The sequence below is a fragment of the Pleurodeles waltl genome, chromosome 4_2, assembly GCF_031143425.1.
Source record: "Pleurodeles waltl isolate 20211129_DDA chromosome 4_2, aPleWal1.hap1.20221129, whole genome shotgun sequence".
NCBI lineage: Eukaryota > Metazoa > Chordata > Amphibia > Caudata > Salamandridae > Pleurodeles > Pleurodeles waltl.
The window spans coordinates 35679892-35751980 of record NC_090443.1 but is presented as its reverse complement, the minus strand read 5'-3'; positions in this window follow the sequence as shown (position 1 = coordinate 35751980).

Genomic DNA, 72089 nt, shown 5'->3' with positions numbered 1-72089 from the left:
CAAGACATGACTACTGAAGGGGGGATAAGACTCTTTGTTGACAAATTCGTGGACAATTTATTACCAGACATAAAGGGAAAATTGAAATTGTGTGAAAGTACGTGGCCAGTCTCTACTGCCACTGGAATACTGACAATGGCCCAATATTATGAGAACAGGGAGATAGAAGTACAAGAAAAGAACGAGAAAAAAACGAAGGAGTTGAAAACGAAGGTGTTATTTCAACAGGCCTACCATTAGCCCCGTCAACAGCAGTCCAGATCAAGGTCACAAGGACCTCCCAATGACAGAAGGCAGTCCCAACGCCCTCCCCGTTCTTCCCTCTCCTACAATCAGTGCGCCTATTGCAAGCAGGAGGGCCACTGGAAGAATGACTGCCCCAATAAGGACAACTCCACAGGCCGCCCCATGCCCCCACCGCAACAGGACAACAGACCACGCAGTAGGTCTGGTCCTGCAGACAGACCCCGCCAGCAGGCCCCTTCACGGTCCCACAGTACCCCCCGCCCAAATTATTTTGATGCTTCATCCCAGCGTCAATATTTTAATGACGATTATGATGCGTATGAAGGTCAGGGGTCCTCCTTTGACTAGGCCAGCCTTCGACAGAGGGGGTGGGACCAGTTTCTATTCCTGTTAGGCAGAATGGCCCTCACGTTGAGGTACAATTAGACGGTACTCCACATGATTTTTTGGTAGATACTGGGGCCACCAAAAGTTCTGTTAAACAGGAAGAGGTCCAAGGGGTCCCTCTGTCTGGCAATATTAACGTCTCTATGGGTTTTTCTGGTGTTCCGGTGGCTAACCCGTCTCCCAGCCGCTGCATGTTGCTATAGGTCCTTACACCATTAGCTCCCCTCTCATTCTTACTTTGGCCTGTAGTGAGAATTTATTGGGTTTGGACCTATTAAAGAAATTGTACGCCACCATTCATTGCTCTCCGGATGGAGTTCATGTCACTTTAGGTCCAAATATTTCCCCGTCACAATTTTTGTCAAAACTACTTCCACCCGAACTTCGAGATTTGCCAGACATTTTATGGGCCACACATAAGGACGATGTTGGATGTCTGGACATACCACCGTATGTCATACGCTTGAAAGCCAATGCCAAATTACCTCGTCTTCCCCAATACAAATTATCCCAACACATTGAACAACAACTCAAAAATATTGTGACCCAGTTGATTGATTTGGGTGTCATTGAAGAAACACGTGGTAATGATTGTAACAGTCCTGTCCTTCCTGTTCATAAACAATTATCTGATGGCACCGCGTCTCCAGGACTCCGATTTGTTATTGATTTACGGGCGGTCAATAAGATTGTAATACCCCAGTTCCCCGTTGTTCCTGACATTACGACATTATTAGCAATGATACCTGCCTCCGCTACTTGGTTCTCTGTTATCGATCTTAAAAATGCATTATTTAGCATTCCCATTCATCCAGATAGCAGACACATCCTTGGGTTTTCACTGGGTGGTCGCAGTTTCTGATTCTGTCGCGCTCCACAAGGCTATACTGAATCGCCTAGCATTTTTAGCCAGGCCCTCAAGGGCCAATTAGATACCCTGGTTTTTCCTTGCTCTTCGACGCTGGTTCAATATGTGGATGACCTTTTAATAGCATCCACTTCAGAAAAAAATTGTAAAACAGATACTGTAGCCTTATTGAAACATCTTGCACATCATCACCATAAGGTCTCCCTCTCCAAATTGCAATATTGTAGACAGGAGGTTATATACCTAGGACACCTCCTGTCTAAGGAGGGACGTACGTTGACGGCTGAGAGAATACAAGCTATACGAGACATACCGGTTCCAAGGACACAGAGAGAGGTTAGGGCCTTTATAGGTATTACCTCCTTCTGTTGTCAATGGATTCCTAATTATTCTCTTTTGATAAAACCGTTTTTGCATCTCACCCACAAAGATTGTCCTGAAACAATTGAATGGAATGACGATTTTCAGTTTGGTTTTGATGAATTGAAAAATACACTCTGCACAGCACCTGTACTGGGTACGCCTGATTATCGTAAAGATTTTCAGTTATATGTGAGCGAGAGAAATGGATGTTCACTATCAGTGTTAACCCAAGAGCATGGCGGCAAACAACGCCTCTGTGCTTATTTTTCGGCCCTACTGGATCCAGTGGCCCGTGCACTCCCGAGCTGTCTACGGGAAGTAGCCGCTGCAGCGGTCGCAGTGCGCCAGTCGGCCGGGATAGTCGTGGATTAAGCCCTCACCCTGTTGGTCCCAGACACTGTTGACGCACTATTAAACAAAACAAAAACACAGCATCTTACTAATGCACGAATAACTACTTATGAACTGACACTTTTAGCTAGTCATATAACATTAAAAAGGTGTAAACACGCTCAATCCTGCCACTTTATTGCCAATTACTGAAAAAACAGAAGATTCTTATGATGACATACATGACTGCATTCTCCGGACGGAGGATGAAACAAAAGGGAGAGTGGACTTACAGGACACTCCACTGAAAGACCCTGATGGCATATTATACGTAGATGGCTCATGCATCAAGCTACCCAATGGCACTACCTCTGCAGCCTATGCAGTTACAACAGCTACCACTGAAGTTGAAACAGCTAGAATACCACATAATTCTGCTCAGGCCGCAGAATTAATAGCTCTAACACGAGCCTGTGAGTTAAGTAAAGGACTTAATGTGAATGTTTACACGGACAGTCAGTATGCATTTGGCGTAGCACACAATTTTGGTTGCTTGTGGGCACTACGAGGATTCCTCACCTCACATGGGACACGTATTCAACATGGGACCCTTATAACTAACTTACTGTCTGCCCTGGCATTGCCCAAAACAATGGCTATCATGAAGTGTAGTGCACACAAAAAGGTGACAGATGTGGACGTGGCAACGCCCTAGCCGATCAGACAGCAAAAGATACAGCGTATGCAAAGACAGGATACATGTATGTGGTAGATAGTACAGAGAAGGTTCGTCCCCATAAAATATTTGGGAACACGGTAGAGAGTGTCAGGAAGATACAGGATGAGGCAACTGAACAGGAGAAAAAGGAATGGGAAGAAGGGAAGGCCAAGTTAGATGAAAATACGCTGTGCTGGACAGATCTGTCACAGAGGGAAAGATGGATGTTACCCGATGCATTCGTTCTGCCAGTAGTGACTATGGCCCATGGTCCTGCACACGTTAGTGCGAAAAGCATCTGTGATTTGCTTGATCCGGTTTGGTCTAATAAAAATATCAGAAGAGTAGCTGACCAACTGGTTCAATCCTGCATGATTTGTTTACAACATAACATAGGGAAGGGTGCCTCAGTCCCCGCTGGGCATTTTTCACCACCAACGTATCCCTTTGAAGTACTACAAATGGATTATATTGAGATGGAAAGGTGTAACAACTTGAAATATGTCCTAGTTGTGGTCTGTATGTTTAGTAAGTGGGTAGAAGCTTGCTCTACTAAAGATAATACTGCCCTTACTACCGCAAAGGTACTTCTGAAGGAGTTCTTCCCACGGTTTGGGGTCCCAAGGTGTGTCTGGTCAGATAATGGGAGTCATTTTGTAGGGCAGGTGATTAAAAGGGTGTGTGAAGGGTTGGGCCTCCGGCAGAAGTTTCATGCAGCTAACCACCCCCAGTCAGCAGGACTAGTTGAAAAATATAATGGCACACTTAAATTGAAGATGTCAAAGATATGCGCAGAACGCGGTATACGGTGGCCGGACGCGTTGCCCCTGGCTTTAATGTCTGTCAGGATGACGCCTCACTCTAGATCAGGATTGTCACCCCATGAGATAGTGATGGGAAGGCCAGAAAATGTCTGGGGGGGTCCCTCAACCTCACAAGTACTCAGAACTAGAACATCCTGTTTTGATGGACTATTTAAATGAACTCACTAATTCTTTGCGTTCTATTCACCAACAGGTGGGTGAAGCACTCCCATCTGTATCCACTGATCCAGGTCACAAGATACTACCTGGCGACTGGGTTCTCACAAATAATTTTTCAGCGGAAAAAGAGTCTTGAACCTCGATGGAAAGGTCCGCGACAGGTCCTTCTTGCTACTCGAACAGCAGTTAAAGTCGAGGGAGCTAAGAATTGGATACATGCATCCCACTGTAAGAAAGTACCCCTACTCGTACCCTCTGATGAAATAAAAAGTGGTGACCACCCGACGACTGAGGACCATTTCAGCAACACTACGCGGAGTGATAAAAAAACAGAACGACAGTGTGCTGCAGGAGGTTCCCTCAGATTTAGGTCACACTGAACAATTGTTTCCTGACCATACCATACCACAGTCCACAAGATACGATTTCCGCCCACGAAAATAAGAAAATGAACAATGAACTGATTGCTTGACCCCTGTACTAAGTCTGACGATAGCTGCAGGGCCGTGATTTTGTCTGTCGGGGCGGACCAGAGTGTGTCAATAGGACTGCTGGTATCACCCCACAGTGAAGCAACCACCAGTCACGGGCAGCACTTAGGTCGGACTGAACTGCTAGTGGTGTAGTGTGGTTAGTTTTACGTATTCATTGCGCTTTAGCTTCAGGCTTTAGGCCTTTGTGCATTTTGCCCTGAATATATTTTATTCATTTGCTAATAGCTTAGAGCCTCTGTGCACTTTGCTCTACATGCTTTTTATTAGGCTTCGTACTGTTATTTTTCAAATAGCCAGTTCTACGGTGTTGTTTTTTATTCATATCACACTGTTTTGCCTACTTCAGCACTGGAGTTCTCCATAACATATTTACTCTGTGCTTCAGTCAAGGATACAGTCTGGTACATTGCCGATAGACGTGGTAAGAGTTTAGACTCGGCATTCCTGCGTAGGGACATTTTGTGATACATGTTAGTTATAAAATCACTTCCTTGTCCCAGTACACGCAGGAGGGAGATTCCGACCAGGGAACCACAACTTTACGCTGACTGCCTCGTTGCAGATGCTGAACCAAGATCACAGGTCTTTGCTCAGGTATGAGGGCTGATATCCCCATAGTGATTCTAATAGGCAAACTAGAAGCTTAACATGCTGTGCTCTAGATAGAACAAGCAGAGGGAGAGTAGAAACTGTTTGACAATATGATAGCTTTGTTTTTATGTTTTACTCTCCTGGTAACTATTACAATCCTACTGTGTTGTATCGTTCTGGTTATTGCGGCTCACGCCTTAATATCTAAAATACAGTCGTTTTATTAAAACATTATATAAAACTTATACTGTCTTTGTCATTTGTATATGAGATCATATTGGAAATAAGAGAGTTGGGTTGGATCTGAGTAACCACGACTTCCCTGAGAAGTTCCGAAGATGTCATGCGCTCGGCTGCCAAATCATTCCTTCCACAGGGGAGAAATGAGGCACTGCTAGTTAGCCGGAGCAAAAACCGGATTTAGGGTGACAGAGTTCTTTACACGTGGGTCAGACTCAGTCCCCCACACCGTTATCGATCCTGCTACCTAGAAATCCAGTAGTCTCATTTAGAATAATGAGAGCCCACGCGACAGTGGGACAAGCAATAAAGAGAAATGGGTGTTATACAAGAAGACAAGAGGAAAAAGAAGAAAATAAGTAATTTAAAAAGACTATTAGGCCCACATATCGCTTGTCTCACCATAACAATACTATTTTTGGTACTTCTGTCCTGCATTGGGTGGGTAATACATGATTCTGATTCAGAGGTCTCACCAACTACGCCACCGCCTTCAGAACACAGCCATGTTTCCTTACCACCCCATGAGGAAGGACGACTTAAGGAATATGAAAACAATATCTTCATATCTATGTTACATCAACATCAGCTGGCTGTAAATAGAACAAATTGTTGGATATGTGGCTTGCTACCGAGTTCCGTGCAAAGAAGGTTGCCATATATTTCATTCCCTTTTTCTTTTGATGGCTCCTGCAGCGCCTGGTATGAACTATCAGCCATTTGGTCCTGCCATTTGGTCCTGCTACCTAGAAATCCAGTAGTCTCATTTAGAATAATGAGAGCCCACGCGACATGGCGCCCAACGTTTGGTCTGGCTCTAATGATTAGGTCCGACTGACTCTCTTGGTCTCATATATATTTTGACTCCTCGGTTCCGTATACGGAGACGTCCGTGGGGCTGAGGGTTTCCGCCGCCACGGCATAGGTGCTTCCTATTGCTTAGTGGTCGGTTGTTCAAGCTTGAACTTTGAAAGGAAAAAACCCCGATATTGGTGTGCCTTCTCTGACCTGCAGCTGTTTTTTAATAAAATGGCGAATCCTAATGTAGTGAACATAGCAATTAATATGCGACATCCGCTCACGGGACATCTATTGACACATGGACTGACAGTCCAGGGGGGTCCAGTCACTTTTGTGGTGGACGCCCATGCAGCCTATAGAACGGAACTTTTTTATTCTTGGGTCGCTTTTCCAGCAGTGGATGGGGGAACAAATACTTTTCACGAATACACAGTTGCGAATGTCCCTGGACAATACAGGGCTTACGCTTATTTAGAAATACCTCTATCTTATCAAGAACACCATAATTGGCTTGATGGCGCCCTCCCACACACGATAGCACAAGTAAGGTTAGGTCCACTGAGTAATGATGGTCCTACCTGGCCTTTATTGGCTACATATACACCACATCCTGCGGTTGCTCAATTGGCAGTGGTTGAATTTCGTCGTTTATATACAGAATTAACGGCTACATATAGACGATTAGTTCAGTTTGTGATGCAAACATTAAACACGAATGCAGCGCGTGCTGCTCCAGCACACCCACAGGCGGTGGTTCCGGGTCTTAATCCGGCCACTGTACACTCAGTTATGGGTAAAGTACCGGCTAAACGAGAGGAGACTCCGTTTTGGCTGGCGCAAAAAATTAATACGCTGGAAGCAGTATTTCCCCATACGGGACCTCAGGATAAACATAGAATTTTGACGATGTGTTTGCCGTACGGGATGGTTCCTCCGGTGGACCTTTGTAATACCTGGGGCACGGTGTTTGCCGCGCTCTACACTACGGCACACGGTACACCGACATTAGCTAATTTACCGGACGTACTTAAACAGATTCAGGATGAATATGGGGCTGCCCCTGCCTTGGATTTGGGCATGCAGTTGCTGGGCAATTTTGCCACAGTTTCTTCTATTATTTTGAGTAATCTCAAAGGAGAGGCAGTAGCACTAGCAGTGCGTATGCGTCTTCGGGATGTTCCGCTGCTTCAACAGGAGCGGGAGCTTCCGAGAATAATAGCGGAAACATATTCTAGTATTGGTCGTGATAGCCTAGGGGCTAGACCACAAAAACCCCAGTTACAGGGTAAAAATAATAAAGATAATGCTAAACAGCAACAACCTTAGGGTTCGAAAAAGCGCTGGGAAAAGAAACAGCAAACACCTAAGAAGGATGATGGGCAGTCTCCGCAACCGGAGACCACACAGAATAAGTATAATCTCAGGAATAGGGATACTTTGAAGACGCCTGATAGATATCAATATACTGATACACGCCAATCTCGTTCCTTTCAGGACTCCTCGGAAAAGAGAAGTGAGAGAGGTGGGCGGTCAGAGCGGAGGACGGAGTACGTGAAACCGAGACAGGATTCACAACGCTCAGCGGAGGTTTCTATTAAACAAGAAGAGAAACCGCTGCAACAGAAACAGCAATTCAAAAAGAAGAAAGTGGCAGCTATCTCAGTTAGACATGCCGCTCAAGAAGAGAGTTCTCTTGACGAACAAGACATGGGCGTTAGCACTGTTAGACAGCGCGGCAGAGGTCACAATAGTTCGCCGGAGTCTTCTAGAGCATCTGGAGGTGAAAGCAACTGATTACTTCATACAAGTCGAAACGGCGGATATGCGAGTCTCTGATCCTGATAGAGTATATGTAGTAACTCTGCGATTGGAAGGGGACATTGACCGTATTATAAACGCCATTTTTTGGGACCATGTGGTAAAATCATATGATGTTCTGTTGGCCGAACAAGATTGGCCACCTGACTTTGTTCGCGACTGTCCAGTTGGGGAGGAGGTTATTACGCCTTCCTTCTCACCACTTGTTCCACGAGAACTCGCGGAGTCCTATAGTAAATCATGGGCTCTAGCACAGGCTCCCTCCTTGTATAGAAATAACGTGGGGTGGGACAGACAATCACCTTATCATGTAATTCCGATAAAGGGCGAACCTCAGCCACAACCGCAATATCCTATCAAATTTGAAGCTAGGGCATTGGTTAGAAAAATTCTTACAGAATTGGAGTATCAGGGTGTAATTGAGCCCTGTGTCTCGCCGATGAATAATCCCTTGTTTCCGGTTGCTAAACCGGACCATTCATATAGGATAGTGGTGGATTACCGACATTTAAATAGTCATACACGTACATATGCAATACAGAATTCACACAGCGCAGCGCTTATGAATAATATAGTGCGTAAAAAATATAAGACAACATTAGATATCTCGAATGGATTTTTCTGCCAGAATATAGCGCCCGAGAGTCGGGACTATACCTGTTTCAGTGCGTTTGGCTCTCAGAAATTTTTTTGTCGTTTGCCTCAGGGGTATAAGAATAGCCCAGGACTGTTTTCGGCTCGTGTAACTGAACTGCTGCATGAGTTCGACCCTGAAGCATTATCATATGTTGATGACATATATCTGACAGATGATGAGATTCTGCAACATCTAAGGCGCGTATCGCGCGTTGTTGTGGGGTTTGCTGATATTGGCTATAAGTTTAATTTTAAGAAATCAAAGATTGCCTTCCTCAGCGTCATTTTCCTGGGATATGAGTTGTCGAGTGAGGGCAAGAGCTTAGCGCCAAATTTTTTGGAGAAATGTGCTTTATTGCAGCCTCCTAATACGGTTCGGAAGCTCCAGTCATTGTTGGGGTTTCTGAATTTTGGCAGAACTTACATTCCTGAATATGCAACGCGTATAAAACCCTTATACGAGTTGATTCGCCCGAATTTTTCGAGTAAATTTTGGACGATTGAACATACACACATACTGCGAGAATTACAGAGTGATCTTTTAGCAGTTAAACACTTACACACTCGGGACAATAAGACACCTTTAGTGATCAGGGTAATACCTGGGGCTGTTGGGTTTACTTATGTCACCTTTAATGAAGGGGAGACTGTCCCGATTGCATACAAATCTCACTTGTATTCTGCTGCAGAGCAACGTTTTGCACAAACTGAGAAAATTCTCACTGCAGTACAGATGGCTGTTATTAAAGAAAGACCGCTGGCCCAGGGTCAACGCATTGTTATCGTTTCCCCGGTTCCGGCCTTAGAGGCTGTTACAAAAGCGAGTGTTCCTAATTCGAAAGCTTTACACCCGCGATGGATACAATGGGCTACGTCTTTGACGGCCACTGATGTAGATTATGTATTTGACCCTAAACTGCAGACTCAAGAATTTCTTCAATACGAAATAGAATACCCTGTTCATGCTGGTACATTGCCTATTGACCAATATGAAGTGGTCATGTATACCGATGGCTCTGCGCAACCGGCGGTTGGGACTAAACAACAGTATTCTGCTGCATGTGCGGTGGTGAGCGGCACTATGGAGGGGGAAGTGTTCTGCCCCCGACATACTTATACTTAAACCTTGGGAGATTGCACGGCACAGCTGGCTGAGCTCAAAGCTCTATTGTTAGCGTTGGAGCATGCGGATCCGGCACTTTTAACCTTTGCTGGTCTGTGACTCCTACTACTGTGTGCAGTCTTTCAACGAATATTTACACTATTGGAAGACGAATGGGTTCAGAGATTCTAAAGGCAACACCATTAAGCATAAAATGTTGTGGGGTAAGGTTGCGGATCTGAAGGAAACGCTTCCTAAAGTCCATGTTGTGCATACACTTGGACACCAGCGCGTTGGAATACACGTTGCTGGGAATACTTTGGCTGATGAAGCCGCGAAATCGGCAGTGGCTGTCGCCACTGTGGCCGCAGTGACTCGTTCGAGTTCCAAACCAGACACAGAAATATCGGCTGCCATAAAAGCTACTGCTGATGGCACGCCCTTTCCTAAAGGATTTTCTTCAAAATATAGTTACTGCTTGAATGGTGCGCTGAATGCTACTGTTACAATTCCAGGCATTGGTGTACGTGAAATTCCGAATAAAATAGAGAGACCTCGATTGATTTCTGCAGCCCATGAGGGGGTGGCTTCTGCACATGCTGGGGTGGCTGCCACAATTTCACTTTTACAGGCTCGTTACTGGTGGCCTGGTCTCTATAAAGAGACGAAGCAGTATGTCCTTTGTTGTGACATTTGTCAACAAATTAAGGCATCGTCGGCTAGACGCCCGCAGCAGACGCCCCTTCTGATTTCAAACAAACCATTACAGTGTGTGTACTTGGATCATTGTGGTCCGCTGACGCCAGATAGTGCATACAAGTATATATTGGTTGCTGTAGATTCGTGCTCCAGATTTGTATGGGTATGGCTACAACGCTCGGCTGACGCTCGCACTGTTATTAAAGATTTGCGCATCTTTGTCGATATATTTGCAGTTGCGGCTTTTCATTCGGACCAGGGCCCTGCTTTTGCCTCTAAGGCATTCAGGGACACCATGGCTTCGTTGGGGGTCCAACTCCAATTCTCGTCTCCATTTCATCCCGAGGGAAATTCTGTCGTGGAGCGTTTAAATCGTGATTTAAAGCAGTCCTTAACGGCCAGAGTTATAGGTACGGGTCGTGGTTGGCTAGCCCACCTATATGGAGTACAGAGAGCACTTAATAACTTGCCTAGAAGGTCACTGGGGGTTCGTACTTCATATGAGTGCCTGTTTGGAACACAAATGTATGTTCCTGATCTAGATGGTCCTGGTGTGGAGGCGGCAGATACGCCCTTTGACATAAATGATCGTGTCACTGTTTTGCAGGATTTACAACAATTCCGTGAAGATAACTCTTCTGCCAATGCTGCCTCCTCAGGAATTAAGGATGAGCCAGTAACACCTACTGGTTGGATACCCAGGATTGGGGATCTAGTGCGTGAAAAGGTCGCAGTTAAAAAATAATTTGGTCCTTCTTATCGAGAACCAGTCCCTGTGTTGGGGGTAAGCGGCACAAGAACTGTGATTTTACCGCCGCTGCGAGGGGCCAAAGGAAATCGCTTTGTTTCCATTGATAATGTCAAGTTACAACATGTGGCCGATTCTGCACAGCAGACCAAGAGGGACACCCAGTAGTTCCGGAATCCCTCTCACTACTGGGGACGAGGTCCCGCTGCAGGTGATTTTCACCGACACTGTTTCCTCTCCGAGCTTGGGGAGGGTGGATAATGATCTTGCGATTGTTCCACCGACGGCGATTAATATGGAATCTTGTGATCAAATTGCTGTACGTTCTACTGACGTTTCTGAACATGTGGTTTATAGCGTGCCACGGCGAGAGCCTCCGTCTGCTTCTTCGTTCACAGTTGCACCTTTTGCTAGAACTGCTTCTGGCTGCTTCAACGACGCTGATAATGATGGGTCCGGCTCCTCGTCTTCAATGTCTTCTGTCCACGGTCCACGACGGCTGCTGGGATGGCTTAAACGAACATATTTTGTTTTTCCTTGGAACTATTTTTGGCTATTTTTGGCCGTGATGACTATTTTATTATGGTTCGGATTTGTGGTTACTTTTTTTCTGATAATACATGGTCATTTTCTTCCTGATAGATCGGACATTGAGCACGTGGAGACTGTGTTAAAACCACATTTTTCGTCTCATATGGTTCGAAGAGACTTGTCCACAGTGAACATTTCTGCTATACCAGTTCCGGATGGAATTGTGTGGGATAAAGTAATGTTTGATATATATGGTCCCACTGAATTGATTCAAATACCGTATGTCCTCAAATTATCAATGAATGATATTGTTATACCTGGCATTGTTTCTGATGATTGGGATGTGAAGACAGTAGATTCTATGCTAACGGATTTGCAATATTATACTGTCTATGACGATGAAGATGCTTACCAGTTTAGAGATAATCATGGTGACATGTTTTGTTACAACTATTATGGACACCACTTCATTCATAAAGCTAGTAGCCCTAAGTCCATGTTTAATAATGTGCAATGGGAACATTGCTCGACTCCTCCACAAGGGAGTTCAAAAACGTATTATGACAAATTAGCATATTTTACTGGGCATGATCCACGTAATGCTAGGTCCTACTATTTTAAAGTTACACCGTATTCTAATAAGCAAATGTTATTGACCGATACTAAATTACTGTATTCTAATTTGTTTGTATCTAAACTGTCGGTCGAGGGATATGAATACTGGTTTAAAACTGTTGACTTGAAAAGTGTTTGGGGTACGAAAAATTGGCAAATGCGAGGGAGGGACACGTTATTTAGAGCATGTATTATCCCTGTGCAGATGATTTTCCTCAATGACACAGTACAACAGACTAGCTGTTTGGGCTTAGCGACGATTAAGGAGTTAACTTTGCCTAGTATACCTGTCCCTTCTAAATTAAAAAATTGGCAGCACTAAGTGAATGCTACTTTCAGTGACTTTACACATTGGGTCCAGAATGGTACACTTAACACTTCATCGTTACATCCAGGCGGGTGGTTATTATGGCCTGTAGACACTAATATGTGTCATCAACGTTTTGTCACCTCTTGAGGGGGGTTCAGGACTAGTAGGGCAGACCCTCGTTACGTTTCACCAGAACATGCTGATATTATAACTACATACAGTGTGGGGAAGCTTTGTCAGCAATGGTTGAAGTCATCCACGCTGGATGCAGTTAAGTCACATCTCATGTTACTGTCTAATAATACTGATTTACAAGATTTTTTGTCAGGTCCCAGAGTACCACGGAAGAAAAGGTTCTTATACGAGGTTTATAATGAGATTTGGAAGCTTTCACAACAAGAGGCTGCAGCCCGGTTGAGGCAGATTGATCAAGAAAATCTGATGCAGACTTTGTCTGTTGTTGATAATGGCATGCATACCCTTTCTGAACGTGTTTACACGATTGACAGCATTGTTTCCTCTGCCATTGACATTATTAAATCGGACATGTCTTCTTTATATCATGGGCAGAGTCAGACGCGGTCCATCATGCAGCTGGGTTGGACTCTTCAGACCTTGAAGGCGGGTCACGTTCCAGGGCAGCACGTTCGTGCCAGGGAGATCTTTATCTCTTTTAATTTGACTCGTCAACAACAACTGATGGCTAAAAAGGAAGCAACATATGTTATGTTAAATATTGAAAAATTAGAGAAACTGCCTTTCACGGTAGCTGACATTCCGTCAGCTGAATGGTTGATTCATGGGGTTATTAATTTGCCTATCTCTACTTTGCAATTTACTTCGTGTTTGAAGCACATTCCGGTGGGTAGATATGAACTATTGGGAGACAGTTACATACACGAGGTGTGGGACCTTCCCTTTCAGTACAGATGTGTTAATGGTTTGAAGAAGGTTTTTCTTAGCGGCAGCGAATGCGAAGCTTCTGTCAGCCATTCAATGGTTTGTAAACAGCTGTCCTTGCACGGGGCGTGTAACGCTTCGATTGCTAACTTAGCTTGTTATCTGAAGGGAGTTCCAGTCCCGATTATTAAAAAGACTTTCCAGGTGCTTTCTAACGGCAGTTACATTGTTCTTAACAGCGAACGCTGCTGTGGCATGCGTGCCGGAATAGTTTACATCGTCGTTGTCAACAAGGCCGTTACGTGCTGCGGGAATGTGTTGTTTCCCCCCACTCAAATTAGGGAGGTAGCGGACATCTGGCCTCATATTGCTACTTCCAAGGTTGATTTCGACAAGTTGAGTCGGCTAAAAGCTTTATTGTTTCAAAAGCATGTGGCCCTTACATCTGCTAGCGAGACCTACGCACTTCAGGTGGCAAGGTCATCGGCGGAGATACAGTCCCTTTTGAATACTAACTTTCCGACTCACTTCGGTGAACTTGTGGGACGTATATTTAATGCATCCAGCACTGCTGGTATTGCACATTTTTTTCAAAGTCGTTGGTGTTGGTTTTGCTCATACCTTCTCTTCCATATTCGGTTTGATACCTTCGGCTATACATTCTATTTTCGGAAGCATTTTTGGGGGTTTCCCGATTACTTTGGCTTTATTGGCTGGAGTCTTGCTGTTATTGCTATTTTTTCGCAATGGCTGTCCCGTCACGACGAGATCCTGTACTGCTGCTCCCATCAGCGCAGCTGTGTCGTGAACGCATGATGCAGCATTTTGGAGCAACACTCCTGGGACATTTGGAGTGCGACTGGTCTCTGTCATTCAGACCGGTTTTGGATTGTGTGCAACCCGTGTTTCGGTGCCTTTGGTGCTCGTTTGAACATGCACTGGCTCTCTGTCTCTCATTGCAGTGCCCTCCGATGGTCGATGCTGATCTGTTGATGTTCCCGATTAGGGCTCATTCCCAGACTTGTGCACTACGGATGCGCTTGCTTCGTGAGGCGGTTTATGAGATTCCCTTCCTGGAGGAAGATGGTAGTGTCTCTTTCATAGGCCCTGCACGGGGTGCCGCCCTGAATGGTTTTGGGGCTTTGGATCACACCTGCTCCATGGTACTTTGTGGCGTGGATCTTCCGATATTGACATATATCGAAGTGGAGGAACTCCTACGTTCTATTGCTTCTGTCTGATGATTGGATTTTTACAAAATTGACACTATGTTGAATTTGGTTATGCTCACATGTTACCTAAATTTATGACTTTGTTGTCTTCTCACCTTGTCGAAATACTTGTTTTAGATATTGTTTATATTTAGGGCATCCTTTTATGTTATTGGAACCACTTGCTACCGACAAGGGGAGGGTGTAGTGTGGTTAGTTTTACGTATTCATTGCGCTTTAGCTTCAGGCTTTAGGCCTTTGTGCATTTTGCCCTGAATATATTTTATTCATTTGCTAATAGCTTAGAGCCTCTGTGCACTTTGCTCTACATGCTTTTTATTAGGCTTCGTACTGTTATTTTTCAAATAGCCAGTTCTACGGTGTTGTTTTTTATTCATATCACACTGTTTTGCCTACTTCAGCACTGGAGTTCTCCATAACATATTTACTCTGTGCTTCAGTCAAGGATACAGTCTGGTACATTGCCGATAGACGTGGTAAGAGTTTAGACTCGGCATTCCTGCGTAGGGACATTTTGTGATACATGTTAGTTATAAAATCACTTCCTTGTCCCAGTACACGCAAGAGGGAGATTCCGACCAGGGAACCAAAACTTTACGCTGACTGCCTCGTTGCAGATGCTGAACCAAGATCACAGGTCTTTGCTCAGGTATGAGGGCTGATATCCCCATAGTGATTCTAATAGGCAAACTAGAAGCTTAACATGCTGTGCTCTAGATAGAACAAGCAGAGGGAGAGTAGAAACTGTTTGACAATATGATAGCTTTGTTTTTATGTTTTACTCTCCTGGTAACTATTACAATCCTACTGTGTTGTATCGTTCTGGTTATTGCGGCTCACGCCTTAATATCTAAAATACAGTCGTTTTATTAAAACATTATATAAAACTTATACTGTCTTTGTCATTTGTATATGAGATCATATTGGAAATAAGAGAGTTGGGTTGGATCTGAGTAACCACGACTTCCCTGAGAAGTTCCGAAGATGTCATGCGCTCGGCTGCCAAATCATTCCTTCCACAGGGGAGAAATGAGGCACTGCTAGTTAGCCGGAGCAAAAACCGGATTTAGGGTGACAGAGTTCTTTACACGTGGGTCAGACTCAGTACCCCACACCGTTATCGATCCTGCTACCTAGAAATCCAGTAGTCTCATTTAGAATAATGAGAGCCCACGCGACAGTGGGATAAGCAATAAAGAGAAATGGGTGTTATACAAGAAGACAAGAGGAAAAAGAAGAAAATAAGTAATTTAAAAAGACTATTAGGCCCACATATCGCTTGTCTCACCATAACAATACTATTTTTGGTACTTCTGTCCTGCATTGGGTGGGTAATACATGATTCTGATTCAGAGGTCTCACCAACTACGCCACCGCCTTCAGAACACAGCCATGTTTCCTTACCACCCCATGAGGAAGGACGACTTAAGGAATATGAAAACAATACCTTCATATCTATGTTACATCAACATCAGCTGGCTGTAAATAGAACAAATTGTTGGATATGTGGCTTGCTACCGAGTTCCGTGCAAAGAAGGTTGCCATATATTTCATTCCCTTTTTCTTTTGATGGCTCCTGCAGCGCCTGGTATGAACTATCAGCCATTTGGGCTACCTCAATGGATGCTACTAATTCCGGACTATTGGTCACCCACCTATACCGGTTATGCTGGCCCACTGGAACGAGAGTTTATGGAACAAAGGAAGAAAAGTCATAATATGCTGACCGACGAAATAGGTCTACTGACATATATTTTTTATCCTTTAATACCACACCCCGGATTGGCCGAAGATTTTTTGTAACACAGGTCAAGGCTCCACTTTGTTTTCAGAAAAGTGGTTATAGAAGTGTATTTGCCAGTAACTGTAATGCTACAGTAATATTGAATGGAACTAATTGGACTACCATGATACCATCACGAAACTCGTATTTTGTTTGTGGTAATAATGCCTACACCTCCTTGGTACCCACCTGGACCGGCACGTGTTACATTGCTTGGTTACTACCACCAACTTACACAGCTGGCCCTCAACACCACAGGACTCGGAGAGGGGTAATATCTGCAGAAGATACCTCAGCACAAGAAGCATTGGACTACTTTAAAGGAGTCCTTCCATTTTGGGGCCCTATGATGAACAGTAGGGATATCACACATCTCACACGAGTCGTGGAAGCAACAATAAATGAAACGGCAGGAGCTCTGAGTAACATCACTGCAGAGCTCGCTTCTGACCGCCTTGTTACTCTTCAAACCAGAATGGTTCTTGACATCATCTTGGCGGACCGTGGTGGAGTTTGTACTTTGATCTGATCGAGCTGCTGCATTTATATTCCAGACAATGCCCCTTCAGTGTATAAAGCTATTCAAAGGTTGCATACAATAGCTTCCACAATATACCAAGACGAAGGAACATGGTCCTTGACCGACTGGTTTTGGGGCTTGATTTCCCAATGGGGCTGGAAGATACTAATATTCCTTTTTGTGCTTGCTGCTGTATTCCTCACCTGTTGTCTTTGTGTACAGTGCCTACCTGCTTTGTGCGGTTGCTGTATGGCATCCCTTGTCCCTGGCCTGTTCGCCCTCCTCAACACACGACTATGCTGTCCCTTGAGCAGGAGATAAAAGACCTTATGTGCATTAACATAGACACTGAATGACGTTAAAACTTGCCTCACAATGGCAAAAGGAGGGATTGAGAAAATGTACATAAACTTAATCATACACCACAGCTGCTAGGCATCTGTTTATCTTTATTATGTTGCCATGTGCGCGACAAACCTCCTGAACTTTGATGATTGACCTTGTGCTCGCAGCCTTGGGCTGCAATCTGCTTATCGCTGTAATTTACTTGTTCTAACCCTAGTTCCGAGAATTTTTGTGCTTAATCAGTAACTGCCAGAACAGGTTTGTACAGGTCATTGCCACCTCCTGCCAGCTGCATCTGTACCTTCTCCCACCACACGTGCATCCCTGAAATATTCTGAAGGCCGCAGAGGACCTTGAATACGCTAGGGGTGGAGTTGTCCTCTGACTAGGCAGTTTTGTGTGTATATAAGGTTGGGTGCCCCAGAGTGAAGGGGCAGCCTCCGTAGGATAGTCACTTGACTGTCCTGGGACTCTGTATTAGCTCGAGCTATAATCCATGTAATAAACTTCTCTTTATTCCTCCAGTTGGTAACTCCGCTTGATTTGTCTACTCTCTGCTAAACGGACCCTGAGGACTAGGGTGTCCCTCCACCGCTGGGAAGGAGACCCCGGGTGGGGATTCTATCTTTCCTGGTTCCTCAGATTCTACCCTTCACTCTGCTCTGCCATTCAGCTACTTCATCCTGCTTCATTTAGCCTGTATCCTGATTCACCACCTAGCAGTATTTCCTCTCCCCTGATCGTCCTGTCAGCAGCCCCTTCCCTTTCACTTCCCTTAAGCCATTTCACCTGGATTCTGACACAGAGGTCTTACCTGCAAATCATAGCAATCACAAAGTAAGTACTTCCTTCCCCACCCCCTTCTTTTTGCCATACCCTCTGTATCCTTTCTTCCATTTTCAGCTGTCAGACAGTCTCATTCCTTCACTTCCCTTAGTCCGTATATCATTCGATTTTCGCTCTAACTTCCTCACTTCAGCCTTTCTTCTTCCTTTTCTCCTCTCAGTATCACAGTTTTCTACACTCAACCTTTCACTCGCCTTTTTCACTCATCCAGCTCTTTGTCACCCCTTTTGCTCTTCCTACTTTTATACCCTTTAGCCCTGTTCTCTTCTTTTCTTCAGGGCAGAGCTGGTACTTTCTTTTCCTTCACCAAGTTTCCCCTTCTTCTCTCTTCTAATTTCTCTCATATGTGCTATCTTGCTTTCTCTGTTCCCCATAACATCATAGAATGCAATTTGCTGGAGATTCTGTGATTGTGTGCCCTGGAAATTGAGACCGGGGCTGAGCTACGTGTAACGCCTGCTCCTGGTGTGGTCACTTGTACTTCTGCTTGTGCCAGCTTGACAGAAAAAGCCTCCCCGTAACTGAGTTCCTGCACTTTCCTGACCAGCATCCATACAAAATTTCGATGAAGAGATTTAAATGACCCAGCGTGAAAACCATATACTCTCTGGTACTTTCTAAAGGGTGCTGCACACAGGATCCCAAGAGTGCCTGAAGTGTGGGCACTACTACCCAAGCTGCCAGGTGCTTGGAAAGTTCGGTTTAGCATTATGTACCTTTGCTGAATTTCAGAAATGTTTCATGAAAGGGCAGTTATCAGAACTGCTTCTGATGGGACATCTGCAAGCTTATAGTGTGAAAAATTAAGGAGCAGTACAGGTTTATCCCCAAGTTCACCTGCAACTTTAAATTGAGCCTGGCGGGTGCTTGGATTTTCCTTGTTTTGCCTAAACAGATTGATTTATTATTACCAGAGACAGCGGAATCTATTATAATTGAAGTGTAGCCGCAAGTAACACTTTATAACTTCTGGATTCACAGTTGTTCTGGGTAACGCTGTGGTGAAGCACTTTGGACGTCAAACTTTGGTATTTATAGTTCGTTTCACACAGTGAGACTCTAGGTTTGCAGCCATTTGAAGGCAATATTATCTGTTTGTCTTGTCTATTGCTTGTTATCACATTGCATTGTCACTTTTGCGGTATTGAGTTATATTCAGTATAGAGTGACGGTTAAGTAACAACAGTTTGAAAATACGCACGAGACAGATGTGCAAACGTACCTACAAGCATCCGTCAACATCAGCTCTTCCATACTGTTTATCAGCTGTCAGCCAACCAGCCTATATGCTGAGTCAATGCATATTTCAATGATTGTCTCACTGATTAAAAATGTTCTAGCTATTGCGTCAAGTTTTTCAAATCTATTAAGGGCACGGAGGCCAGGAATATAGTACTCTTTCTCTCACTACATGACAGCAGGCAATCTACATCTTCTATGATTAACTTACATATGTCATAGTCCAGTCCACCAGTCCCCTTAGACCCAAAATGGAACAGACACGATCTTGCTGCCTCCTTCTTTGCAAATCCTCGACCCTTCCTTCAGTCAACTTTTAAATTAAACTTCAACGAGGTCCAAACAAAAACGTGCTTCGGGACTCAATCTGGCCTCTGCTCACTTCCTCCATTGACAACTGATTTTCTTCTGAAAACAAATTTAACCTCCATGTCAAATGCTGATTCTGTTCAGTCCCATCTTTTGGATTCTTTCAGCTTTGGAAATCTCCACAATCCTGTATCCATATTCAGTCTAGCCTCTGTTTGTTCCCTGAAATAGAAGCCTTTCTATTTAATCACATCAAATAACCCATGTCTCTTTCTATTTAACCACATCAAATAACGCCTACAACAAATTAAATTTTAAAAAAGGAATGTAAATATGACAATTACAATGTTAACCACAAAAAATGGGATAATTCTCCTCTGTGACCTTAAGAGAATTAAACATTATTTACACAGTAGCTAGAACAAAATGTATTCTTTTGGCAGTACCGAAGGCTTGGATTATGCTTTTTTAAAGTTTACCCAAAACAACAGAAGCAATATCTACAAAAGATGTTTTAAAAGTTGAATCAGAAGACCAATTCTCAACCTTAATTATGTCTTTCAACCTAGAGCCTAACAAATAACATTTGAAGGCCATATCACCTCCCAATGAATGCACTCCAAATGTAGTGAAATCAATACCAGCTTCTGACGTAAGCCATTTTACCCACCTGGTCAGGTTGCTGATCTCAGCGGTCTATGAGGTCTCTGAAGAGCAATAAGTAACTGACCAGTATAGTCTTGTCTAAATTCCCTGGTGCAATCCTCATATGCTTTGCAACTGTGAGCCACACACAATTTAGGATTATCTAGAAATCTAGGGTAGCTACACATGCAGAATGTGTGCTAGTGCATTTGGAAATATGAAAAAAACAACATCTTGGAGAATACTTGTTATGTTTAAGGTTCGCGCAACAGACACTTGTCTGCTTGAGATCAGGCCCAACAATGTCATCAAATTAGTAGACAGTTGTTTCCTAGACAAGTCAGAATTGTCTGGCTATCTCTCTATATTAACACCCCATAATATAGAATATCTAGGTTTGGGGGAATTAGAGATTCTAATTCCTCTGATCAGTGTACACTTTAAAGGATGTTCAGCAATCAACCAGGATATGGCCTGCCGAAATAGCTTATCTGAAATTGTTTACTGACCTGTAAGCAAGACCTTCAACAACCAACTGAGACAAAAATTTCAGTCCAAGTGGTAGTCTGCCCTCAATAGATGCACACTTCATTTGTTGCACCAAAACACCCATCTTTTCCAGAATGCAGAATATCGCTTATGGGTGTTATCCAACCATGCCTGTTAACTATAGAATGTAGCCTTTTGCAACAATCTATGCATCATCCAACAGGCCCTGGAACATTCCAGGCCGTGAGCCTCAGCCCAAGGCCTGAACCAAGTTGTCAAGCTGTACCTGACAACTTGGTTCCCACAGAAGCTCTGGAAAGACAGGCAGTTTGATCGGGAGATCCCAGGACATTTCTAGATTGTCTGGCAACCAAGTTGTGTCCTCTAAATCGGAGTAACCAGAATGAAATCTGCTTTCTGCCACTCTGAATCATCATGAATGAAGAAGGGAAAAGCATATGATATTTTCCTGGTTTAATTTTTAAGGAACTCGTTGGTTGCTTTTACCACTGGATCTGATCTCCAGCTGAAGAAATTCTCCATTTGTCTGTTATGTTATGTGCATTTGTATAGCGCACAACTCACCCGGGAGGATATCCTGGCACTGAAGCAGGAGCTGTTTGGGCGGAGCCAGGGTCGGGGTTAGGTGAAGGGACATGTCTTCAGTTTCTTGTGGCATTCAAGCACTGAGGAGGAGGAGGCTCTGATATGCAGAGGCAGGTCGTTCCAGGCTTTAGGAGCAAGATAGAAGAAGGCACGATCGCCGGATCTGGTTCTGCATCTGAGGAGTGTGTTTGAGTGTAGAGGAGGTATCTAGTAGGTCTGTTGAAGTTTATGCAGATGATGAGGTCCATGGGGCCAATGTTGTGTAAGATTTTGTATGTCTGTGTGTGTAAAGTTTAAAGACTGCTCATTTGTGGATTGGGAGCCAGTGAAGCTCTTTGAGGTTCCAGGTGATGTGAGTGTGTGGGAGAAGGTTACTGGTGAGCCTGGCTGCTAATTATGTATGGTCTGGAGACTTCTGGTCAGGGTGAGCATTGATTCCAGCATAGAGTGTATTGACATAGTCCAGCTTGCTTGTGATGAGAGCTTAGGTGACAGTTCTGCAAGTGTTGGTGGAGAGTCATTTGGAGATATTTAGGGGCTCATTCCGAGCCCGGCGGGCGGCGGGTGCCGCCCGCCAGGCGGAAACCGCCCAAAGACCGCACCGCGGTCAAATGACCGCGGGGGTCATTTTGACTTTCCCGCTGGGCCGGCGGGCGATCTCCAGAAGATCGCCCGCCGGCCCAGCGGGAAAGCCCCTGCAATGAGGAAGCCGGCTCCGAATGGAGCCGGCGGAGTTGCAGGGGTGCGAAGGGTGCAGTAGCACCCGTCGCGATTTTCACTGTCTGCATAGCAGACAGTGAAAATCATGGTGGGGCCCTGTTAGGGGGCCCCTGCACTGCCCATGCCTGTGGCATGGGCAGTGCAGGGGCCCCCAGGGGCCCCACGACACCCGTTCCCGCCATCCTGTTCCTGGTGGGTTTTACCGCCAGGAACAGGCTGGCGGGAAGGGGGTCGGAATCCCCATGGAGGATTCCCTGGGCCAGGGGAAAACCGGCGGGAAACCGCCGGTTCCCCTTTTCTGACCGCGGCTTTACCGCCGCGGTCAGAATAGCCCTGGAAGCACCGCTTGTTGTTGGCGGTGCTTCCGTTGCCCTCCACCCTGGCGGTTTCAAACCGCCAGGGTCGGAATGAGTGCCTTAGTGTGTGGAACCAAAAGTCGGGGACAGCACTCACTTGGGTGGTCATGTTGAGTTGGTTGTCAATTACTAATCCACAGTTCCTTGTATGGGTTGCCAGGAAGAGTGTGGGTCCTGAGTTCGAATGGTCACCAAAATTTCCTTGGCACTATTGGTGCTGCTTTCAATGTGGTCGGTGAGCATTGATTTGCTGATGGTAATATCAGCGGACGGCTCTTGTTGGACTCTTTGTGACCTTAGGAGTGATTTATATGTTGGCAGAAAGGGTACTCTATTGGAATGCTGACCGAGTACCCTTTCTGCAAACCCGAAGGTCTGCCCGCTTCATTTCGAGTGGGAGGACCTTCAGTGTGTAGACAGCAAAGACTTCTCTATCCCCGCCACCTATACACAACACTAGCGGCCCAACGGAGCAAGGGCTATTGGAGTTTGGCCATGTACCCACCCCACCCAATTTATACTGGGCGAACACATGGCCACTTCTCACTGCCCATCACCGCCATGCAAATCGTTGTGGTAAGGGGCGGTAAACATTTTTAAATTACCCCACCACCTTAGGAGAGTGCTTCCATGTTAAGGGGATCATTGTGTTTTTTTTAATTTTCAAAAAGAAAATTCTGCTTTGAGATTTTTTTTTTTTAAATGTACGTTTGACATTGGCTCTATCATGTTGACAGAGCCGTCTGTCAAACTTACAATGCATTTCCAGGAACTGCCATGACGGTGGTTCCTGAAATGCATGAGATGTTTTCAGGGGCAGTGGACATTTCTAAATACAGCGGGTACTCTCGCCATGTCGGGAGGTAAGTACACCACCATGGCGATGGTAATTACTCCATCCACCAACATATAAATGAGGCCCTTTGTCTCCATCTGCATTAAAGTTCCCTCCAGTGGCATTTGGTGAGCCTGAGCTCTTCTGTTTACTCGCTTGCTTGCTGTCTGGTTCTTGTGGCTTTGTTGGCTTTGACAGGAGCCAGGGTATCTGCGCACGCGGTGATCCAGGGGCTGAAGTTAGAGATGTGCTTGGGGAGGTGGTTGTTGTGCCCAGGTCAGTGGTATAGGAGTTCAGAAGACCAGGATGCTTTTGTGATCTGGTTCCAGTCCCATCATGAAGATTTGGTGATGGTGTTTCAACCGTGGTGTGGAATGGGTATGCTGAAGTTGATGAGGTTGTGGTCAGATGAGGTGATTAGTATGGGCTTTTCTACTATAATATTGCTGACGCTGGTGAAGATGGGGTCTGATAGGTGTCTGGCAGCATGCGTGGGGCCTTCAATTTGCGGGGTGAGTCTGAGGTTGGACGGTCCTTGAGATGGGTGGTCATGTTGGGATCGGTGAGGCCGTCTAGGTGGTGGTTGAAGTCGGCAAGAAGGATGAAGGCGCTAGATTCAAGGATCAGAGGGCAACAAAGTCCAGGAGGATGCTGCTGAAGTTGGCGCATGGTCTGAAGGTGGTAGATGAGGGTGCTTCCAGGGTGTAGTTGGCGATGATGAGGAGTATGAAGGTCACATGTTTTTTGGTTGCTGGTGGTGCTTTATGAGGTGGTGGAGCATTGGAGGGATTCTTTGAAGATGATAGCAATTCCACATCGGGGTCTGTTTGTCCTGTCTTGCGATCTTGTATCTCGGTGGGGGTGGAATTGCCGAAGCAAAGACGAGGGTCGACGAGGGGGTCGCCAGGTTTTGGGCAGCATGAGCAGGTCTGGTGACCAGTCATGTAGCAGATCCCAAAATTTGGTGGCATATTTAGTGAGGAAGTCAGTGTTGAGGAGTATGCAGAACTGAGGGACTCTGGTCTACTGTAGGTCGGGTGTGTGCTGAGGGTGTTGGTCTGTGAGATGTGTGGGGGAGTGAGGTAGGTGCAGGAGAGTGTATGTGAAATGGCAGGTGATGCAGGAAAGCAGATCTTCAGTGTTGGACAGCAAGGCATAGCAGCAGAGCTGGGAGATGGCAGTGGGGTTCAGGGTGCAAAGGGTCACCATGGAGTAGTGATGGGGAAGGAGTTGGGGGGAGGAGGCCTAGGGTTGCTGATGCTGGGCACAGGCAGGCCGCAAACGGGCACAGCTGAGTTTGCGTTGGACATTTCTTCAAAACACCAGTAGCTTGACCATTGCATGCGTCTGAGTTGCACCCTTCATTAAGTGAAGATAATTTTGGTGGGAAACCGGTGATGTGAGCAGCTGGGATGCAAGCAGATCCACAGCACCTGAGCAACACACGCGATTCCAGTTACACAGTTGAGGGTGCAGCATCCAATCGCTGACATCCCTCAGGTGTAGTAAGTCTAGTCAATTACTGCATATCTTTCCAGTAATGTATTGCACAATAACCGAAATCTGGTGGTGAAGGCAGAAATCCATGGCTGTCTCCTCCAGCATTCTTGACTTTATCCGTCCTAACTTGTTGATGTGCTAAACTGCAGATATGTTATCCATCTGCAACAATGTGCAACCATTTACTTTCAATGATGAAAGAGTCTTGATGGCAAACAAGCCTGCTTGAAGCTCCAAGCAACTGATATGTAGTGACAATGCTGTCACTGACCAACATCCAATGTCAAAACGTAGCCGCATCTTGTTTCCCTGCCCCACCTGCTGGTGTCTGATTTGATAATGACCTCTAGCTGGGAACCAGATATGACCCTGCCGTTCCAGGCCTCCAAATGTTCCAGCCCACCACAACAGTTCTGTTGTGGCTTTCGAAGAAAGTTCATCCTGGTCAGCGTATAACAGACCCTTATGAAGATGGTGTATCTTAACCTTCTGCAGGGCTCTGTAATGTAGTGGTCCTGAAAAACAATTGCCTGGACTGATGATGCCAAAGACTTATAAGTAAAGCTAACATTCTCAACAAGGTATGCTTGGTTAATTCTGGCCTAAACTTCTTGATGTCTTTCATCTTTTGCCTCTGTAACATCAGTTTGCCTTGACTGAATCCACTTGAAAACCAAGAAATTATATACACTGGTTGATATCAATACTGATTTCATTACATTGATTACAAACCCTAACTCTTGCAACAGATGGAGCACCCAAGACAGAGGATGTGTCACCTGAGAAGATTCCTGAGCCATGATAATGAAAATCATCCAGATATTTTATTAACCTTTGCTGTTAGCATCTCGCCCACAGACTTCATCACATTTGTGAAGCACCAAGGAACTGATGAGGAATAATAGTTAATTTGTACCACTGATCTCACCATTGTAATTGAAGGAACCTCCAGTATGGTGCGGAAATCGGTCTGTTTAAATAAGCATCCTTGAGATTTAACCTGACTGTTTAATCTTGTTCTTTGAGTGTTATAACACCTTGATATGCCTATACAAAATCTAACCATTGCAGCCCTGAAGGTTTAATACCAACCTGTAACCCCTTCCTCTTTTCTTCACAAGGAATGTATTGCTGCTATATGCCTTGGGATGAGAATGATCCAAGCATATTGCCTCTCTGTTCAATGATTCCTGAATTTCTTTGTCATCAAAGTTCTGTTCCTGAAGGGAAAAACTCAGTTGCCTGTGAGCAAATTACTGAACTGGGGTCCTATAAAACTGAGTGTGATACCCTGAGTTGTCTCTAGAGCCAAAGCTTCTTGTGTGATCATTTGCCAATTGCACAGCAAAAACCTCACTCGGACCCCCAGAACTACTTGAGAGATACGAATGATCTTTAACTGTTAATACAGCTTCTGACCCGCTTGAGAATCCTGCTCAGTAACAGCCTTAATTGAACCTGTTGCGACCACCTCTGGCTCTAAAAGGAAGGAGGTTGCTCACCTGGAGCTGTTGTGCTTGCCTCCTCCTCTGCATGATGTATAACCCCTTTGGGAAACTTGGAAAACTAGCCAGCCTGACAAACATCTCTTACTATGTCTGGCCCTCCTTAAACAAACTAGGTTGAAACACTTTTTTCAAGGACACATGCGTTTTCTCCAGTACCATAAATGTAGTCCCAAATCTTTACAGATCCTTCACAAGTGGATCCTTAAAAAGAAGACCCTTAGCAACAGAGCCCACCTCAGCCGAGGGTATGTCCCTCCAGTTAGGAGCTAGTCACATTTGAATGGATCACCTCCACTTTGATGAAATTGCACAGTTTGCATTGAATAAAAGTCATATGGCCGGTTGGGCCCAGCTTTCCAGGATATCTGTGTCAATGGTTGAACCCACCTCTTTAGCCTGATAAGCTGATCCTTAAAATCATGTGAGAGGACCAGACAAATCTAAAAGCTTATTTTAACATGCTCGCTAAAACCTGTCAATGTGTTTTTTTGAGTCAAGTGAAAAGGTTTTTTTTTTATTTATAAATGAGATCATATTAGAGTCTACTTCAGGAGTCTCAGCCACGTTTCCTGGTTGGGCAGGTGTAGGGCAATCTGCACTAAGACAGTTACGGACCTCCTTTTTGAAGCTGTTCCTAAGCCTCTTTTGGAATATTCCACTACAGCTGGCTCGGGAAACCAGCCCAAGGTATGGGTTTGCTGTGCAAACTCATGTGAGTGAAAACTGTGTAACATTTACTTCACTCTGTTTTGTTAGATTTTTCATTACTGTTGTGGCACCTTGTTTTCAAAGTGGTGCTAGACATTTCATCCCTGTGCTGTTAAAGAACACTTCATCCTCCAAGGGGGAAGGAATGTTTTCAGGGGTGTTGCACCTTATATTTGGTTGCACTGTATAGTTCACTGTGATTTCATTCATTTGTGAAATGCACATATGCCATGCCCCCACTTGGACTGCACAGTGTTTCACTCCCTCAGTTGGGGCATTGTTAGGGTTGTGATCTCTCATTTGCTGCTTAGCATTTACCTCAGTGGTTATAAAGGTTAGACTTTTCTTGCACTCTGTTTTATGATTATCTCGCTTTGTGATTGAGATGCACCTGGTCTGTTTCATTCTCCCTTAGAGTTGAGGAGATATTGTTAAGGTCATGGTGCATTGCACCCTAAACTTGAACAAGTCCTTTTTCAGTGGTTAAGAAGATGTGCTGTTGCAGTCTGTGGTTTACGATGATCTCTTTCATTGGTGTAGATGCATCTAATCTTTATCATCTTCTCCCAGGGGTTGAGGAGATGTTATTAGGGTTATGTTGTGTTGCACCCTTAACATGCAGAAGTCCTTCCTCTGTTGTTAAGGATATGCTTTTCATGTTGTATTGTAGTGCATCCAAGATGAATCCCTCAGTGATTGAGCAAACGTTGTCAGGGTCAATTGTGTTGCCCCTGTGTTTTAGGTATTCTACCTCAGCGGTTAAGGAAACGTTCTTCTATGTGGTATATTTTTGTGGCTATACTTTAGTCCACAGCCACTTTTGTGAGTGAACCTTGATCTGTATGTGTGGGCGTTTCTTTAGGCATTTTCATTTTGTTTTTTCCTTAGTTTGTTGTGGTGGTATTATCATTTGTGGTTCTCCATCAGGTGAATCTGGTAACTCTCCTTAGTGTGTGTTGAAAGTGTTGAGTGATTTTGTTCATGGTTCCTTTGTTTTCTGCAGTGGGTGTGTTATGGTTTGGAATGATTTTCATGTTTATGTGGCTTGGGAGTGTGCTAGTTTGAATTATGTGTCTCATTGTCTTTCCCTTCATAACTCTTTCGGGTTTTGTGGTTTCCCATGAAGGCTCATCTTGATGTGTGTGTCCCATTTGTTGGTTCTTTTGAAGAAAGGAGATGTGTAGTACCCGTCCTTACATGTTTTCCATGTGGGCATCTTGCCTTCTCGGTTGCCCATGATATCATAGAATACGATGTGCTTGAGGTTTTGTGCTTGTGTGTCCTTGGACAATAAGACCTGGGCTGAGCTATGTCTAACACCTGTCCCCACTGTGGTAGAGGCCTTTCTTGAACTTCTACTCATGCCAGCTTGCCAAATAAAACCTACACATAACTTACAAGTATCTGTGAGTTCCTGCGCTTTCCTGACCAGCTTCCATATATCATTACAATTGTTGCTGACCAGCTTCCATATATCATTACAATTGTTGCAATGCAAGAAGAAAGGTAGTAATACGCAGACATGTAGCTCTGTCAGGATAGGTTTTATTCCAATTTCAAAAAAATCCTGAATGATCCCACCAGGAGCAGATGTAGCTTCTAACTCAGCCCTGATGGCAGTGGCAAGCTGCCTGCCAAGGAGCCTCCATCACCGTGGCATTTTATTACATAACTAGGTATCTTGACAGACATTCCTTTTTCCATATGAACCAAAAACTAGACACACATAAATTAACTGAATAACAGAAATAAGCCACTCAAAAATATACATAGTGCAAGACCCTGCAAGGCATGTCCAAAATTAGAATTACTCAAAAATTATAAACCACAACAACCACTGCAAATACCCAAACTTTCAAAATTATCAACAATATAAAGATACACATATTCTAACCAAGAGGCATAAAAAACTCATTACCTTTCTCAAACAAACACTACGTAGAACCATCATACACAGAACATGCATAAAGAAAGTAACATTGCTACCTACCATATTGCACCACTTGGCCAGGCTAACATATTCTTAATTCAATGCTATAAATATCTGTATGGGTATCTTTCAGTCCTACACAAGGCAACATAACATTTGTCAGTAGAGGGTGTCTCTCAGCCCTTACACCTATATTAGTTTTGGAAAGAGAATTTTTTTTTCATCCTACACAAACAGCATACTTAATGTGAGAATATGTATTCTCTCAACCCACACATACCTGTAATTACCAGTGATGTAACAGAACACATCACAGAGACTTTTAGTCCATACATATACTGTACAATTGTAAACTGTTTGTGATTTCCTTCAACCTAGTCACCAACCCAGGATAATTTACATATATTTCAATAAATGTCACTATGCTCACCCACGCACGGTATCTTGCACACTTCACAATAAATGTTATTGGAAAGTCTTGCAACCCATGCTCACCCACTTGGGGTGCCTAGCACTCTTCAAATTAAATATCAAAGGGTGTCTTTCAACACATGGTGACCCACTCGTGGTATCTTGCATGCTTCACAGAAAATGTTATGGGCTGACTTTCAATGCTGCTGAACCACTCAGGGTATATTGTAAATGTAACATCAATTGTACATACTCCATTACACCTGATATCTTATGAACTAAAGTACTGAAATACATAGGGTTTCTTTGAGAATACACCGACTGGAATGCCTTCACAATAGATACAAGCATTCAAACAGGAGACCGACTACAATCTGAAAATGTTCCCTTCTGTACAGCTATACTCTGTTCAGATCCAAGGAATGCACAGTCACTCAGTGAAACTCAAACCCTGCGAAAGACTGAGCAAGTGCAATTCAGTAATGTTCAACTCTGTTCCCACCAAGCATCAACATTATGCAGGTGCACACTTATTAGCTGTCACTGCACAATGTTATTAGAGAAACATTTACAAAAAAAGAAAAAATCACATTTAGCTGCAGTTTAAAAGCTTGTACACCAGCTGAGTTTTCAATGTCACATTGAAAGCAAAAGATAAATCTAAGGAACATCTGGACTAAAATAAATGCTTAATAGTAGAAACGCTACAAGGTGACACTGCATCGCGACAATTCCTGAATATAAAGGCTCCAAGGAGAATTACTATGAAAAGCTGACAGGAGACAAAGTAAAAACTATTGCCCAGAAAAATATCCTGCTTTCATTTTCTCTCACTGTACTAAATCTGGACTCTTCCTTCCTTCTTTTTGTTTAGCTGCTAAACACTCTAGGCAGGTTCTAGTATTACACATGCTAACGAGGAGCCGGTCCTTTTTGATTGCATTTAGATATTTTGAACCAGATATCTGAAGAATATAAGAGACCGGTTCCGTCCCAAAAAGACAGAGACACAGATATTGGGTAGCATAGAGCACACCAACGTTTCACAGGGGCAAGGCACCATGGGGTGTCGGAGAAAAAACCCACTTGTGCATCCTGCTCTAAACAACATTATGGAAAATCAAATGTTGACTCCTACAAAGGCTTCCACAAGCTGGAGAGGAACATGCCCTTATATGGTAGATGAATCTTTATTGCATGATTTATGTTAAAAATCAATGCAAATCATATAAGTCACCCTCAATCCCCAATAATACTCAGAAATTACACAAATACATTAATTAAAATTCCCTGAGCTCCATTAAAAAATGTTTTTCCTTTTTCTTCATTAAAATAGCACATACAATGTTATTATTTGATCAACACGATATTAACATTTTCATGTGAAAGTCCACAGATCAATTCATTACTACTACTACTATTGTCACATTCAGTGAGATAGATAATTTCTAGTACATCATTAAACAACCCTACAAATCACCAAAATCTGCATATTTAAAATATTTTAGTGCATTATTAAACTCTAAAATCACAAAATGAATTGCTTCTGTTGATTCTTGAAATTTGTCAGACGAAGCGCCATTAGCGAGATGAACTTGATCTTACACTCGAATAGTTGGTGTTTCCTGCAAAACAGAGATCAGCTTCCTACTGAATGTTCTAATGCCCGCTTCCCTAAAAAATGATTTCTGATGGATACAACTACCTGTGGATTCCTCACCTAATGAATACTCCCATGGCGCCAGCATTCGACGGAAATCTTCTTCCCAGCTTCTTCACGTCGACGAGGACGTCACATTAGCCCACGCGACGTCGTCTGACGTCATACAGGCAATAAGAGGTCCTCGCTGACGTGCCGACATCAGTTCCCTTTTTTCCGTGCATTCGAAACGGTTATCTTCGAGGGAGCTACTGTTACTTTCATAGTTACAGTGTATTTTCTGCTGCGTGGATTTTCTCTGTGGTAATTATGTCTCAGAGGAAGTCGGGTTTCAAGCCCTGTCGAGAGTGTGGGGGCAAGATGTCTGTTACTGATCCTCACTCCGACTGTTTATGGTGTTTAAGCTCCGACCACGACGTCGCAACCGGCGAAGTCGAAAAGGAAAGAGATAAAACATCATAAGAAGTCTTCTTCGCCAAGGTCTCATCGACGTTATCGAGACTCCCGGCGCCGTAGGGATTCACGGCGCCATTCCAGCAAGGAGTCTCGTTCGAGGTCGCCTTCGGCTCGGCGTCGGAAGACTTGGGAGGTCAGTCCCACGGTTACGCCACATCCATCAACGCCGTTGCCATCTCCGGCGTCACCGACTTCGCCTGGACAGGCTTCTGTGATCGAGGTGACGCAGCCTCAGGTGTTTTCTCCGGCGTCACAGACGTCGAGGCTGGCGTCGGGGTCGCCGTGATCCAGGCACCCCAGTATCCGGCTTTTCCAGCCCCTAGAGCCGATAATACCGCATTTCTGAATGCGATGTATACCATCTTCCAGCAGATGGCTCCATGCGGTGCTCCGGCTGGTCCTTCGGGGCCGTTGGCTTTTTCCTTCGGTGGTCCTGCACCTCTACGGCCGGCACCCTTTATGCCCTTTCTCCCTTTGGGGAATGTGGGCTCGGCGGCGGTATCGGCGCCGGTGGCCGCTCCGGTGGCTCCAGAGGTTTTGGCCCCGAAGGTTTCCATCCCGTCGACTTCAGGATTTTGTCCTGTGACTCCGGCGGGTCCATCGGAGTCTCCAAGACGTGACTTTCTTCGTCCGGCTCCTACCTCGGCGCCGAAGCTGCCTGTGGCGCCGGACATGGCGTCGGATGGATCCGGAGATCGGCGCCGATCCTTGACTTCGGCGGAGGCCATGTCGACTCCACGTATCGAAGAAAGACTGCACTCGAGAAGGCGTGCTCTCCGTCTTTTGGAAGAGCAAGAATACCAACGAGTCTTGGAGGAAGGAGAGGTGGAGGACTCTGGTGATGGACTTCATGGTCTGGATACAGCCAGTGGGCTGGATACTTCCCCTGAGTGGGACCTATCATCTCCAGGGGAGTATACGGAGGAGGCTGCTACCTTTCACGCTGTGGTAAGAAAGGCAGCTAACTTTCTGGACCTGCCTTTGCCGGTGGCAGAGGCGAAGCAGAATTTGCTGACTGAAGTACTACATCCGGCCTCTACTGCAGCGGAGCCTCTTTTGCCATTCAATGAGGCTTTGCTTGATCCGGTGTTAGAGGTGTGGAAGAAGCCAGTATCTTCCTCGGCTGTTCATAGGGCTGTGGCCAGGAGATATCGGGTTGCGCCATCTGACCCTGGCTTTCTGTCTAGACACCCTACGCCGGAGAGCTTGGTGGTGCAAGCCTCCTGTTCCTCTAGGTCAGCACCTGGATCTTTCCCGACGGTACCAGGGGACAGGGACTCCAAAAAGTTGGACGCGCAATCTAAAAAGATGTTTTCGTCTTGCAGTATGGCATTGAAGGCCACCAACGCGACTTGCATTCTGGGGAGATACATCCATGCTCTTATGGACGATATATCATCTTCATATACGGAGCTTCCCCAGGGACTTTTGAACATTGTTTCGGATGCCCAGGCTGCCGCAACCCAGATTATCCAGTCTGGGCTGGACACGACCGACTCGGTGGCTAGGGCGATGGGCACGGCTGTGGTGGCGAGGAGACAGGCCTGGCTCCGCAACTCAGGGTTCTCTGCGGACGTGCAGTCGACCCTGTTGGACCTCCCGTTTGATGGGGACAAACTGTTTGGAGCCAAGGCCTTGGAGAGGTTCAAAGAAAGCAGGGCCACAGCCAAATCATTAGGACTGCAAGCCCCTTCTTCTACCTCCTCCAGATTTTTCAGGAGGTTTCGTGGATTTGGACATGGCTCTTCCTCCTCTTCCTTTCGGGGGAGATTCCAGCAACCCACCTCTTCCCTACCCTATAGATCATTTAGAGGGAGGGGTAGGGTCCGCACCAGGGGAGCCTCTCAGCAGCACTCTGCCTCTTCCTCGTCCTCTGGAGGGGTGCAGAAGGGAAAGCAGCCTTAGGCTTCCACCATTTCCCACTCACTCCTCTCCTGTAGGGGGAAGGTTACGGCATTTTCTCCACAAGTGGGAGACTATTTCATCGGACACTTGGGTTATCAGCATTGTGGGAAAAGGCTACACCCTTCCCTTTCGGGAGTTTCCGCCCCCCATCCCACCCCGCCCATCTTATTGTTCAGAAGAACACCTCCTGTTGTTAGAACAGGAGGTTCAAGTCCTCCTTTCAAAGGGCGCGGTGGAGTTGGTCCCAGAGCAGGAAAGGGGTCGAGGTTGTTACTCAAGGTACTTCCTGATTCCCAAAAAGGATGGTCGGTTGAGACCAATCCTGGATCTGAGGATCTTGAATTGGTTCCTCAAACAGGAAAAGTTCAAGATGCTGACCCTAGCTCAGGTGCTTTTGGCGTTGAACAAGGGAGACTGGATGGTGTCTGTCGACTTGCAGGATGCTTATTTTCATATCCCGATAATCAAGTCGCACAGGAAGTATCTCCGGTTTGTGGTAGGGTCGCAGCACTATCAGTTTGCGGTCCTTCCGTTTGGTCTTCCTTCAGCACCTCGAGTCTTCACAAAGGTGATGTCGGTGGTTGCGGCAGAGCTCAGAAGGAAGGGGATAGCAGTATTCCCTTACTTGGACGACTGGTTGATCAAAGCCAAGTCCCCGGAGCTTGTCTCGCATCATCTGCAGTCAACAACCCAGTTGTTGTTCGACCTGGGCTTTTCGGTGAACGTGCCCAAATCTCACCTGGAGCCCTCTCAGCACCTCCTGTTCATAGGGGCAGTACTGGATACAACATTGAATCGAGCCTTTCCTCCGCCTCAGCGGATTCAAGATATTCAGGAGTTGGTTCCAATGTTTCGAAATGGAGCGGTAGTTCCAGTCCTCAAGGTCCTTCGTCTGCTCGGTCTGTTTGCCTCCTGCATACTGTTGGTCACGCATGCTCGCTGGCACATGAGGGCTCTTCAGTGGTGCCTCCGAAGGCAGTGGTCTCAACACAAAGGAGATCTCGAAGGTGCTGTCAAGATCTCCAGAGATGCTGCTGTGGACTTGAAGTGGTGGATTGCGGGCAACAATCTTTCACAAGGAAAGCCGTTCACGCAGTCACCACCAGTGACCACGGTCATAACGGATGCTTCCACTCTAGGGTGGGGAGCTCATCTGGGGGATCTGGAGATCAAAGGGCTTTGGTCTCCAGAGGAACAGATTTTTCATTTTGCTGTACGTCTGGCTCTCAAGGCCTTCCTCCCTTCCCTTCGTGGTCAGTCGGTACAGGTCCTGACGGACAATACTACCGCGATGTGGTACATAAACAAACAGGGAGGAGTAGGGTCGTACCTTCTCTGCAGAGAAGCTCTTCGACTATGGTCCTGGGCAAAGGACCATCAGATTTGCTTGGTAGCAAATCATCTGGCCGGGGTCTTGAATGTACGTGCGGACAGTCTCAGTCGCCATTTCTCGGCCGACCACAAGTGGCGTCTCCATCCAGATCAAGTCCGTTTAATCTTCAAGATGTGGGGGTTTCCTCGGATAGATCTGTTTGCCACTCGGGAGAACACGCACTGTCCGTTTTTCTGCAGCCTCCAGTATCCGGTGCAGGGAGCGTTGGGGGACGCGTTTCAGATATCCTGGTGTGACCAGTTGCTTTACGCGTTTCCCCCCATACCCTTGATTCCTCGAGTATTGAGGAAAATTCGCCAAGACCGGGCTCGAGTCATCTTAATAGCTCCGGATTGGCCAAGGAGGGTGTGGTATTCCGACCTTCTCCAACTCTCGCTGTGCCCTCCGCTCCGTCTCCCTCTCAGGGCAGACCTCCTCTCGCATTCGCAGGGGCAGGTTTTACACCCCAACCTCCAGAGTCTGCACCTACATGCCTGGAGATTGAACGGGGCAACCTGAGTTCCTTCTCTCTCCCACCTGATGTAGTGGATGTTATATTAGCGGCCAGGCGACACTCCACTAAATCTATCTACGCTAATAGGTGGTCTAAATTTGTTATGTGGTGTGGAGAGAGACAGATTGATCCCTTACATGCTCATCTGTCGGATGTTTTGTCTTTTGCTTTGTCACTAGCGCAAAAAGGTTGTGCAGTGGCTACTATTAAAGGTTACTTGTCTGCCTTGTCAGCCTTCATTTGTCTTCCAGACCAACCTTCATTATTTAAATCCCCTATTGTTCTTAGATTTTTGAAAGGTCTTCTAAATAAATATCCTCCAAAACCATTCATTATGCCTTAATGGGATTTGTCCTTGGTCCTGACTTTCCTTATGGGGTCCCCTTTCGAGCCTATGCATTCTTGCCCCTTAAGGTACTTAGTTATTAAAACAGTCTTCCTGGTGGCTATAACATCTGCAAGGAGAGTGAGTGAGTTGCAGGCCTTATCGGTAAAACCCCCTTATACAACTTTTTATGGGGATAAGGTGGTGTTGAGGACCAAGGCTGCTTTCCTCCCGAAGGTTGTTTCACCCTTCCATTTGGCCCAGACAATCACTTTGTCCACGTTCTATCCTCCGCCTCATCCTTCAAAGGAGGAAGAAAGACTACATCGCTTGGACCCAAAGAGGGCGTTAAGCTTCTACATTGACAGAATGAAGGATTTCAGGCTGGAGGACCAGCTGTTTATCGGATACGTGGGCAAGAGGAGAGGAAAGGCAGTCCACAAGAGAACACTCTCCAGGTGGGTTGTTCTTTGCATTAAAATCTGTTATTCTTTAGCAAAGAAGGATCCTCCTGATGGTATAAGAGCTCATTCCACCAGAGCTAAGTCGGCCACTTCGGCCTTGGCCAGAGGTGTTCCTGTGGTCGACATCTGCAAGGCCGCAACTTGGTCGTCCCTTCACACTTTTGCGAAGCATTACTGCTTGGACTCTGAGGTCAGAAGGGACGGCCATTTTGCACGGTCAGTGCTGCAGGATTTCTTGGTTTGACCATACAGGCACCCACCACCGGGCGCGGTACTGCTTTGGGACTCTATTCATTAGGTGAGGAATCCACAGGTAGTTGTATCCATCAGAAGAGCGAGTTACTTACCTTCGGTAACGACTTTTCTGGTAAATACATTAGCTACCTGTGGATTCCTCATGGTCCCACCGCCTCCCCGTTGCCTTTTTGGTCTCACCAAGTAATCCTTGAGTGTGCTCCTCTTGGTCTTTGGGGCTGTAATATATTTGTATATATGGATACTTGTTCATGTATATATATATTTCCTTGCGTATATACATATTTGATTTATATGAATGTTTTGTTTTAGAAAGAAATAAGAGTTCTATTAAATCTATAGCCTTTTCATTGAAATGTTGTGTACTTTACAATGTTATCAGATGTTGCCTTGATCTCTCATTGCATAGGGTTATAGTTCTCATGCACGTAAAAAATGTTGGTACTGACGTCGGCACGCCGGCGAGGACCTCTTATTGCCTGTATGACGTCAGACGGCGTCGCGTGGGCTAATGTGACGTCCTCGTCGACGTGCAGAAGCTGGGAAGAGGATTCCGTCGAATGCTGGCGCCATGGGAGTATTCATTAGGTGAGGAATCCACAGGTAGCTAATGTATCCACCAGAAAAGTCGTTACAGAAGGTAAGTAACTCGTTCTTCAGGTACTTTTTTCTTAATTCTTGCAGCTAGAAACACAGGAAAAGAATATGCTCAATTGTTTCAGAATAAGCGTTGCAAAGACAACATTGAGTCACTTAATCATCAGACTTATTCCAACATCCCTCAAACTGCAGCAGTGGGATATATAGGAGCCTAAAATGGAGAAAAGTGTTTTTACCTAGTGGCTTAGGTTGGAGTCTACATACAGATGCCTTTTCTTTATGGGGGTTCCTTGAGTACAGTGTGTGTTCTTATACTTTGATACTGCCGTTCAATCTATTTCATAAACTAGAGCAGTGGTTCCCAACCTTTTGATTTCTGTGGACCCCCACTTTAACCTTAATGGAACCCAGGGACCCCCACTGAATCATCATGGGAATCCAGGGACCCCCGCCTGAGTCATTACTGGAAGCTGGGGACCTGATTTGTCAATATTTGTTAATGTTTTTAAATTTTCTAGGCTCTCGCGGACCCCGTGAGAAGGCTTCGCGGACCCCCAGGGGTCCCGGGACCACAGGTTGGGAACCACTGAACTAGAGAATTCAAGGTCCTTTTTATTAGCATCTTCCTAGTTAACTTTGGGATTGACGCTACTTTTTTATTGTAGGTAATTGAAAATTTCCTGATATCAGCTCCAACTCTGTTCCTGTGGTTACCACACTTGTACTCGTTTTTTCTTCCAGATCTTTTCTAATAAGGCCTTTAAACTAGGCTATGGTACATTCTCACAATCACACAAATAATTAAGCAGATTAATATAGTTTAAGGTAGCTAGCTGCTTTAATCCAAATTCTAATCTTATCCAAGCATGCAGCATACCAAATCGTTACTTAAAAAATTGTCATATAATATTAATAAACAACAATTGTAGCAGCTCCATCTTTAGTTTCTTTAAAACTATGGCTCGGTATAACAGAACCGGACATAAGCATGTGCCCCATAGCGCCTCCCCCCCCCACAAATGTGCAAAACATGACTCTAGCTGTTGCAGATGCTATATTTTTAATCCAGTCTAAGTGTGATGGCTAAGGCAATTGTAAATCAAAGGAACCCTCAAATAAGTGTATTCTGTAACTTGCTCAATTACGCTCTCCAAATACCACTGAAATCTGGACGTGGGTTTCCAAATCACATAGGGGGTCATTACAACATTGGCGGTAAAAGCCGCTTACCGCCGTGCAGAAGACTGCGGAATTCCGCCACAGCTATTATGACCCACATCTCGGAAACCGCCGAAATTCAAACACCCACACAACTCCGCCACAGATCAGTGATAAACTGGCGATAACAAATCCTCCACCGTCACGCCAACAGAAACACGCCCATGCTATTACGACCCACGAATCCACGCGGCGGTCTTTCAACCGCGGTATTCCATTGGCGGTACACACCGCCGCGCTCAAAATACACACACATCTCCAAAACACCGTCACATTGGACAATTCCAAATACACACACCTGATACACATACAAACACCACTCCCACACACCCAACACAATATAAAACACACACCCACATCACCCACAAACCCCTACGACCAAAAATTTGAGACGAAGGCGACAGAGAGGGAGCACAGCAATAGACAACCCCACCACACAGAGGCACACAACACCATCACCCACACAACATCCCCGCACAAAACACCACACACCACTACACATCACCACACTCATCACCACATACACCACCCCACACATCACCTACACCACCCCATGGCACGGCAAAGACACCTCAGGTTCTCGGAGGAGGAGCTCAGGGTTATGGTGGAGGAAATCGTAGGGGTAGAGCCACACCTATTCGGATCACAGGTGCAGCACACCTCCATAGCTAGGAAGATGGAGCTATGGCGAAGAATAGTCGACAGGGTCAACGCAGTGGGACAGCACCCAAGAAATCGGGAGGACATCAGGAAGAGGTGGAACGACCTACGGGGGAAGGTGCGTTCCGTGGTCTCCAGGCACAACATTGTGATTCAGCGGACTGGCGGCGGACCCCCACCTCCTCCCCCACAACTAACAACATGGGAGGAGCAGGTCTTGACCATTATGCATCCTGAGGGCATCAGAGGAGTCAGTGGAGGAATGGACACTGGTAAGTCTAATCTTAACTATCATATCCCCCACCCTACCTGCATGCTATCACACACCCCCACCCTCACCCCCTCCCCTATCACTCAAACTCCTCACTAATGTACTAATAACACAAACCACCCATCCCAACACCAAGCCCTGCATGACACAACAAAGCATGGACACCCCTCACTAAAGCATGCCCACTGCACATACCCATAACAACCCCTAACCATCATCACACAAGCCCCCACACAGGAAAGCTAGCACTGGGGTACACGCTCACCCACCCATTGCACACCATGACACACACAGATGCAATAATCATGCTTTTACACCCCTGCAGGACCACTACCTAACGTCATCAGACAGGAGGGTCCAGACATCTCTACCCCACCCACAGAAGAGGCCCACAGTGATGACAGCAGCTCTGGCCAACTGGATCAAGATGACCAGCCCGGACCATCGTGGGCCTCGGGACAGTCGGTTCCCCTCGCACAGGCACAGCCCAACACTGACCTTCCACCCTCTGGTAACACCAGCACAGCACCCACCCAGCGGGCCCATACCTCCGTTCCCAGGACACGTCAATCAGCTGTGTGTCCACCACTACAGGGAACCCAGGATAACCCCCCACCCCAACAACAACAGGGACCTGGGGGCAGTAGTAGTGGGCACACGGTCAAGGGGACGGAGGCACCGGAACACAGTGGAACTGGGAGGGCTGCAGTGCGACAGGGGGCGGACAGGCCAAGGGAACCCACTCTCCACGAGGCCCTCTCCTCCATCATGGGAGCATACCACCACTCCGAGGAGACGATGGCGACGGTCCTGGCAAAGTTTCAGGAGACCCAGCGCATGCAGGACGAACTGTATTTGGGGTTCAGGGAGGAGCTCAAAACCATCAGCTCCGCCCTCAGTACCATAGTAGGGGTGATGAAGGATATACAGAAGACCATGAGGGACACCGTGGCACTCCAAGGGGCCCCTGACACTAGCCTGGACGATGAACTGCCCACCACCTCCGCAGGTGCTAGTGGACAGGACGCCCCGCCACAGGACCACCACACCAGCACCCCACCCCCTGCAGATGGACAACCACCCCGCAAGCGGTCCCTGAGATCCAGGAATAGGACAGAGCAAGATGGCAAGACCCCCGCCAGGAAATGAGACCACCCTGATTGTCATCCCACTGTCCCACTTTGTGACCTTGTCCAGATTGGAACTGTTCCAGCTCCACTTCCTATGCCCATATGGGCAGTGCACCTGTGAGACTAATAGACTGGACTCTGCCATGAACATTCCTCCACCATCACCCATCACCATTTTACCACCCCCTCCAATAATTAGCACTTCAATAAACACCCTTGAACCACAAAACAATCTGGAGTCAGTCTGTGATTTAGAAAATGTGAATTAGCTATGACAATGACAAAATCCGTTAGAAAATGTAATGTCAACATACCTATGTCACACATCACAAGCCTATGAAGGATGCAAGCAGATGACACACGTTGGTAACCACACCTGTGAAACCGTAATGGAAATGTACCACTCAGTTAGCATATACTGCTTCAAATTGACAGACAGGATAGAGGTAGAAGTGTGAAAGTAAATGTAATAGTAAAAAAATGTGTTCTCACCTGTGTGTCACTGGAAATATTGAAGTATGACAGAGTCCCTGTTATTAATGTCTTCTTCCTCTGCTTCCTCCTATCACTGTCCACAGGCTCCACAGCTGCCACAACACGTTCATCTGGACCATCCTCCTGCAGAAAAGGCACCTGGCGTCGCAAAGCAAGATTGTGAAGCATACAGCAGGCGATGATGATCTGGCACACCTTCCTTGGTGAGTAGAATAGGGAACCACCTGTCATATGCAGGCACCTGAACCTGGCCTTCAGGAGGCCGAAGGTGCGTTCAATCACCCTCCTAGTCCACCCATGGGCCTCATTGTAGCGTTCCTCTGCCCTAGTCCTGGGATTCCTCACTGGGGTCAATAGCCATGACAGGTTGGGGTAACCAGAGTCCCCTAATAGCCACACACGGTGCCTCTGGAGTTGACCCATCACATACGGGATGCTGCTATTCCGCAGGATGTAGGCGTCATGCACAGAGCCAGGGAACATAGCATTTACCTGCGAGATGTACTGGTCTGCCAAACATACCATCTGTACATTCATGGAATGATAACTCTTCCGGTTCCTGTACACCTGTTCACTCCTGTGGGGGGGACCAAAGCCAAATGGGTCCCATCAATGGCACCTATGATGTTAGGGATATGTCCCAGGGCATAGAAGTCACCTTTAACTGTAGCCAAATCCTCCACCTGAGGGAAAACGATGTAGCTCCTCACGTGTTTCAGCAGGGTAGACAACACTCTGGACAACACGTTGGAAAACATAGGCTGGGACATCCCTGATGCCATGGCCACTGTTGTTTGAAATGACCCACTTGCAAGGAAATGGAGTACTGACAGCACCTGCACTTCAGGGGGGATTCCTGTGGGATGGCGGATTGGTGATATCAGATCTGGCTCCAACTGGGTACACAGTTCCTGGATTGTGGCACGGTCAAACCTGTAGGTGATGATTAAATGTCGCTCCTCCATTGTCAACAGGTCCACCAGCGGTCGGTACACCGGAGGATTCCACCATCTCCTCACATGTCCCAGCTGACGGTGCCTAGAAAGGACAACAGCGACCACAGAGTCAAGCAACTCAGAGGTATGTACCCACAGCTACACAGTACACGAAACATAATCCAAAAAGTTGTCTGTAAGTGTGTTGAGTCCAGGCCTAGGTATGTGTGACGCAGTTGTAAATGAAGCCATGTGGGCCCCTGAAATGGCGGCTGCCTGACCTCTAAACTGGGACAATTGGATGTGAGGTAACTGCGATGGCGTTGTACACCGTCGCGGTAGGCGGTCGAAGACCGCGGCGCAATGCTGCATTGGTTAACATTGGACCCTATGGGTCCCAGGAGCCAATGATGAAGTGCGCCAGCGGTGATGATACGCACCGCTGCGGACGTCACCGCTGCGTATGTGACCGCCATTTTCTATCTGTTCACTCACTCGATACCTGATCTTCGACAGGAGAGGACCTACACTGCAAGTGCTGCTGTGACCTCAGTCTGGAAGAGACAATGGCTCGTGCGTCTGGGGAAAGGGCCCCTGCCTTCACTGCACAGGAGTTGGAGAAACTCGTGGACGGGGTCCTCCCCCAGTACACGCTACTCTACGGTCCTCCAGACCAACAGGTGAGTACATAGGGTGCAAGTTGTATGGGCTATGCCTGGGTGGAGAGGGCTGGATGTAAGTAGGAAGGGGGCAGAGTTATGCGAGCATGAAGGAGTGTGAATGCATGTGCCACATGGCAAGGGCAGGGATGTGGGCAGCTCACTTCAACGGTGCTGTTGCCAATGACTTCTCTCCTTCCCCTGTACATGTCATGTAGGTCAGTGCCCACCAGAAGAAGGATATTTGGCGGGCCATCGCCAAGGAAGTCCGGACCCTGGGGGTCAACCAGAGACGGAGCACCCACTGTCGTAAAAGATGGGAGGACATTCGCCGCTGGAGCAAGAAGATGGCGGAGGCTCAGCTGGGGATGGCCTCCCAACGTGGGAGGGGTGCCCGTCGCACCATGACCCCCCTGATGTTCCAGATCCTGGCGGTGGCCTATCCTGAGTTGGATGGGCGCTTGAGGACATCACAGCAGACACAAGGGGGTGAGTACACTCACATTCTGATGACTTTGCGCGCAGTGGAGGGGTCTGGGTGGGGGAGGAGGGCTGTGGGTTTCCCTAGGCCAGGGCGAGTTCCGTAGGCTAGGCCCCTCCGGAATGCAGGCCATGTGGCACTCCACCCCACCTCTGTAGAGTGCCAAGTACAGGTATACATGCCCCTGCGTCATCTATGTGGACAGATGACACTCATAGCCATGTAGGCCATATCCCAGAAACTGCATCTGTAGAGGCCAAGAGCACGGCGTAGAGCAGGGGGCTGCTGTGTCTGTATTGTCCGCCAACGGTAGCGGTAAGCCATGCACTCAACCTGTCTTTCTTCTGTTTCCCCCCCCCTTTTTGTGCTCTCCCTGTTCTTTTGTGCATCAGCATCATCAGGCGGAGGCACAGTGGCACCGGAGCACGAGGGAGCTGCATCCCACATGGCCATGGAGGGCCACACCACAGACTCCGAATACACCAGTGGGACGGAGGTCGAGGGGAGCTTCACGTTGGTCACCGGATCAGCAGACAGCGACACGGACTCGTCCTCCGATGGGAGCTCCCTTGTGGTGGCGGCACCATCTGTGCCCCCCACTTCTACAGGTACAGCCGCCACCCCCTCTACCAGGACCGCCCTCCCAGCAGCCCCTCAGCCTTCGCTCCGTGCCCGCTCACCCAGGAGGGTGGGCATCACCTTCGCCCCAGGCACCTCAGCCCCTGCCCCTGTCACCCTTGCTGCCCTCAGTGAGGAGGCCATTGACCTCCTCAGGTCACTCACTGTTGGGCAGTACACCATTGTGAATGACATCCAGGGTGTAGAAAGGGAGTTGCAACACAGTAATGCATTCCTGGAGGGCATTCATTCTAGTCAGGCTGCCCTTCATCGAACCCTGCAATCTCTGGCCTCAGCACTGATGGCAGCCATTGTCCCTGTGTCTAGCCTCCCCCCTCCAACTTCCTCCACTCAGACCCAATCCCCTGTACCCCAGCCTATCCCAAGCACACCATCAGACCAGCATGCACACATCTCAACACACAAAAGTGGCTCTGGCAAACATAGGCACCACACATCCCACAGGCACTCACACAAGCATCACCCACATACAGACACAGCAACATCCACTACCTCCACTGTTTCCCCCTCCTCCTCGTCTCCCTCCTCCCTCCCAGTGACGTCTACACTCTCATCTGCATGCACTACATCTACAGCCACTAGGACTCGCACCAGAACACCCAGCACCACACCCCGCTCACCTGCACTCACCACCCCCACTACCATTTACACGTCCCCTGTGTCCTCTCCCAGTGTGTCTGTGACGCCCCTTCCCAAAGTACACAAACCCGGGCACCCACACACCCAACATCCATCCACCTCACGACAGCCTCCAGAACATGCACCTGCACCCAAATCATCTAAAGTTACACCTCCTACAACCACCTCCTCTTCCTCCACTCCCAGACCCCCTCCAGCTACCCATCCCAGTGTTCGTCAGAAAGTTTTCCTGAGCAACGTTGACCTCTTTCCCACCACTCCCACCCCTCCAATTCATAGGTCCCGTACTAGCACCTCAGCCAAAAAAAAGTCCGGTTCCAGTGGTGTGTGTTAGAGGTATATGGAGTGCACCGGGCACCAGGGCAGCCAGTGTGACACGGAGCCAAAGCACTGACAGTCCACCCCCTGTAAAACACCAGAAGTTGGAAAGTGCCCGACGGGAGAGGGTGAAGACTCATGCCGCCAAAGCCGCTCACAAGGGTCCTGGGGGAAGTGCCGAGTCAGCTGTGACTCCTCACAAGGTGGTGAAGGGGCAGAAGAAGTCTCCAAAGTCTGGGAAGAGCAGCACGGCGGAGAAGCCCGCCATCCTCCCCGCTGGCCAGGATGTCACCGCCAGCACTATCGTCACTGGTCCGGAGACCACCGCCAGAGTCAGTGCCCAGGCGGGAAGCACAATCGTCACTGGTCCGGAGACCACCGCCAGAGTCAGTGCCCAGGAGGGCAGCACAATCGTCACTGGTCCGGAGACCACCGCCAGAGTCAGTGCCCAGGAGGGCAGCACAATCGTCACTGGTCCGTAGACCACCGTCAGAGTCAGTGCCCAGGAGGGTAGCACAATCCTCACTGGTCCAGAGACCACCGCCAGAGTCAGTGCCCTGGAGGGCAGCACAATCGTCACTGGTCAGGAGACCACCGCCAGAGTCAGTGCCCAGGAGGGCAGCATAATCGTCACTGGTCCGGAGACCACCGCCAGAGTCAGTGCCCCGGAGGGCCCCAGCAGCCACAGCCCCGCTGGGCACTGAGGGACCGTCATGCCACACACTGCTGCACAGGTCAGAGACAGCAAAGTCAAGCACGCTGAACAGGGCACAGACCGCCATGGCAAAGCACCGCTGAACAGGGCAAAGACCGCCATGGCAAGCACTGCTGAACAGGTCAGAGACAGCAAAGTCAAGCACCGCTGAACAGGGCAAAGACCGCCATGGCAAAGCACCGCTGAACAGGGCAAAGACTGCCATGGCAAGCACCGCTGAACAGGGCAGAGACAGCAAAGTCAAGCACCGCTGAACAGGTCAGAGACAGCAAAGTCAAGCACTGCTGAACAGGGCAAAGACCGCCATGGCAAGCACCGCTAAACAGGTCAGAGACAGCAAAGTCAAGCACCGCTGAACAGGGCAAAGACCGCCATGGCAAAGCACCGCTGAACAGGGCAAAGACCGCCATGGCAAGCACCGCTGAACAGGTCAGAGACAGCAAAGTCAAGCATCGTTAGCCCATGTGTAGCTGGGACAGTGACGGAACTGGGACCGTCACGGGGAGCGTGATGCACTCTGGGCACCAGTCCCCCTCCAGAACCAGTGGAGAACTGCATCCACTACCTGAATCCTTCAAAGGATGAAGCACTCTGGGCACCAGTCCCCCTCCAGAACCTGTGGAGACATGCATCGACTTGAGAGACTGTGGCTTTGCACTCCCCAGGATGATACAGTGGGCAAACCACCCACTGTAGAGACTTGAGAGACTGTGGTTTTGCACTCCCCAGGATGGAACAGTGGGCAACCCACCCACTGTAGAGACTTGAGAGACTGTGGCTTTGCACCCCCCAGGATGGAACGGTGGGTTTGCACTCCCCAGGATGGTACAGTGGGCAAACCACCCACTGTAGAGACTTGAGAGACTGTGGTTTTGCACTCCCCAGGATGGAACAGTGGGCAACCCACCCACTGTAGAGACTTGAGAGACTGTGGCTTTGCACTCCCCAGGATGGAACAGTGGGCAACCCACCCACTGTAGAGACTTGAGAGACTGTGGCTTTGCACTCCCCAGGATGGGACAGTGGGCAACCCACCCACTGTAGAGACTTGAGAGACTGTGGCTTTGCACTCCCCAGGATGGGACAGTGGGCAACCCACCCACTGTAGAAACTTGAGAGACTGTGGCTTTGCACTCCCCAGGATGGGACAGTGGGCAACCCACCCACTGTAGAGACTTGAGAGACTGTGGCTTTGCACTCCCCAGGATGGGACAGTGGGCAACCCACCCACTGTAGAGACTTGAGAGACTGGTTTTGCACTCCCCAGGATGGAACAGTGGGCAACCCAACCACTGTAGAGACTTGAGAGACTGTGGTTTTGCACTCCCCAGGATGGAACAGTGGGCAACCCACCCACTGTAGAGACTTGAGAGACTGTGGCTTTGCACTCCCCAGGATGGTACAGTGGGCAACCCACCCACTGTAGAGACTTGAGAGACTGTGGCTTTGCACTCCCCAGGATGGAACAGTGGGCAACCCACCCACTGTAGAGACTTGAGAGACTGTGGTTTTGCACTCCCCAGGATGGAACAGTGGGCAACCCACCCACTGTAGAGACTTGAGAGACTGTGGCTTTGCACTCCCCAGGATACATCAATGGGCATGGAGCCCCGTCGTGGATCTGGCGTGGCGCACTCATCCGGCTGAGGTGCCCCCCTTCCCTTCCCCCTGAGGTGCCTGTTGTATTTCTATCTGATGCCCCTGCAGTGTTCTCTCCGTTTGTGGACAGGTATCTAGTGTGGGCCTCGCCCATGCATTGTGGTCCCAGTGGTCCACGGACATTGAAATGTGCATACCTGCACTACTAATCGTGATGTATATATTTTGAATATGTATATATTTCTGTATATATGAGCTTACTGTATTTGGATACATTACAATGGTTCAAGTAATTTGGTTTTGTCTTTGCATTCTTCCGGGGGGGTTGTGGTTTGTTCCTGTGATGTTTGGAAATGCATTGGTGTGTGTGTTGTAGTGTGCGAGGGTCGGGTTGACGGTGGGGGTGTTGCGTGTGTGTGTCCCTGACTTTTGCCTCCCCACTCCCCTATGTTGTAGGTGCAGTACTCACCGTTGTCTTCGGCGCCGCCGTTGCTGGTGTTCGTAGAGGACCAGGTAGACAAGCGCAGGGAGTATTTGGAGTTTGGGCTCCATGGTGGCCTCCTTCCTCGTGGAGTGTGTTCAGGTGAGCGTTTTCCCATTGCAAAAGCTGTTTCCGCCATGTTTTTATCCACTGTGAATCCGCCCCGGAAAAGGTGGCGGATTGGTGTGTTGTAATACTGTGGGCAGTACTTTGTCTTCCGCCTGTCTGTTGGCGGTGACCGCCACGCTGCTTGTCTGTACCGCCGTGGCAGCCGGAGTGTTAAAGTGGGTGTCTATGTTGGCGGTATCCGCCACGGTCATAATTCCCTTTTTTTTTTCGCCGGCCTGTTTGCGGTATTACCGCAGCTTTAACACCGTCCGCCAGGGTTGTAATGACCCCCATAATGTTTGTTCTGCTATAATTATTAAAGAGCCATTCTCTCAGCAAAAATCTCCTAGTGATTTTAGTTGCTTCTGCAAACCATTCTGAGTCTTTGATATTAGACCAAGTCTCAACATATATTAAATGTGAGATTTTCTTTTTACCAAATTTTGGTAGATTTCAGTCATCTTTATTAGGGTCAAATCTGCAATATAAAGTGCAAATAATATAGATGCCACAGTACACCCTTCTTTGAGACCATTATAGGTTTTGATTTTAGGTGGTAGTCCTTGCCCCCGTTTTAATATATGTTGCAGGGCAATTCAAAAACTTAAAAACTGGAACAAAGACAGAGACCTCTTTGGCAATGTAAAGACAGTTCTTTACAGCATGACAGGGAGATTGATCCTACTCACACAGGCAGGCTTTCAGTCCCAATTTGCTGCTTCACAGGCAGCCTATTTTTTACAGAATCAAACAACGCTTTATTACAGAATGTCAAACAATGAATTACTACATAGTTATACATTAGTTGTGGAAAAACATCATGCCACCTGAGACCCTGTGACCCTAAACTTTAACCTAAATTATTACATAACCTTTATTACAGAACAACAAATAATAATTGACTTGTCAGTTACAGATTGAAAACAGAAAAACACTAGAACACCTGTGACCCCATAACCCCGAACTCTGACCTAATCCCCTACACATTCTTCATTGTAGCTTTAACAATGCTCAGCAAACTAACCATTCTTCGTTCTTGAATGCATGCATATTTGTGGTAAACACAGTTTTAATAACATGATCTTTATCATTGTGAACCTAAGACCTCTGTATCTTCTGAATGGATTAGATTTTCTGCACCCATTTTCTAATCAAGTTGCAATATATTTGAAAACACAAGGTACATGCCAATGAGCCTGTGTGTTTAAGTCGTAATTTCCTTTATATTTACTAAACACAAGTTGACCTTTAACTGCAACCCTTTCAAGTTAGTTATTCTATTATGTCCTCAAGTGAAGTCTTCACCTTAGTCCAGTCAGTATTAGATTTGGGCTTGCAATGCTCTTTCACTGCGTACAGCTGTGTAGCACTTTCTGCTAGTGTATGTTGTTTTGTTATGTTCTCATGTTCATATTTCACGTTTCCTACCACATTCTCCCCTTGAGTTGATATTTCAACTACAGGATCTAAACCTTGGTCTACATTTAGCACTAGATGATATACATTACCCTGAGAATCTACTACAGCTGTTGGTGTCCTAACTGGAAACATCCCTCCCGCCTTAGCACCTACTCTTCTATAACATGTTAAGATAAACTGTACGGCACAATATATTAATATTAAGACCACAAAAGTTGGCAACAAAGTTCAGAATAGTCCCAACATCCAGGATGGCAGTAATGTCAACCACCCACTAAACCAATTATCTGAGGCTCCTCCTTCATTCACCATCTTCTTTTGTAAAGTGCATAAAGTCTGTATGGCCTCTGATAGTGTTCCATTGTCTGCATTGTTCACAGGGACATAAATACAGCAGGCAGTTCCAATTTTGGCACACACCCCTCCTTCCATGACCGTCAAGGTCAAGTACATAGCAGTGCTGCATTCTCATCCTCATAGCACACAACTCTTCCTTTTTGAGTCCATCCTTTGTAGTATTGATGCACTTCAGCAACTCCAATCAAGTTATCTGCAGTCATCGTGCAGGTGCCCTAGTTTGAACAAACGGTAGAATGCTTCCAAAGAACAACTGTGCGTTTGACAGCTCATGGGGTGTTCATTTAAAACTGAGATGTTAATTCTTGGAATTACCAAAACAGGGGCATGCGAGGTGATGATTGAAAAAAGGCCTCCCCGGTTTGGTGGGAACTGGACATACAGTAGTTATCTTATCCACACTGCCAATAGTAGTCCATGAGGCTGAAGCTGCCCCCTGCATGTTGGCATTATCTATTGTAGTCTTACAACCAATATTTTGCCCTACATTAACAGTGCCATTTCCTATGAAATATGAAGAAACAGGAGTTAGTTTCATGACAGTTAGAGCACTTACTGTGCTATCTATCCAGGTGTAACGTGCAATGTTTTAGTCCCAGATATGTGTACACGTCCCTAGCACATCCTGATTAATATCCGTGCCATTCCATAAAGATATAACCCTGCATGAAAATTCAATATCAGAATGCCAATGATCATGGGCAAAGACAGATCCGGTGACTAAATCCTGGCATACAAACACAATATGGGGGTAAAGGATTTACTAAATAGCTGTTACATTCAGTGGGAGGGCATATTATTCCTAAAAAACCTAAATCTAAGACCATCTGGTTCCAATCTGCATTGGTAGGATGACCTTTGCGCAGTGCTTTAAATGGGAAAAAAAAGTACAGGTACTCACTAATTGAGCTATGACTGATGGGGCATGGCGAGGAGGAAGTTTTAGGGGTGGAGCCAGGGGACGGGGTTACTGGGAAACATTTACTGGGAATCAAGATTTTTGGCATGAGTAATAGCAGTTGTACTTCTGCAACCTGTGGTTTGATAAAACACGGTCCTGGTTGAGGGTGTAACATAGGGTGCTCCATTTAATGTTACGCCTCTGAAGTCATAGGGATTGTGAAAAATCCAAGCATAACATAAAAAAAAGTGTAGCAAATCAGTCATGCCCAGCTTGAAAATGACAAGGTGTGGTATCTAACTTGAAATGCATGGTATGGTAGTCCACTGTCATTTAGAGACAGCACATTCTCCACTGACATGACCACTAAATTTGCACAGACATGCATTTTATTGATAACGCTATACAGCCTACCAAGGATAAGGTATGCAATTGGGTTCCAGCTAGTGGCATAGTCAGAGCATCATGGTCCTGAGTGCAAGGAAGGCCACTGACTCCTGCCCCTTTTGATCTGTGAAAAATAGCCCTAATCTGTGCTCAGTGGACCCCTCAGGCCTCTGTTCCACGGCACCTGCTGCACCAAAGGGAGCCAGGCCCCTGGTTCTAGACAATATTTATTTTTGTATATCACCCAGTAAAGTATCATGCTTTGTTTTGATCCTTTTAAATTATTCCATGAAACTTCAGAATTACGAAAGAACTGCTTCATTTGTCCTCTCTTCTAATTTTGAAATATTTGTACAATTGAAACCTTTTTTACATTTTGTTGTTTTAGCAAAAAATTACACCCTACAGGCTTTCAAAAATCCTCTCACTCTGCAGTCAGAGAAAAGTAGTAAACAAACACCATGTTAAGAGAATAAGGAGCAATTTGTCTGACATTCGACCTCCGTGACAAGAGCAAAAAAAACTAAAATTAAAGACATCTTTTTGCTCTTTCACGTTCTTAACTCCAGCATGGTTATTTGGAGGGTCACCTGTACCTCTAGAGCCTGTTCCTCTTCCTGGTGGTTTACAGCTCGACACAAATGTGGGAAAAAAAATAATCCAACCAACTATGATACAAGAGATTGTGCTCACAGTCTCATCACTGGCCTCGATGAAAGTGATGAGTCCAACTTACTTTTCTTATCCTTTGAATATCTCTGTACCAGATACTGTAGAAGTGGAGGGTCTAGTAGCTGCAGAAATCAAGTTGGGTCTTCCACAGCGGTGCATGGATGAAGGGCCCAGCTACAGGAGTCCGATCCTTGCATCCTGGGTCCAGTTGGCCCTGGATGAAGGAATCCGGGCCTGGGTCCATGGCTGGTACTGGAGGCAAACCTGCTCAGTAGCTGCCCCTCCTAGCATGCCTGTCTTCGACGATCACTACTGTATGGCACAGAAGGAAGGGAAAGCCATTGCAAACTGCATTTTCAAAGGACTCCCCTTCTGCCACACAGCGATCTGGGTCATGACTTCATACATTGTACTGATGCCAACATGCTTGTCACTGGCATTGTGAAATGGTAATCGTGTAAGCATGCGCTGCAAATAAAAAATACTGTGCATGCACACATGATTACCATTTCTTTCGGAAATCCCGACATGCTGCAGGCATTGCCGGTACTCTCCTTGGGCATGGAGAAGTTTTGGTACTGAAAGGGAAAAAAAAGAACTGCCAGTACTCTGTACCAGCAAGTACCGGCCCATTTAAAGCACTGCCTTTACGTGATATCTCATTCTTGATGCCCTGTCTATCTGTGAATGTATAACACTTCTGCTAAAGAGACATATTTCCTGGGTTTAATTAAGAAACATACTACTTTAACATGTGTAATCTGCATTAATTCTACATGAAGATGTAATAAACATAGAGCTGTACTTAGGGGTACTTCTTTTGCTGACTGTAGCCTATCTGATCCAGTAGCAGGAGGAATTAGGGAACACACAAAACAGGATTCATTAGTGTTTTTTTGAACCTTCGTCTAACATGTGCTGATATCACACATTATCTGACAGCTGAGTATGGCATTACAGGTCACATTATTATTATTATAAAATAATTCTCTTCCTACATGAAAAATATTAGAACTAAAAAATATGTTGCTATAAAGAAGCAGAAAAGATAGACTCAAGAGACAAAAAAGAAACAAGAAAACAAAAATACATGTCTTTTTTGCTGTTTGCTAAAAAACTGCCCAAAGGCAGAGGTGAAGGGTGGTATTTTTATGAAGATAATCTTCTTTACCCCTCTTGTTCCATTTACATTGTCTGTGATATTTGGCATGATGTTGGATTCAGATAGACATCGATAAGGTAGAAATGGGATTTTCTGCCATTGATTTTGACTGCTTGTGGGAGTAGTCATTGCTCACAAAGGAAAGTCTGTCAAACTTAGGACCCTTTCAGGGCATAGTTATAAATATGAACTTATTGGCTAGTTGTCACGGGGTGGACCCCCTGGTCATTGTTAGGTAACTTTCTCCGAAATACCTATTTAGGGGAAAACCTACTAACCTTTAGCGCAAAACAATGCTGTACTGTATGCACCAGTTGTACTTCATTTACAAAGGCATGTTTAACACTTGTATCTAGGTGTATATTGTTTGCCCTCCTGCTGGATAAGGACTACAAAAGTACACCTTTCGGATTCATGAACAAAGAGGGGAACATTTATATTATAGTTAGATAGATCCGCAAGTGGGATATTTCCACAGAGCTTGACAGAATGCAAGAAAGCTGGTTACATGATCTGATATCCACAGCAGGTAAGAGTCAGCAATACTTTTGTCAGTAAGAGACATTTGGGACCCCAATAAATAGTTTTTGTGTGTCTTAAATTCAATTATATCCCCCACTTTTAACAAGAGGTCACCATATACAATTATTGAAGAGCAGCCATATCAATACTGTAATAGTTAATCACTTTCCCTTCGTTGTCTTTTCTAACCATTCTTAGTGGCCAGGATGGCCAATATTTCAAGTCGAGTGGCACAAGGGTGAGTGGATCAATGAGCACATATTTATCCTTCCTCACCATTATTAATCTGTTGACTTCTCTGGAGGATACCTCACCATTGGCCGGACAACCACAACAGGTTTTGTAGAATTTGCAACAAACATCTCTATTCTAGTGGTAGCAAAATTACATTTAGTTATTTGTTTTAAGAACTCCTCTATCCCACTTGTATCAAAGACCTGCTCAAAATCACCCTCAAGATAGTTGTCTATATCCCTACTTACACCATCCAATATTTTTTCTCTATTTGTGTGTTTCAAGGTGTTAATTCTTCTAGCCCCCAATCCTGAGGGGGTGCGGGTATGTTGATGTATGTTTTCCAGAGACCTAAACGTAGTGTACAGTCAATACATAGGTGTTCAAGGATTTCTCCCATTAATGTATTATTAGATAGTGCTGCTATTGGTGCTGTTTAGGGGGCAGTACCATGAAGAGGGTGTCAATGTGATTGTTATAAAGATGGACAATTAATTCAGGGATCTGCTGCGATTAATCACTCACTGTCTGTTCAGACATTTGCCTAGCTCAATCAATCTTTACAGTTACTTTATCTAAATCAAAACAATTATACCTTCACCAGGCTCTAAGATATCACTGAGATCTTTTCAAAAGTTCCTCTTCAGTCCTTAAAGAGTTATGATACCTGTGCTGGTGTCTCAGTTATGTTCATGTCTTATAGTGATACTGCTGTGGGTGCTAGTATTCTCCACAGATAGGATGATATATTTAATCCTGATGGTTAGTGCAGCTGATGTTTGTTTGTATGGTGAGCAGAATTTGCTCTGGCCTCTTCGACCGTAAATAAAACCTTCAATAAAACACATCCAAAAAGTATTTTATGTAGTGTCATGAAAAGTGTTTTATTTTGGCACAATCAATTTGACACCTTGCTATTATTGTATTTAATTTAACTAATCTTCCTTTATAACCCTTCTAACACATTTTTATACTGTGGTGTTCCTTGGCAGGGCAACATCCTGCTTGACATTAAGACTCACTGGGGCAATAAGCATTTTACTTACATTGTTTTAGTGTTTAACCTATACTCTATCATCTATCCTAAACCTCATTACTGCCCCGAGAATCCTTGTGTGTCCATTGATTAATTAGAGATTGGAAGGTCTCCCTCTCTAGTACAAGATCTAGTTGCTCCTGTGTCTATGCACACCTTTTGTTATTGGTAGCTACAATCACAGTGGGTTCCTTATCTGGCCTGTGCGTTTCTGACAATACTGTACACATAGAAATAGTGTGTGGGCACCCGCATTGTGTATATCCAACCACATGATTCACCTGGAAGGAATTTCCTTCCCTCACAATTACACTTCCCTGTCCACTTTGAGGTGGAGTCACCATTGGGGGTGTTTGATAATTTTGCTGAGGTGGCTCCTGTTGTACTTGAGGCATTACTGGTGGCTGCATATTTTGTGATGGCGCCTGAGGTAAATATGTGATTTGCGGATTTGGTTGTGACTGTATCGCTGTATTCCCTGGCTGATTATAAACTCCTACCCTTCTTATTTGTTCATCCCATCTCTTAGTTCTGTGGTCTCTAATAAAATGCCCACAACTCTGACCATAATGACATGCCTGATCCAATTTTTGAGGACATATCCTACCTCTTCCTATTCCTCATCATCCTCCTCCACTACTTGCCTGTACCCTTACATTATCCTGTTGCTGTCGGTACTGTTGTTGAGTGGTTCCTGGGACCGATCCCACGGACATTGCAGTCATTTGAGTGGCGGCTGCCACTACAGCTCCTTCTACTGCTCCTTTCTTTGCTAACTTCTGCTGTACTAACTTAGCTGCTGCTTTCTCTGACACCTGCTGTTTCATTCTTTCTAATGCTTTTTCTTACAAAAATGGATTACGTGTACTTGTATCTCTGTCCTGGGCTTGGCTTATATTGCCACTATATTATCTAGGCTATCATGTACATCAGAGGGTAACCCTTTTTTCACAATGTTATAAAATAATACAGCATTTCCCCCTGTTACCTCCCGACCCTGACCTACTTCTTGGGTCCATTTCTCCCTATTAAAGAACTGAGTGGAATCCTCATTTGGCTGCATTGACTGAGCCATGAAAGATCCACTGTCTGGTCTATCAGGGTACATTTTCCTCAGGTGATTACAAACCACTGTCCTTACCAAATTAAATGGAGACCCATCATATCTATTGTTAGTGAGGGTAACATTTCTCACTCCAGCCTTTTTCAAAAACAGTGTCTGTTTCATCTCCTATGAGAGAGCTAAGAAGACACTTTGGGGGTCATTACAACATTGGCGGGCAAAGTTGTAACCGCCGTGCGGCCGCCAATGCGGCCACACTCCTGCGGTGCCCATAATGACATCCCCAATGGGCCGGCAGGCGGAAACAGAGTTTCAGCCCGCCGGCCCAGCGGGGATGTGGGCCGCAACATGGAAGCCGCCTCCAAATGGAGCCAGCGGTGTTGCGACCGTGCGACGGGTGCAGTTGCACCCGTTGCGCTTTTCACTGTCTGCTATGCAGACAGTGAAAAGCTGCACGGGGCCCTGTCAGGGGGCCCCTGCACTGCCCATGCCAGTGGCCCCGCGACTTCCCGTACCGACAGCCTTTTCCTGGCGGTTCAAACCACCAGGAAAAGGCTGGCGGTAGGGGGACTCGTAATCCCCTGGGCAAGCGGATTATCACTGCCGGGGCAAATGTGGCGGGAAACCGCCAGCCTGTTGGCGGTGCTTCAGCCACAACAGCCCTGGCGGTCTTGGACCGCCAGGGTTGTAATGAGGGCCTATAAGTCCTCTACTGCTAAGGTAATACCTGCTTTTTGTTTCTCAAAAAATCAGATCCATTTCTTTGCTCCCTCTGTAAGCAGTAGCAACAATTTTCTAAGATTTTCCTTGCCCATTTGTGGCCATGGAACATAATGAGGTGTCCCAGGTCCCTTGCGTATCAGGGGCATCTGATGTAAAGGAGTGGTAGAACGCTGAGGATTATGCTGTCTAGCATATTTCTGCCATACACACAAACACTTCTGCATGTAGGAATAATCCTAGTCTGGATCTCCCTCACCATAAAGAATGCAATCCTCAGCATTCCCCATATCACGTGGCTCAAAGGACACTTGTTGTGGCCATGGACTAATTTGTGAAGCTAATCATTCAGTTCCATAAAAAAATTATCTACATATGGCAAACACTATACCAGCAATTCTCTCTTTCATCAATTATCTCACTAGGGGTGTTATGCTGCTCAAAACTGATTAAACACCTATTTATGGAACTGGTCTATCATGTAGTGTCAATCCTCCCATAGCCTCACAAGATCCCATCCTTGAATCTGGCTGGCCATGTGTGCCCTGAAAGCGCATTTGTTCAAGCTCTGTCGCTCAGGGTTTCCTAACTTTGAAAAACATCTCCCATTCTCCCTCTCTAATATCAATACAATTGGGCAATCCCCTTGCACTTTTTGTGTGATCCAAATCAATAAGGGGTCTTTCTTGAATATCAACATCATAAGTCTGGTATCTAGCTTTTGAAGGTTGAAGCAGTTTGCCCATACTATCCACATGCTTATGTATAGACTCTATTCTATTTGTTTTTCTCCTAAAACCTCCCTGAATCTATCCGGAAAGGTTATCACAATATTCTTCTTGTCTTCCTTCTCATGCATGTCCCCTACTCTCACTTCACGTTAGCCATTCTTGAACACTTTCTGGTAAAACTATCACATTCCACTTCCCCTTCTGCCAAGGCGGTAGGCTATCTTCAATCCTATCTTTTTCTTGGAATACTGGCCATTGCGCCATACTAGCAGCCCTGTCCACACAGTCACTCCATCTAGTATTATCTCCATCCCTTTGCTGTGAGGTAGACATTTGTTCCCTAGTTACCCTTGCTATTGTGTCTCTTTTCTGCAACAAATGCGATGTTGCTAATAAAACATGTGACTTGGTTGTCGTTATCTCCTGGACTTTGTTATTCACTTCTGTCCTCCTGGGGAGAGGCTGGGTCTATACATAGAGTAAACTGTGCTTCTAGTTGTCCTGAAAACGGGGAGTCACTTACCTTTACTTGCTGCCTCGGTGTGCTTGCATGTTTTGGCCTTGGCATTTGTGAGGCACCATTATGGGTAGCTTTTGGAGATCGTAAAAGGGTCTTAGTTTTGGGGTTCTCAAATCCCACTGTGGCTTCTTGTAGCTGCACCAGTGGATAAATACTTGGCACTTTGGGAGTGGTATTCATAGGATCATATGAGGGTGGGGAACCAGATGTGGTACTAGGGGTAGCAGTCTTTTGAGGAGTCCTTAAACTCCTCACAACAAAAACACTTGCCACAAAGCCAAAATAGCGTCTCTCTTCTGCAATTTGCCTCCTGCATATTTTCTTGTAGGGTATGTAATAATATGCACAATTATTCTATCATTGAATGTCCCTTGTTTTGATCAGAGACACACCATAATTACTTGTTTTTCCAATACTTCTACACTTTAAACTTTTTATCTATCTGATCAAATACTACTCCTCTTTTAAAACTTACACATTTTTTTTTAAACAGGAAAGTTTAGCAACTATTAAAAGAAAAGTATGCAACATTACACAAAACACCATAAAGTGGCCACTTTTCATTCATACACACATGCACTCACCATTAGCATTTTTAAAAATACTTCAACTATTTCCTAAATATGAATCACAGTTTTTCTCACTCTAAATGGTAAATACAACTGGCAACCCCTAGTCACTTCCCTCCACGCTTAGAGAGGATAACCTTTTCAAACCATGTGTCTCTCAGACCATGGAATGACTTCTAGACATTAGGTCCAGGATAGTAATACGAGTGTTCAGATTGTACTTGGAGGTAAAGTTTAACAACATCAGCCTTTTAGCTGTCCCTCTGTGTCAAATATTGGAACACATATTGACATCATATTTCACATTTCCTACAACATTTAACTTGTTCCCAAATGTCAAAATAAAGATCTATTAGTAAATGTAAAAGGGTGACATCTGTACCCCACTTTAATAGTTTTGTCCCGATCTTATGTCTTAGAACCTTATCAAATGCGATGGAAAAATCCACAAAACAAACAAAGAGATTAGAGTGTTTTAAGGATAATCTTTGATGAACTAACGTAGTTAAAACCAATATCTTGTCAATGGTGAAGCAGTTTGGTCCAAAACCAGTTTGAATTACTGGGATATGGCCACCCTGCTCTTCCCAAACTGATATAGAGGTCTGAAGGTGCTTTGTGAATAATTTATCATGTGCATCTAGCAGTTCACTAAGGCGGTAACTACTCGGATTAGAATTAGGCTCTTTTTTATAAATTGGCTGTAGATAGGAGCCTTGCCAAGATGGTGACACTTGCCCAAGAAAAATTGGTTGATTAATTAATAACGAATAAATATTATTCCAGTTATTTATGTCTATTTTGATGACCACTATCAGTATACCATTCGGGCCAGTGGCCTGAGATACTCAGCTGTTTCTTATTAGGAGCTCTACCGCTTTTGACGTACAATTGTAGAGTTCAAAGTCCATAATGCTCAAGCAAGCTGTTGTGCGGGCTGGACCTTTTCTATATAACACGTCTATAAACTCTTTCCATTTACTGCATGAGATGTGATACTCTGCGCAGTGCTTACGTTGCTGTAGTCCTATCGATAAAGGACTAAAATTTGTGTTTATTGTCTGTTTTTATTGCTGTTTGAAGGGCTAACTATGTATCTGACCGTCTCTCCATTTTTATTTGAATTATTATTTTATATTCCTTCTTGAATGTTCTTATGCTCTCTGATGGATTATTCTTTTATATTAGCGCTCTTAGTCTTTTTCAGTATTGGTTTTATTTCATTGCATATCAATTTGTCTGTGAGACTGGAATTATGGGCTCCTTTATTTGTGAAGGTAACTGCTGTTGATAAAAAAAATCCATATATTATCCCACAAGGCCTTCCAGTCAGGCCACCACGTTTCTTTTTGCATAGCTGATAGTACTATTCCCCTCATTGTATCCATTATTTTGTTATCAGCCCAGATCTTGGTTAAGCGCTCTGTCAGGGCATTAGTCCAAGATGTTCTTCACCTTATTCTCTCACTATACTCGTCATTATACATGAATGTTGCAAATGTACTAGCCTCCATATTTATGCAGATACTCTGAGGGTCATGGTCACTCTTCAGTCTGCTGAAGATTCAAAAGTCAGTTCATAAATGGAAGTTAGATACATAAATCGGTGTATAATCAATGATTGTCTTGTTGCCAGCTGCCTTGATTGTATATTCAGCTGGTTGATCTGCCATTACTCTTCAATTTAGCTCTTGAAAACCAATGTTTCACTGAGTTTTATAGATGTTTTCCTTTGTATGAAGTACTGGTTTTCTTGACAATATATTGTGGAATATTTAAAAAAAATCATCCTGCTCAATAAACTCCATGCTTTTCCTAATCGCAAATAGGTTTGTGTTAAAATCTCATGTTGATAAGATAATATTTAATGGAGACTCATCAATCAAAGACTCAATATCCAAAATGAATAGGTGCGTTTGTTTATGTTTAATAGAGCTGGGCAGAATATCTATATTCACCACTGTAAGCGCATTGTTATTTTTAAATTTGATCTGAGTAACCAGGAAATACTTGGACCTCTGGATGGTTTTCATATTAATCAATTTAAGTCATTCCTTAACAATGTTGCAAGTTCCCCCACTTGACCTGCCTCTGCTAGATTTAGTTGTCGGGCACTCGCGTATGCTGAAATTTGATAGAAAACATTTGTGTATGCATCCATGTCTCCTGTAAACATACTATTAGTACTAATTTTTTTTTAAATTGTAATTCTAGTCAATTTTTTTTACTATGTCTGGTAAGCCCCGCTATGTTTAGTGTACATGTTTTTAAACTGCTGACCCCAAAGTACATCAGTATTGTATATTCATCTGGTGGATGATCGAAGACTTAATGAATGCACTTTGGAATTTTTGCATGCTGGCTATTGGCTCTTACCTACTGCTCCTAAAAGAAGACTGACTTCTCTGTTTGTTAGACATTCAAAATTTATTTTTATTTGCAAGTTTTCTACCTCGTGTTTTGGACACTTGCCTTTAATCAGTTCTTCTTCCAGGGCCTCTATGGGGGTTATTGCTGGAAGACGTGTTTCTTGTTGGATGGCTCTAAGTTTTTCAAGACTGCATGATATCTCTCCTGTTTTGCAGCTTTTAATGAGATTCCCCAAACAGCAAGGTAGATTCTCTTTCACCAAACCTTATTTGCAATCTCTTGCAATCTCAACATTGTACGAGTGAATTCTGATGAAGAAGTTACATTCTGTTTAAATTCTATGCTTAGAAGGTCTCCTGAGCTGAGATCTTTCAAATCCCTAAATCAAGATAGTAGCTTTAATATAGTTTGTCTATTCAAAACGTCATGTTTACCTTCAGAATAATATTAAGGACAAAAATCAATTTGCTTATTAATCTTTGAGTCTTCAATTTTAAAACATACTTCTTTATGTAATTTGATCCCACCATTTAATGCAATCAGATTTTGAGACGGAGTAAGCCCCTGAGAAACAACGCAAGGGCTCAGCTGTGTCAGGTTCTGGGGATATGGTTTCACTATCCTGTTTGAGGGAGAATTATATATTATTGCCTGAGGCTCATCTGCAGGCTGTAATGGATTTCTTATATTAACGTTCTTTCTGCCCTTTTGAAACTAAGGTGGGTTTTTTAGGTTATAACTATAACCTTAATACATCTTGCAATCTCTATTAATATTGAATTTCTACTTGAATTAAAATTGTCACTGAATAAAGCCTTATTACACTACTTGACAGTGCAGTAGTTTGGTCAATATTCAAGTTCCTCTGCTTTTTGGGATTGTTGTTATTCCCTGACATTTTTGCAACACCTGTGTGCTTAGTCCCTATTCTTTCGTTAAAAGATGACCCCCCCTTCTTTGTTGTCTGTGTTTATGGGCCCAGTCTCATAATTTGTAACTTTCTCTTCCTTTTTTCTAATTCATCCTTATGTTGGGAATTTACTCCAAATATTCGGAACACTTTCTCATTTTTATTGTTTGACTCCAGCCCATTTTTGTTTTATTATTTCTTTTCTTTAATTTTCTCACTTTTTTCAACCTTCGCTTACTTATGAATTTCTCAAAGTCTTCTACATCCTTAACATCTGTTGGATTTTTAGACCCTGGGCTGGCAACTTATTTAATTTCATTAGGGAAAGCCACTGATATTGCACTATTTCCTTGAAGTAATCCTACACCAGTATTTTTATTCTATAGTTTTCTATCATCTTTCCTAATTGGGCTAGTAGTTAATTGAGTTGCTAGGCCCTTTGTAGGCACTACTTTCCCTAAAGCATGAATAACATTGTGTTTGGAATCGTTCCCATTTGTTATTCCTTGTGTCTTAATTACAGATATCAGCATATTTTCATTGGATATTGGCATTTGAATAAATTGCATTCCTAACGTAATGGGTATCAATTGTACTAGATTAATAATATCCTCTTTTCGCAATAAAGACTTTAGATTTTCCATTAAAAATTTCACACCTTTTTGTGAAAACCCAAGCAGGGTGTGGTGAACAGATGATTCAGTTAGTACTTTACATTTTTTGCCATTGTTTGTTTCAGTGTAGCAGATTGTTCTATTAGTGTTTCTGAGATTTTTGTAAGAGTATCGCTTATGGCTCCCATTGCAGATAAAACTGTGGAAGCTGGTGGGGTATTGGCATCCATGTATTCAGAGCTATTCAAATCCTTGTTTGCCTTATTTGACTTCTATGCTGAAACTGAATTAGTAACCTCACCATATACCATCAAGTTGTCTATTTCCAGCAAGATGTCTGAACAATCTAACAAATTATTGGAAGCGTCCAACATAATATGCATATTTGACAGATCCCCAATTAATTCTCTGCCATAAAAAGAGTCTGTTTCAAAATCAGAGTCTTCCTTGGTCATTTCAACCAGCATAGTTAACATAAGCAGTAGTCATTATTGTATTATTTGATTGAAATGAATCTATGGTCATGTGCCCTTCCTGTTTCTCAGCATCACCCCTTTGGATAGGTGTTCCGTTTCCTGAGATCTTCTTACCCTATATCCCACTCTGTAATGCAAAACAGTCCACCAATGAGGTTTGTTTTATTGATTTTTGAGCCACCCTCCCTTTTTTGGCCCTTATCCGCATCCTTGTTGATGAGTTATCCTCTAGATTTAGGGTCTATGTTTTATCCTTTAACTGACCTCCACACTTGCTTTTCATGATCTCGTCTTCACGATTGCACTTAAACTCAGATTATTAATGAAAACAGTACACAAGCAGCCATATCAGCGAGAAACCAAATCAAAGGGCGTAGCTCTTGCTAGGGTTTTTCAGAGGCTTATCCCAGAAGCAATGTGTAAAGCGTTTGCGCAACACCACACAACACTTGTGACACAATAAATAGACCCCAAAGAAAACTCCATAACAGGTTATATAAAGATAAACTGTGTTGCGCAAAACATCATTAGACGAAAAACATGTGTCAGTAATACCCTGCTACACAAGCATTTGTCAGATTATCACATAGTTACTAGCATTCTGCAAAAATAAGCATTTATCAGATCATCACCATCAAAGTAAATGCATATAGACTGAAACATTCCCAAATGGCAGATCACCCTTCTCACCAAAACATTTCCAAATGGCATATGTCATAAACACCCCTGTGTCATAAAACTTCACATACCCGCCCCAGGGTCTCCACTGTGAGTCATGAAATATGCAGGTCCCCCCAATATGGCAAGCACGACCTATGGCATGAAATAGGTTACCAAAACAGTGGAGGAATATTGATGACTAAATCATGGAGCAAAATACAGTCCCAACCTGATCTCTCATACCACTTTATACATAAGGATCACAGCGCATCCTCACTTCCTATTAGAGGGAACATGATAATGGAGAAGTCACGTCCTAATACTACAGAGCCTCTGCGCTCTGTTTATGATCAGGGTTGTGAATTGAACAAAAGGGGCTTGGCAGGCATAGGATCCCCATTGAGGTTTTCCTCCCCATCCTGCAAGCGGTATCGGAATTGGTGCAAAAGAGAGGCCCCTTCTGTGTGGCGGCACACATGCAGTTGCAGTACCGCGGGCCACTCGTCTAGCAGCTGCCCGCATCCTCGAGGGCACTGCTGCTGACTCTTGTGGCCACTCAACAGACCGCCATACACTGAGCCATGTTCTGAGCCCTCATGGCTCTGGGGCTCTGTCCTGGACCACGCCGGGTCCCTCTTCGGGGGAAACAACAGAACCAAAATAGGTGCCTGCTTGTTCCCCAATGTGAGCGCTCCACTCGAACTCGATGAGAGGCTACCGGTGGGCTCCTCTTCACTTTTCCTGCGTCAGGGAGGGGGGCCACAACCACAGTGACAGGGGGCGCTCCCTGCACCCGCAGCAGACCACAAATGAAGCGCTCTCCATGCGCTGTTGTAGGCGGCCATAAAGCACTCCACTCATGCCCATAAAAAGAAAGCAGTGCCAGAGAAATAGAAATGCAGGGGGAGGGAGGGGGTACTCCACCCAGCCCCTGGAGTCAGCTGTCGGGGGCACAAAGTTGCAAGGCCAATGGAAGCAGGCCAGCGCAAAGGTCCAAATGTAGCAGTGACAGCCCCTCTAATGACCTAGCAGGTCACAGGTCAGTCCAACAGCAGAGCAGTCCCAATGTGGATCCTGGCGAGTCCCTCCAGCAGCATCTAGTGCCCATCAGTGTCTGTTCTTTGTGGTCCTTCTGTCAAGGACAGAGCCCCTTCTACTTCTACTTAAAAATGCCTTTGTTCAAGGGGTAACTTCAGAGCCCTTTCAACTCAAGCACACCAGACTTTTAACCCAGCCCTGTCTCCAGACATCAGTAGGGGTAACCAGTCCAATGTGTGGGGGAAAGACACAGCCTATTAAAATGTAAGGTGTGAACGACCGTCCCTCTCCCCAGTCCAGGAACACTATTGAGATGCAGATGCCTCTTCTGTCACACCCAGCCCTTCCTGTGTTATAGTTGTCTGGAGAGTATGCACCAAGTGAAGCTGTCATTCTGCCCCAGACGTGGATTGGACTCAGGCTACAAAAGCACCAGAGTTATATTCACAGAGAAATGCCCACTTTCTAAAAGTGGCACTTCTCAGATGGCAATAAAAAAAAACACCTACGTCAATACGCAGAATTTCTCACTACCATGCCAAACGTACTAAACATGCCCACGCTATTTCTCATAGGTAAGAAGATATCACTTAGACATATGTCAGGGGATTTCCAATGCAATCCTATGAGAGGGGCAGCATGCACAGGAGTGAAAAGCTAAATAGGCTGTTTGTCACTACTAGGGCATGTAGTACATGAAGGCATTTCTCCTACCTTTTACATACACAGCACCCTGCCTATAAGGCTATCTAGGGCCTACCTTAGGGGTGACTTAGGTGTAGCAAATAGGGAATTTAGGCTTGGGCAAGTAGTTTGACCTGCCAAGTCAATGTGGCAGAAAACTGTGCACGCAGGCCCTGCAGTGGCAGGCCTGAAATAGGTTTGAAAGGCTACTTCTGTGAGTGGCGCAATCTGCGCTGCAAGCCCACAAGTAGCATTTAATTTACAGGCTCATGGTACATGGTATGCCCATTTACAAGGGACTTATAGGTAAATTATAAAGGCCACACAGGTGTAAGCCAATTATACCAAGGGGTAGGGGAGAGAGCACATGTACTTTAGCACTGATTAGCAGTGGTAAAGTTCCAAGAGTCCTAAAGCCAACAGGAAGAAGGTCAGAAAAATAGGAGGGGAAAGGCAAAGAGTTTTGGGTATAACCCTGCAAAAAGGACCATTTCCAACAGGGGGTCTGGCCACTCCAGACCCCTCCCCCCCCCTCCACCACCACCACCATGCAGATTAGGAGAGTCCAGGACTAACATTTTGTTTTGGGCTCTATGTGTAGCTCAGTATAGCCCCTGGTATATAGATGGATTGGATTGGTTTGGGCTCCCTGCCGCCATTTCAGGTTCACATGACCTGGTGTCTGGTGGCAGGGAGAAGTCAGGGTGGGCTGGGGTACTGAAGGAGGTGAGCACACGGACGTGGGGGGTCAATACTTGGTTATTGGGCCCAGTGAATGGTAGGTGTCGGCCAGGGCAGGTGCAGGTAAGCAGCACACCAGTCCTGTCATCTTTATTACAGGTGGAGAAGCAGTGCAGGTTTACGGACTCTGTATGGCATGGGGCGGCTGGAGAACACTGGGGCGAAGAAATGGCTCTTGCGGGTGGGGTACAACTAATGTCATGTCTAGGGTAATGCAGGCAAGCATGGAATGGCTGAGTGCTGCGGCGGAGGTGCAGAAGCCCCTGGCGAGGCGGCCAGCATCCGTAAGGGAGCCGAACTTGGAGCTAGGTGAGGGCCAGAACACAGGAGGTGGTCTGTGATGGTGTCCAGAGGTGGGGGGGGAGGGCAAAAAAACAGGAGGTTGAGGAAGCGGCTGCAAAAATAGAAGTATGTGACTGATGTGCGAATAGGTATGGAAGCTGTGGCGGACAGTGTGAAGGGCAAGCAAGGCACTCAAAAAAGAGAAAGGAGAAGGTAGCAGTAAGGGTGCAATCAGTGGGGGGGGGCAGGGGAGATGAAAGTATGGTTGGAAAGCAAGGAGCTGAAGAGAAAGGGATTGCCCTACATGGGGGGGTCACAAAACTGCTGGGGGTGCATTTGATGTTGGCCACCAAGGAAAGAATCTGGAAGGGGGACTATGTGGAGATACTTAAACTCCTACATAGGGAGGTGCGTTCCAAAAGAGGGTCTAAAGAGAAAGAGTATGAGCTGGCAAAATGGCCAAATTGAAACTGAACTGACAACTGAAAATTAGGCTGCTGCATTTTTAATTTACACCAGGGTTTACTGCGAGAAATTTCCAGAACACTGCGTGGCCATGTTCAAATACATGGATGTGATAGAGAAAGCCCAAATTACTGGGGGAGGATATTCCTGGGCTCAATACGACAAGGAATTCCTGGCGCATTTGGCATGGAATCCTGAGGCGCAGTGGGGGGAGCTGGAGTCAGATCTTTGGCAATACACCATGGTTGCTTTGAAGCTGGGAAGAAACATTTTTACAGCAAGCAGTTTTCCGACAGTCTACTGGCCTTTTCAAAACTGCCCCACCCGGAGAGAGCGGAAGCTGCACCCAAAAGTCAGAATGGGGCAGGGGTCACATGCTGGGACTTTAATAAAGGGATGTGTACCCAGGAGTACTGCAAGTTTTTCCCGAGTGCTCCAAGTGATTTCATTCATTCTTTTGGAGCAGGCGGCGGATACCAGAGATGGAACTCAGGAAAGTGGCAGCAACATACGAGTGGACAGGAGTTCTGTCAGCAACAACAGTCCCTGTGCCCCCTTCCCCCTCACAGTTGAGGGAGGGAAGGGGGCACAGGGATCTGGTGCAAAAGACTTGTACTCTGGTTAAATTAGACAGGTTGGAGTACTGGCTGGGTTTTTCTGACTGACAGAGGTGCAGTTCCTACTGGAGGGTTTTACATGGGGTTTGGGTTCAGAGGTGTGCAGACAATTTACAGCGAGCGAGGGAAGAGAAACAGGCAGTCCAGGACAAATTGGACATAGGTTTCAGAGGGCAGGATGGCTGGCCCTTTGACAACTGGCCTATGGAGGCTTCAATCATATCACCAACTGCAGTGGTGCCGAAAACGTAACAGGAACAGGGTCAGTTTTTCGTAATTCAGCATCTCTCTTGGCTGGAAAGGGAGGGTGGGGGGTTGAGGGATCATGGGTCAGTGAATGATTTTATTTAGAAGGATATGGTCTTGGTGTCATATTCCTTGGTGGACGTGGACATGTCACTGATGGTGACAGGGGGCCTGGGTGCATTAATGGCAAAATGTAATATAAACTCAGCTTTTCGGCTGCTTCTGTTGCACCCGGATGGTTTTGAACTCCTGGGCATGAATGTCGAAGGACAGTGGTATTTGGATAAGGCATTGCCGATGAGGTGCTCAATATTGTGTGCACAGTTTGAATGCTTCAGTTAGTTTTTACATTTGTTGTTCACTTGGCATACGGGCCATCAGCTAGTGACACACTATTTAGATGATTTCTTTTTTGTGTGGACGCCCGACTTGGCGGTCTGCCAGCAGTTTCTGGTAGGATTCCAGGAGCTCATGGGTGACCTCGGGGTTCCTTTGGCACCAAAGAAAACCATTGGCCCCGAAACGGTGCTGACATTTTTGGGCATTGAAACAGATTCCCAAAGAATGGAAGCGAGATTGCCACAGGAAAATAAGGAGACAATGCAAGCCTGGTTGAATTGCATGCTGGCGAGGGAAAAGATGAACGTCAGAGACAGTTAAGAGTTGCTGGGAACCTAAATTTTGCCTGCAGGTTGGTCACGGGAGGCAGAACTTTTTGCAGGTGATTGGGGATAGTGCTTTCAGGTTTCTCGCTGCTGCATCATCATATGCGGTTGTCAGCAGGGGTCAAGGAAAATCTAAGGATGCAGTGTTTTTTCCTGCGGTCCTTCAATAGGATTACTTTAGCATATCAGGAAGACATGGAATGGGAAGTAGAGATATTCTCAGACATAGCAGGTGGTTGGTGCTTTGGCTTGAATTGGCTGGGTAGGTGGTGTGCAGAACCATGGCCAGAGCAGTGGAAAGATGGTGGCAGAAGCATAGCCTTTTTGGAGTAGTTCACTGTAGTGGTGCCAGTAACACTGTGGTGCGGAGCTGGTGCACCGAAGGGTGCTGTTCAAGGCTGACAATTTGGCAGTGGTGCAGGCCGTGAACAGACAGTCGGCTAGGGACCACAGGTTTTGAAGATAATGCAGATTTTTGTGCTGGGTCGCTTGCGCCATGACATTTCTTTTAGGGGCAGCATGTGCTGGGGTGGACAATGACATTGCGGATGCTTTGTCTCCTGTACAGTGGGGGAGATTCCATGGATTGGCCAAGGACGCTGATAGATACAAGATGCCCATATTGGAGGAGTTGTGTTCAATAGGAAACGCAGGATGGTACAACTGGTGATAGGGTCCCTCCCAGAGTCCCCCCAGCTGGTGAATTGGGGCACAGGATGTTGGAGTGTTGGGTGTGGGAGCAGGGATGCTTTGGGCGGACAAAAAAGCTGCTAACATGGACTTTGTTTTGCAAGGTGGTGCGGCAACTGCCGGAGGTGTGCAGGGGTCCAGGGAATACTTGATTGTTCCCAGCTGTCATGTCCTGGATGTTTTTGGAGTGTTTCACATGTCGAGAGGACGGGGCAGTATACTGTGGGAAGATGTCATGAGGAGGGAGGGCAGGGTGTATATAAGGCAATGGTTCAGAAACTGTGTACCGCTGCATCCTGGTGCACTATCAGAACTAGCCAGGGGTACTGTGGTCGCAATTCTGAGCTGAGTCCACAATGAATTACCCTGACCTTTGGAGTGCAGGCTTGGTGTGCTGAGTCTGGTGCCCACTAGGTGGTGCACTTGCTGCATTGTTGTAATGTTAATTGTCACTAGTCTAGGTAATGCAGGTGTTACCTCTTTTTTCAGTTCCCTAAAGACCAAAAACTGGGGACACAGAGGACAGAGCCAAGTAAAAATTGACACCCGAAGCAAATAATCTTTGGAAAAGTCAATAGGTCTGGCTTTAATGTGCTAACAAAGGCAAACAATTATTTATACCATAACTTGTTTGCATGCTATGCCTGCTGTGTTTGCATGCATTAGCACAGAGTTTCTTAACCCCCCACTAAATCATTATTGGAAGCAAGGGACCCCCCACTAAGTCATTATTGGAAGCCTGGGTCCCCTAAGCAATTTCTGTGATTTGAACCTCAAAACAAATCATAAAAATACAAAAACAAGTATACTCCAAACAGATGCTGAAATATTGAAATGTCTTACTTAATTAATGTTGAAAATGTTTTCAATTTTGCCTTTTTATTTGTATATTCTTTTGCAATTGTAATTGATTAATATTAATAGTATTTAATTTTGTAAAGCAGTTTCTGACATCTCGAGTAGGCCTCATGGACCCTCAGGGGTCTTCAGACCACCGATTAAGAACCACTTCATTAGCAAACTAAAGCCATACCTGTTGGCTTTGCAAGTGCCTGCTGCCCAGTGAGGTCTCTCTTGAGTGAAGCAAAGGGCCTTGAAGATTATTTAAAAGAAAACAGTATTGCAAGCTGTAAACAGAAGTTACCAAAAAAAAGTAATGTAATGGGGAGCCGCGGCCACCAGCCAATTGGTCAAGGGAGCCGCAGGTCGAAAAAGTTTGGAACCACTGATATAAGGCTTAGTAGCTCCAAGACTGATCAGAGAGCGTAGGGGAGGAATTTAGTATTGCATGCAATAGCGTCGACAAGGCAATGCCTGGTGCCTTGGGGCGATCAGTGGGCTGTTTGCAGTGGTGGTGGCAGCTGCATGATTTTCAGGCACCAGACTGTGGCGAATGTCTCAACTTTGTAGCTGTTGTCAGTGCTCCGGAAAGTGTTTGTGGCATTGCAGATTCCCCAAGCAGACTATGGGACCCTTTCTTCCCTCATTGGTGCTGCGACTGAAGCGGGCAGTAGAGGCTGGGAACGCAAGGACATAATGCGTTTGGAGTGCTGGTCTTCTGATTGCTACAGGCGCTATGTACGGGTTTTGGGTGATGAGGTACGTGTTACGGGGCAGGCACTTTGAAATCATTACTTCTGTGTTTTTTTATTGCATGTTCTGTGGCAGGCCAGGCAGCAGAGGACGTAGCCATTTAGATGGTGAGCCACTCTTTCATCGAGTGGGGAGAGAGACAAGCACATCAGATGGGTGCTGGGGTGGATTTAGGTTTTGATAGACACTTGTTTCTGATTACCTGGAAGGGTAAGGGGGATATGTCTTGGAGGGAGTTGGAATAGTGCTGGAATGGCATGTTAAACCACAGGAGATGCCTAGAAGTGTTGGTTATACACCTGGGAGAGAACAATCTTGTAAAGGAGAAAAGAGTAGTCCTGCTGAGGGCCATGAAGAAGGACTTATTGTAGATTAAAGCACGATGGACTGGGTGGTTTGTGTTTTGAGCGGTGTTCATCCCGAGGGAGCAGCAAACCCTCTGCTCCGGACAGGGTGCGTAAGAAGGTGAACAGGGAAATGTCCTGTTTATGCAGGGAAATCGGCCTCGGGCGGATTTGTCACTCAGACATTAAGTTCGACTGCAAAGAGGTTTTTTTAAGCAAGACAGGGTCCACCTGTCACGCATCGGGATGGAATTGTTCTTGTTGGAGCTGCAGGGAGCATTCACGAGGACCATGAACATCAGGAAATGAAGTACACCTTATAGTGGAGCAACTTGATGTGGTGGGCAGAAAAAGTTAGCAGGCTTTCTTTTTCTGGGTGGCGGTGGATTGGAAAGTTTTGCAGAAGTTGACAGAAATTTGGTTGGCATTGCCAGATGATGAACCACGGGAAAAGGAAGGGTAGGCAAGTTTGGTTGTTTAGATGTTCATCAATGCAGTCATAGGCTGTGGTGAAAAGCTAAAGCAGAAAACTGTTGAAATGCACCACAATTGAATGGTATAGTTGGGGGGCGGGGCATGTGGGTGGGACAGTATGGGTTGGGATAAGATGTTGGTTAGTTCATTAGATGTATAGCGAGGTTTTATTTTTGTAAGATGAAGAGCCAGGTAATGTTTGCGATGTTCACCTGTTTCACTAAAGGAGCCTTTTTCACACTATACAAATGGTCAGTGGTCTGTGCTGCGCCCCTCTCTCCCAACAGATAGCTTAATCTTTGCTCAAGTAGGCACCTTAAGAGGATGGTAATTCCTTTTCCCAGGTCACAGATGACAGCAGTAGCCGCCAGTCAGATACAAGCTTTTATGCCTGCTCTGCTCAGCCCCTCCCCCGCGCGTTTACCCTGTCTAGCAACCGCAGCTACTTTTTACCCAATGGGCCTGCAGACCCTCACTCACCAGTAGCCGCCGTCGCGTGTGCAGTCAGGTATACGTGGCCACAACCAGGCAGCGGTCTTGCAGTTGGCGGCATCAGGGCGAGCATTACCATCTGATGCACCCGCAGCAGGAGCGCTTCCGGCTGCGACCTTCTTCCGGCCTTGGCAGTCCTGCATCATTTCTGCCCGAGACCTGTACATATATACTTTAAATTAAGCTTTTGTCAACTGCTGCTCACGTAATAAAACGGAGTGGCAACAGCGACTAAAAAAAACAATAAACCCCCTACAAGTGGTCTAGGCCCTACACATACTTTAGAAGCATCAGAAGATGTTGGGATTTAGTTAGGCATGCGGATGCACTGTGCCTGAATTGACACTTTGGCAGAACAGGCAGTAAAACTTCTAAATAAGTCATGTAGCACAAGGACTCTCACTTAGTCTGACAAGTCTTCTTTAATCTAGTTTCAGTGGTGCACACAGTACAGGGTCACATTTCTTCTTCCTTAGAGAGCGGGGGCTCACTGTTGCTGACAGACCATGCCACCGCTTACTGTGATTCTAGGTAGAGTAAGGCCAGTGCTTAATGTGATCCTGAGCAGAACTTGTTAACTCACATTGTACGCCTTCAGTACAGCATCTTCTCCCTGCTCCCTTTCTTCAGTCACGTACTCCAGCCTCACTGCGTTGAGCAACTCACCAGGCTTCCAGCCAGCCCCCCTGTACTGTACATCTTCTTCATCAGTGCCCGTCTTCTGCTTCATCAGTCTTGTAAGTAGCTTTTGTCTAACTGGTCTTTCTTCGGGAGGTGAGATTCTGCCACAGATGCTAGCAGAAAGTGCAGCGTCAGTCTTTCTCACATCCAGCATAGCAGTTACCTTTTCGCTGCTGCTGGCACTTTAATCATTCGTTTATTTTCCTTTACCAATGTTTCTCCTTCTTCTGCCTTCTAATTTTCTCTCTTTCCCTCTCCATTTCTTTCTCTCAGCCCTTTTTTCCTCTCTCTCTGTTTTCTCTGCTCATCTCTCCTCCATCTTTCTCTAGCCCTTTGGTCTTGCAGAGACAGACACTTAGCTGTCACCTATGTTGATGTAACCCACACCATCCAACCAGCTCACACCAGGTCATGTCATGTTTAGCTTGTGCATGATGCAGCTCAGTTGTTCCCTTGGCACGCCCATAGCTGTACTGTAACAGTGGTGTAGCTG